This window comes from Rattus norvegicus, chromosome X (assembly GCF_036323735.1).
Source record: "Rattus norvegicus strain BN/NHsdMcwi chromosome X, GRCr8, whole genome shotgun sequence".
Classification (NCBI taxonomy): Eukaryota; Metazoa; Chordata; class Mammalia; order Rodentia; family Muridae; genus Rattus; species Rattus norvegicus.
The window spans coordinates 139,037,861-139,109,949 of NC_086039.1; the positions used below are offsets into that span (position 1 = coordinate 139,037,861).

Sequence of the window (72,089 nt, forward strand, 5' to 3'; positions counted from 1 at the left end):
ATTCTCTGTGCTGTATGGGTACATGTAATAAGCAGTGTGGGGGAGCAGAGTCCCTTAGGGCAACATATCTTCTCTGTGTTTTAGGAACTACTCAACTTGCTCGTTATGAGGAGGAAGTCACGACATTCTATACAGCCAGTTTCCTGGTCATTCTGCCCTGCTCCCACATCGCAAGACCCCTTTCCTTCCTTTCTTACATTTTGACAATGATTGGTTTTATTCATGTTCCAAGTTTGAGGTTTTTTAATTATTCTTTTTATTAACTTAAGTATTTCTTATTTACATTTTGAGTGTTATTCCCTTTCCTGGTTTCCGGGCCAACATCCCCTAGCCCCTCCCCCTCCCCTTTTATGGGTGTTCCCTTCCCCATCCTCCCCCCATTAACGCCCTCCCGCAACAATCACGATCACTGGGTGTTCAGTCTTAGCAGGACCAAGGGCTTCCCCTTCCACTGGTGATCTTACTAGGACATTCATTGCTACCTAGGAGGTCAGAGACCAGGGTCAGTCCATGTATAGTCTTTATTAGTGGCTTAGTCCCTGGAAGCTCTGGTTGCTTGGCATTGTTGTTCATATGGGGTCTCGAGCCCCTTCAAGCTCTTCCAGTTCTTTCTCTGATTCCTTCAACATGGGTCCTATTCTCAGTTCAGTGGTTTGCTGCTGGCATTCGCCTCCGTAATTGCTGTATTCTGGCTGTGTCTCTCAGGAGAGATCTACATCCGGCTCCTGTCTGCCTGCACTTCTTTGCTTCATCCATCTTGTGTAATTGGGTGGCTGTATATGTATGGGCCACATGTGGGGCAGGCTCTGAATGGGTGTTCCTTCTGTCTCTGTTTCAATCTTTGCCTCTCTATTCCCTGCCAAGTGTATTCTTGTTCCCCTTTTAAAGAAGGAGTGAAGCATTCACATTTTGATCATCCGTCTTGAGTTTCATGTGTTCTATGCATCTAGGGTAATTCAAGCATTTGGGCTAATAGCCACTCATCAATGAGTGCATACCATGTATGTCTTTCTGTGATTGGGTTAGCTCACTCAGGATGATATTTTCCAGTTCCATGCATTTGCCTATGATTTTCATAAAGTCATTGTTTTTGATAGCTGAGTAATATTCCATTGTGTAGATGTACCACATTTTCTGTATCCATTCCTCTGTTGAAGGCATCTGGGTTTTTTCCAGCTTGTGGCTATTATAAATAAGGCTGCTATGAACTTAGTGGAGCACGTGTCTTTTTTATATGTTGGGGCATCTTTTGGGTATATGCCCAAGAGAGGTATAGGTGGGTCCTCAGGTAGTGCAATGTCTAATTTTCTTTTTTTGTGGGGGTGTCTTTTTTTGGGGCTGGGGACCGAACCCAGGGCCTTGCTCTTCCTAGGCAAGCACTCTACCACTGAGCTAAATCCCCAACCCCCAGAATGCTTCAAGGATGAGTGATTTACCTGGATTTTTTTACGTTTCCATGCATGTATGCATGTTATAATTTTTCGTGATCCTTGGAGCCAGAATACATCCCTCTTCCTGTGGCACTGTACTTTTGAAGAGGAGTCAGTATGAGGGCATGTGGGGTGTAAGAATAATCCATGGTCCTCTGAAGTGGTAGTGCATGCACGTAGACTCTGAGCCACCTCTGAGATCCTGTGAGTCCCAGGGATGTGAATCAAGTCATGAGGGGAATTTGTCTGCTCCTTTAGTCCCTGAGACAACTTGCCAGCTAAAGAGAAGACATTTTAAAAATATGTAAATTTTTCTGCAAGTGTTTTCTACATGCTTGCTGGTGTGTGAGTGCATGTGTGCGTGTGTGTGCGGTGGCATGTTTGTGTGTGTGTATGTGTGTGTGTATGTGTGTGTGTGTCTGTGAGTGTGTGTCTGTGTGTGTTCTGTGTGTGTTCATTTGTCTATAATAATTTAATGGAGCACAATGCGAAAAACTTGAAAGATACTTTCTTTCCAAATACTGTACTAAGTAGCCCTTTTTCTCTGGACCTGACTTTTATTTGAGGGTGCCTATAAGGACAACGGAGATCCTATTGATCCCCACGTCTTGCAGTTAAAACATGAAATGCTGTCCTGGGCCTTCTTTTTCTAACATTTTAAGACAGCAAATCATAAAAACAAATGTAAGCAGTCATCTAATTAATTCGTAGCAGCCAGCCAATCGTGGGACATACTTTAATGCCAGCATTTACTGGGCTGAGGCAAGTTGAAATCTGAGTTACAGGTCAGCCTGGACTATAGAGCACTTATCAGGAGAACCAGGAATATTCCAAGGAGCCCTATCTGAAACTAAAAACAATAATTTTTAAACAAATAATTAATGAATGAATAAAGGAATTACTTTCACAAGAAATTTCAGTCATAATAATTACCTAATATGAAAATCTTACTGTAAGATAATACCAAACTGTAATATTGCAAACCCTGTGGATAGTGGGACAGGAAATAGACAGAAGTTTGAGAAAATGATGATCTATAAAGTGAAATCCTCCGGGGCTGGCGACATGGCTTAGTGGGTAAGAGCATTGACTGCTATCAAAGAGGTTCTGAGTTCAAATCTCAGAAACCACATGGTGGCTCACAACCATCTGTCAAAAGATCTGATGCGTCTTCTGAAGACAGCTACAGTGTACTTGTATATCAGAAGTAATAATTTTTTACAAGGCAAAATTATACATCTCAGTGGTGCTTGGAATTCTCCTTGCTCTATCTGCCTCTGTCTCTGCATCTGACCCTGTCCCTGACCCTGATCCTGCTCCTGACCCTGAGCCTGACCCTGACCTGACCTTGACCCTAATTCTGACCCTGAACCTGCCTCACATACTCACTCTCACAGTCACTTACACTCTGCCCCTGCCACTGTCAGGTCCCCTGACCCTGACCCTGACCCTGATCCTGCCCTGACCCTGACCATGAACCTGAACCTGACCCTGACCCAGACCCTGTACCTGACCCTGACCCTGCCTGTCACTCTCACACTCACTTTCACTCTGCCCCTTACGGTGACCTGATCCTGACCCTTATTCTGACTCTGACACTAAGTTTCTATTAGTGAAGGGTTAACATGCAGATTATTTCAGTTTTCAACCTATCTACTGTAGAATTCTTTTTATATCACCACTTGTTTTCTCTCTAAATTGTAGGGCAACCATTTTAATTACTTTGAGTCATCAATCGAATCAAGGATGTATTCCAAAGTCATCGGGCAACAATTGAAACTTAACTGTAGTTCATCAGTGACTCCAGTGTTCTCAAAAGAATGATTTGTAACCTATATGTTAACTACAGGAAGATGGCATTAGTGTGAGAGTTAAATCCTGTCTTGGTTTCAGTGGGATAAATACCAAGGCCAAAACTACTAGTGGAGAAAAAGAGCTTTTTTTTTTTTTTAAATTGACAACTCACACTTTCTAAATCGCATCAGCTAAGGCAGTCAGGTTAGGACCTGAATCAGAAGGGGAACATGGAGATATGAACTGAAAAAGAAATAAGTTAGAATACTGGCTTAATCTCCTCCAGGTCACCTGAATGTGGGGGAAATAAACAGCAAAGAATGAAAAAGAAAAAAGGACAAAGTATGTCAGAAAGTTGACCTACATAAATATACTGAAGTCTGCCACTGATAATGTGTGTGACCATTTGGATCTCAAGTTCTACCTGACAGGTTGTACAATGTATACTTTTCATTATTTCTACTCTATGAGTGTTTTCCCCTAAAGAAGGTGTCTGTTGTCTGTGTCTAAATCCTCTAGAGGTCAGAAGGTTACTACAGATCCCCTGAAGTAGGAATTCCAGGTGGCTGTGTGATCCAGGGTGGGCTCTGGGAATTGAACTCAGGATCCTCTGCAAGAGCAGCCAGTGCTCTTCCGCACTGAGCCATGCAGGCCTGCAGTTCCACATTTGTTCCTGTCTGAAGAAGGTAGTAGAAATGCAATGTTTCTCAACAGGTCCAGAGGAGATAACTATAGATGAAAGCTTGCAGGTGACTGACAGAACACAAAATAAATCAAAGACAAAAACAGTTCAAAGAGACAGAGAAAAACCTGAGAGGGAAATCTGTGATCTATGGGGAGTTCTATCCGGGACGGAACTACACTACTGAAAATCATAAAACAGTCATGTACCCAACCCTGACCAGTGCTAAGATTGGTCCAAATGTATTGGCCCTATTGACCATGGGTTTCTAGCAGGAGGAGCCACGGTTTAACTGATCCACAACAAGAATCTATCAGATAAGCCTCAGGTCGACGACTAGACAAGGTAAATGTTAGAAGCAGCAGGATTTCTTAAGGTCCATGTCCCATAGGCCAGGAACCATTTTAATGGATCCTATGGCTTCCAGCAGGTCTTCTCGTCTCCAGAACCCAGAGATTAAATATGTTGTTCACCTGACTGTCAGAGGAGATCCGGCAGATGCAGAGGTGACTTGTCTCTTGCAAAGGCTTGGTTCTTTCACTGAGGACAGGAATTCGATTTGCAACAACTACACTGTGGCTGTCTCTGCCTGCATTCTGGTGCCTTACGCTGCTCTGCCCTCTTCTGGACAGTGCAGGTATTGCACATCTCAAGTTTCCATGCAAATTCACGGGTACACACAGAACCATCCCCCTGCTTCACAGGTTGTAAACTATAATGAATGAAGTGGAGAGTAAGAGTCTTAATCTTATGGGCAAGGTAGAATAGGAGACTGTGATCACTGTGTGTGCCCTCGCAAAAAACCGCAGAAATAGATCCTGTCCCTACACCCTAGGCATAGTCAGCTCGGGGAGGAGGGACTTAGCACAAGGAACTGAGGAACTCGTTTCCGGGCTTTTGCAGTCCGAATCTTTGATTGGCGGAAATAGCTACAGGGGAAAAGACTCCTAGCGCAGAAGCAACCCCTGGGATGCGAAAGATTCCTAGGTAGGCCTATTTTCCGTGGTGTGACCAGGAGCAGATCAGATGCCTTTCAGGTTGCTTCTATTTCCTTCCCTTAGAGAGACGAGGGAGGAGCTGCTAGCGGCTGGTCAGTAGAACTTTAACCGGACACCATATTGGCCTCTAGATTTGCAACAAGTTTGGACACCGGGTAAGCAATGGATGCCTCAAACACTCATGGAGAGTCTTCGGAGACCATACATAAACGTCTTAATCTGCATGGACATTCAGACATTAGGAAAAGAAGGGCTGCTTTGCTACTTTTCATAGGTGGACAGTATTGTCATGGAAGAGAATATCGAGAACATTTTTATGGGTTTGTTCGTGGAGAAGGCTGCTCAAAGCACTCTACCCAGCAGTGCAACTTGCATAGGCACACAGCTGGAACGTTGGTCCTGTCTGACACTTAGAAGTCTCTGACGGCTTTGCAAGGAATCTGTGGAGGGGCCAGGATCTTAGCAAGGAGTCTACATAGGGAATAGAAGTGCAGATGAACAAGCTAGCACTTGTAAACCATTGACCACCATGAAGCTGACCGTGAGAGCGCTGGGGTAGTGGACCTAATGCATGATTCGTGAGACATTTTGGAGAGATTTAGCTCATTTTGAATTCTCTGTGTGGTATGGGTATTTTGAATAGGGAGTGTAGGGGAGCCGAGACATCGTATCCCAATGGTCATTGCTGTAGAAGGAGATGTAAGCTTTGTATGGTGTTGTTTCAAGTGGAAGTCTAGGCTACCTGAGGAGCTGACAATGCTCATAAGGGCTGAGCCAAATCTCCAGAACCAATAAGCCATTTTTCAAAAAATCCTTCACATGAGTACATAACAGGAATTTGGGGTTATTTTGGGTATGGTGTTGTTGTTTTGTTCTTGTTGGTTTTGCTGCTGCTTTTGGTTTCCTTGCTACTAGGGGGATTTCCTCCTGTGAATTAGAACCCAATCCCCCCTTTAAGTGCACCATGTCTTCTCAGTGTGTTAGGTCCTACCCAAGTTGCGACTTTTTCATGTGGACGCCAACCCACTTTCCAAAATTGGTTTCCTGGGGTAGCAGTTTGTCTCGCCCACCTGAAGGCCTTTGTCCCTGCTTTCCTCCATTTGAAAAATGATTGGTTTTATTCATTTTCAAAGTATGAGTGTTTTCCCTTGATTCTTGTATGCTTGCCTGCCTGCCTGTATGTGTGTTATAATTTGTCTGGTTCTTTGGAGAGCAGGAGACATGACTGTTCCTGTGGCACTGTATTTTTGAACAGAAGTCAGTCCGACAGCATGTAAAGTGTCAGGATCGAACCATGGTCCTCTGAAGTGGTAGTGCATGCTCTTAGACTCTGAGCCACCTCTGAGATCCTGTGAGTCCCAGGGATGTGAATCAAGTCATGAGGGGAATTTGTCTGCTCCTTTAGTCCCTGAGACAACTTGCCATTCTCAACAAAAGACATTTTAAAGAGACATAAATTTTTCTGCAAGTGATGTGTATGTGTGTGTGTGTTTGTGTGTGTGTGTCTGTGTCTGTGTGTGTGTGTGTTTGCCTATAAGAGTTTAATTGAGCACAGGCTTAAAGACTTGAACGATCCTCTCATTCCGAAGATTCTACTGAATAGTCCTTGTTCCCTCCATGTGACTATGTGGTAGATCACGGTGTCTATGAAGACAAAAGCGATCCTATTATTTTCATCCCCTCGTGTTTTGGTTAAAGCATGAACTCAAGTGCTGGACCTTCTTTTTGTCACATTTTAAGAGAGTAAATTATATGAAGGAATGTAGGAAGTCATCGAATTACTCCAAGCAGCCAGCCAATGGTGCTACATTCTTTAAGGCCAGCACTCACTGAGCTGAGGCAGGTTGATCTCTGAGTTTCAGGTCAGCCAGTTCTATAGAGCACATACCAGGAGAGCTAATAATATTCCAAGGAGCCCTATCTGAATTTATAAACAAAAGTATAAAACTAACATGATGAATACATGAATAATCAATTCCTAATATGAAGTTATTACCTGCAAAGACTAGTAAATTGTAATAATGACAGACTTGAGAATAGTGGGACAGGAAATACACAGGACCCTTGAGAAATTGAGGGTTTCTAAAGATAAAGCCTCAGGGTTGGAGACATGGCTTAGTGTTGAAGAGCACTGACTGCTCGTCCAGAGGTACTGAGTTCAAATACCACCAACCACATGGTTCCTCAAACCATCTGAAATGAGATCCGATGCCCCTTCTGGTGTGTCTGAAGACAGCCACGGTGTACTAATGTATCATAAATAAATGAATTGTCTAACAAAGCCTCAATTATACATCTCAGTGTGGTTTTGAATTCTCTGTGCTCCCTATGCCTCTGTCTCTGTCTCTGACTCTGACTTTACCTCTGCCTCCGATTTGACTGTGAATCTAAATCTGCTGCTGACACTGACACTGACCCTGACCCTAATCCTGAGTCTGACCCTCACTCGGACTCGGTCTCTGACTCTCATTCTCACCCTGACTCTACCTCTGACTCTGATTCTGAATGTTACTTTGTTCCTGCCCCTGACTCTGACCCTCACTCAGACTCTGTCTCTGAGTCTGACACTGCTTTCCCCTTACTACTGTGGTAACACGATCATTAGTTCATTTTTCAAAGACATCTACTATAGAACTCTTTTTCTATCACCATTTACTCTCTAGATTGAAGGGAAACCATTTGATTTGATATGATTCATTAACAAAATCAAAGATGTATTCCAAATTCATAGGGCAACAATTGAAATTAACTGCCGTTCATAAGAGTTCTCAACAAAATGATTTGTAACCAATATGTTAAGTGCAGGAAGAGGGCTTCAGTGAGAGAGTTAAATGCTGTCTTTCTTTCAATGTCATAAATACCGGGGCCAAAACTAAAAGAGGAGGAGATTGCTTGTGTTTACAACTCTAACTGTCTAAACTGCATTAGCTAGGGAAGTCAGGACAGGACCTGAATCAGAACTGTACCATGGAGACAGGTACTGAAGCAGAGGCTATGGTAGCACCCTGGCTTCCTCTCCTCAAAGTCACACAAATGGGGGATAAATAAACAGCAAAGTATGAAAAAGAAGTAAGGACAAAATGTATCAAACAGGTTGACCTACATCAATATTTTGAGGTCTGCCCCTGATAATGTCTATGATTATTTGGATGTGAAGTTGTACCTGGTACTCTGTAAAATGTATACTTTTCATCATTTGGATTGTAGGTATGTTTGTACCTTCAAGAATGTGTTTGTTGGCTGGGTCTGCAGCTATGGAGGTCAGAACCTAGCGTCAGAACCGGCACAGTATGAGATAGAGGTGGCTGTGTGATACAGAGTGGGCCCTGGGAATTGAACCCCGGTTCCTCTGCAAGAGCAGCCAGTGTTCTTACCCTCTTAGCCAAGCACGTCTGCAGCTCCATATCTTTTCATGTCTTATGAAGGGTGTTCGTTAGAAAGTTTCTTAGAAGGTCACGGTTTATTATAGCTTAGATTAATGCATGCAAGGGACTACAGGGAAAGAAAGAAAAGAAAAGAACAGAAAACACAAGGCCAAAAATAACAGGATCAAAGAATGAGAAAGAGAAGAAGCAGAAAAGGAAGTTTGGTGGTGATCTATGGGAGGTCTCCCTAGGACTGTACTACTGTCCGAATGATCGCTGTACCGAGAAGCATAAACAAGGCAGGTACCTCACTTTAACCAGTGCTAAGATTGGTCCAATTGGGATTGAGGATTCAGCTAAGTGGTAGAGCACTTGCCTAGCAAGCGGAAGGCCGTGGGTTCAGTCCTCAGCTCCGAAAAAAAAAAAAAAAAGATTGGTCCAATTGTATTTGCCCTTTTCGACATGGGCTTCTAGCCAGAAAGGGCCTCCGTTTTACAAATTCACAGCAGCAAGCTTTCAGATAAGCCTCAGTTCGACAACTGGACTGGGTATAGGTTAGAAGCAGCAGGATTCATTAAGGTCCATGGCCCATGGACCTGAATTCATTATAAGGGATTCCATTATTTTCAGCAGGTCAGCTTCTCACCAGAATCCGGCCCTTAAATACGTTCTTCAAGTGACTATCAGATTATGACCGAGAGCTGCGCCAGTGACTTATCTCTTGCAGAGTCTTGTTTGTTTCACTGAGGACAGGGATTCGATTCCTAGCAGGTATATGGTGGCTCTCACTGCCTGCATTCCGGAGCCAAACGCTGCTGCGCCCTCTTCTGGACCATCCAGGTACTGCTTACACGAAGTCTCCATGCAAACACACATGTACACACCCAACTATAGCCACCTTCACGTATCTTAAAGTAAAGTGAATGAAGCGTAGACTAAGACTCTCCCTCTTCTTGGAAAAGTAGAATAGGAGAGTGGGATCGCCTTGTGCGGCCTCACAGAAAACCGCGGAAATAGGGCCTGCTCCCCGCCCCCATAGGCATGGACAGCACGGGGAGGAGGGGCTTTGCACGAGGAACTGCTTGCTGGGCTTTGCTAGACAGACTCTTTGCTTGGTGGACACATCTTCAGGGGAAAGTACTCCGAGCACAAAAGCAACCCCTGGGATGCCAAAGACTCCTAGGTAGGCAAATTCTCCGTGGTGTGACAGGAGCAGACGAGCTGCCTTTGCATGTTGCTTCTATTTCCTTCCCTTAGAGAGAGACAAGGGAGTAGCTGCTAGCGGCTGGTGAGTTGGACGTTAACCGGACACCATATTGGCATGTAGATTTGCAACAAGTTTGGACACCGGGTAAGGAATGGATTGCTCAAACACTTGTGGAGTGAGAACTTTGGAACTTCTTAGTCTGCAGTGACATTCAGACATTTGTGAAAGCATGGCTGTTTGCTACTTTTCATAGGTGGGGTGTACGGTCATGGATGAGAATCTTTGAGAGCGTTAGTGGGACTTTGCTGGTGGAGAAGGGCTCGTGACAGTGCTCTACCCCAGCAGTGCAACTTGCATAGGCACACAGCTGGAATGTTGGCCCCGTCTGAGACTTCGGAATCGCTGATGGCTTCGCAGGGAATCCTTGCCGGGGCCAGGATCTTAGCAAGGAGTCCAGGTAGGGAGTAGAAGTGCCCAGGGACAAGCTAGCGCGTATAAACCATTGATCACCATGAAGCTGACCCTGAGAGAGACGGGGCACAACACCTAATGCATGATTTGAGAGGCATTTTGGAGAGATTTAGCTCCTTTTGAATTCTCTGTGCAGTATGGGTACATATAATAGGCCGTGTGGGGGAGCATAGTCCCTTAGGGCAACATATCTTCTCGGTGTTTTAGGACCTACTCAACTTGCTCGTTATGAGGAGGAAGTCACGACATTCTGTACAGCCAGTTTCCTGGGCATTCTGCCCTGCTCCCACATCGCAAGACCCCTTTTCTTCCTTTCTTCCATTTTGACAATGATTGGTTTTATTCATGTTCCAGGTATGAGTGTTTTACCTGCATTTTTTTACGTTTCCATGCATGTAGTCATGTTACAATTTTTCGTGATCCTTGGAGCCAGAATACATCCCTCTTCCTGTGGCACTGTACTTTTGAAGAGGAGTCAGTATGAGGGCATGTGGGGTGTAAGAATGTACCATGGTCCTCTGAAGTGGTAGTGCATGTTCTTAGGCTCTGAGCCACCTCTGAGATCCTGTGAGTCCCAGGGATGTAAATCAAGTCATGAGGGGAATTTGTCTGCTCCTTTAGTCCCTGAGACAACTTGCCAGTCTCAACAGAAGACATTTTAAAAATATGTAAATTTTTCTGCAAGTGTTTTCTACATGCTTGCTGGTCTTTGAGTGTATGTGGGCCTGTGTGTGTGTGTGTGTGTGTGTGTGTGTGTGTGTTTCTGTGTGTGTGTGTGTCCGCGTGTGTGTCTGTGAGTGTGTGTCTGTGTGTGTTCTGTGTGTGTTCATTTGTCTATAATAATTTAATGGAGCACAGTGCGAAAAACTTGAAAGATACTTTCTTTCCAAATACTGTACTAAGTAGCCCTTTTTCTCTGGACCCGGCTTTGTATATGAGGGTGCCTATAAGGACAATGGAGATCCTATTGATCCCCACGTCTTGCAGTTAAAGCATGGAATGCTGTGCTGGGCCTTCTTTTTATAACATTTTAAGACAGCAAATCATAAAAACAAATGTAGGCAGTCTTCTAATTAATTCATACCAGCCAGCCAATCGAGGGACATACTTTAATGCCAGCATTTACTGGGCTGAGGCAAGTTGAAATATGAGTTACGGGTCAGCCTGGACTATAGAGCACTTATCAGGATAACCAGAAATATTCCAAGGAGCCCTGTCTGAAATTAGAAGTATAATTTACAAACAACATAATTAATGAATGAATAAACCAATTTCATTCACAAGAAATTTCAGTCCTAATACTTACCTAATATGAAAATATTACCGTAAGATAATAGCGAAGTGTAATACTGCCCAACCTGTGGATAGTGGGACAGGAAATAGACAGAAGTTTGAGAAAATGATGATTTATAAAGTGAAATCCTCCGGGGCTGGCGACATGGCTTAGTGGGTAAGAGCATTGACTGCTATCAAAGAGGTTCTCAGTTCAAATCTCAGAAACCACATGGTGGCTCACAACCATCTGCCAAAAGATCTGATGCGTCTTCTGAAGACAGCTACAGTGTACTTGTATATCAGAATTAATAATTTTTTACAAGGCAAAATTATACATCTCAGTGGTGCTTGGAATTCTCCTTGCTCTATCTGCCTCTGCCTCTGCATCTGACCATGTCCCTGCCCCTGATCCTTCCCTGACCCTGAGCTTGACCCTGAACCTGACCCTGACCCTGACCCTAATCCTGACCCTGACCCTAATCCTGACCCTGAACCTGGTCCTGGCCCTGCCTCACACTCTCACTCTCACAGTCACTTACAATCTGCCCCTGACCCTGACCCTGAACCTGCCCCTGCCCCTGACCCTGACCCTGACCCTGTCCCTGACCCTGACCCTGCCTCTCACTCTCACACTCACTTTCACTCTGACCCTGACTGTGACCTGATCCTGACCCTTATTCTGACTCTGACTCTACATTTCTATTAGTGAATGGTTAACATGCAGATTATTTCAGTTTTCAAACTTTCTACTGTAGAATTCTTTTTATATCACCAGTTGTTTTCTCTCTAAATTGTAGGGCAACCATTTTAATTACTTTGAGTCATCAATCGAATCAAGGATGTCTTCCAAATTCATCGGGCAACAATTGAAACTTAACTGTAGTTCATCAGTGACTCCAATGTTCTCAAAAGAATGATTTGTAACCAATATGTAAGTGCAGGAAGATGGCATTAGTGTGAGAGTTAAATCCTGTCTTGGTTTCAGTGGGATAAATACCAAGGCCAAACCTACTAGTGGAGAAAAAGAGCTTTTTTTTTTTAAATTGACAACTCACACTTTCTAAATCTCATCAGCTAAGGCAGTCTGGATAGGACCTGAATCAGAGGTGGACCATGGAGATATGAGCTGAAAAAGAAATAAGCTAGAATACTGGCTTAATCTCCTCCAGGTCACCTGAATGTGGTGGAAATAAACAGCAAAGGATGAAAAAGAGAAAAGGACAAAGTATGTCAGAAAGTTGACCTACATAAATATACTGAAGTCTGCCCCTGATAATGTGTGTGATCATTTGGATCTCAAGTTCTACCTGACAGGTTGTACAATGTATACTTTTCATTATTTCTACTCTATGAGTGTTTTCCCCTAAAGAAGGTATCTGTTGTCTGTGTCTAAATCCTCTAGAGGTCAGAGGATTACTTCAGATCCCCTGCAGTAGGAATTTCAGGTGGCTGTGTGATCCAGGGTGGACTCTGGGAATTGAACTCAGGATCTTCTGCAAGAGCAGCCAGTGCTCTTCCCCAGTGAGCCATGCATGCCTGCAGCTCCACATTTGTTCATGTCTGAAGAAGGTAGTAGAAATGCAATGTTTCTCAACAGGTCCAGAGGAGATAACTATAGATAAAAGCTTGCATGTGGCTGACAGAACACAAAATAAATCAAAGACAAAAACACTTCAAAGAGACAGAGAAAAACCTGAGAGGGAAATCTGTGATCTAAGGGGAGTTCTGTCCAGGACGGAACTACACTACTGAAAATCATAAAACAGTCATGTCCCCAACCCTGACCAGTGCTAAGATTGGTCCAAATGTATTGGCCCTATTGACCATGAGTTTCTAGCCAGGAAGGGCCACCGTTTAACTGATCCACAACAGGAATCTATCAGATAAGCCTTAGGTCAACGACTAGACAAGGTAAATGTTAGAAGCAGCAGGATTTATTAAAGTCCATGTCCCATAGGCCAGGAACCATTTTAATGGATCCTATGGCTTCCAGCAGGTCTTCTCGTCTCCAGAACCCAGAGATTAAATAGGTTGTTCACCTGACTGTCAGAGGAGATCCGGCAGATGCAGAGGTGACTTGTCTCTTGCAAAGGCTTGGTTCTTTCACTGAGGACAGGAATTTGATTTGCAACACCTACACTGTGGCTGTCTCTGCCTGCATTCTGGTGCCTTACGCTGCTCCGCCCTCTTCTGGACAGTGCAGGTATTGCACACCTCAAGTGTCCTTGAGAACTCACGGGTACACACAGAACCATCCCCCTGCTTCACAGGTTGTAAACTATAATCAATGAAGTGGAGAGTAAAAGTCTTGTTCTTCTGGGCAAGGTAGAATAGGAGAGTGCGATCACTCTTTGTGCCCTCGCAGAAAACCGCAGAAATAGAGCCTATCCCTACTGGGTAGGCATAGACAGCACGGGGAGGAGGGACTTAGCCCGAGGAACTGAAGAACTTGTTCCTGGGCTTTTGAAGTCGGACTCTTTGATTGGCAGAAACAGCTACAGAGGAAAGGTCTCAGAGCGCAGAAGCAACCCCTGGGATGCGAAAGATTCCTAGGTAGGCCTATTTTCCCTGGTGTGACCAGGAGCAGACCAGATGCCTTTCAGGTTGCTTCTATTTCCTTCCCTTAGAGAGAGGCCGGGAGTAGCTGCTAGCGGCTGGTCAGTAGGACTTTAACCGGACACCATATTGGCCTCTAGATTTGCAAAACGTTTGGTCACTGGGTAAGGAATGGATTGCTCAAACACTCGTGGAGTGGGAGTCCTGGGGGAACACTAGGAAATTCTCGATCTGCAATGACATTCAGACATGGGGCAATCAGGGCTGCTTTGCTACTTTTCCTTGGCGGGCAGTTTTGTCAGGTATAGCATTCACTCCTGCATCCACCAAGCTTGCAGATTCCTCTAGCTCCTGATCATGATGCCCAGAAAGGGCCATTTATCCTAAGAGATACTGGCTTCTGATACCTAAATCTTGGTAGTGTCACTGTATTTCTTGTGTCTGGGTGAACAATTAGACATAACCTATACCATAGTGTACTTGTTGCAGCCTTTGAATTTTGATGCTCTTTCTGCTGGATAGCCTGCTTCTGGGAAATCAGACTATGAAGACTATCCTTAGCCTGAAGTGGACAGAGTTTTAGTCTGACAAATATGAAGTCTGGTTAATGCTTAGTTCCTCTTAATCCGGACGTTTCCTATGTATAAAATCCTTAATCATCACCATCCCTGGTTTTTGAAGAGCCTGAGTTTTACATGTCTTGTAAGCCAACGGCAACTACATCTTTCTCCAGTTAAACAGACCCCTGGATACACTGGACAGATTTGTACTTTATAAACTGTTCACAGTTACGCATCCTCCATGTATCTGTGGTCTGTCTCCATTGTGGCTATTGTGGGGCATTTGCTGAGACCTGTTCAGTTCAGTTACCTTTGTTCTAATGATATAGCTGATCTCACTGTCTCATTTTTCCTCTTGGTGTGAATACAGTGAAAATGGAAAATGTTAAAGGGATTGTGAAGCAAAAAAAAAAAAAAAACCATCACTTATTGTGAAAGAGTTAATGGGCATCACCAGTAGTTTTCCATTGAGTAAAACTGAAGTATTCAGATTACCTGTTACAATTCTCAAAAACCGAAATATGCCCTATTTGTGCAAAGTGGATAGATGTGCAGAAATGAGGTTTTTTAGCCACTGTGTACTTGTTCTGTCATTCACCAACTTTTCCTAAACCAGCAAAAAAAGCATTGTTTGGCACTTGTCTTTACTGAGCTATGCTGCAGTCTAATGTGGAAACACAAAGGAAAAAAGCATAGCTTCGGGGGTGTGCATTCTCATAATACTTGACAGGTGACTATAAAGGGGAGGTGGGAAGATTTCTGTTCAGTTTTCTTTGGTAATAAATGCCAAGTAAATCTGTATCATATAACTGTCTTTTCGTTGTCTCTCTGTCTCTGTCTGTCTGTCTGTCTGTCTCTGTCTGTCTCTGTCTCTGTCTCTCTGTCTCTCTGTCTCTCTCTCTCTCTCTGTGTGTGTGTGTGTGTGTGTGTGTGTGTGTGTGTGTGTCCCTCCCTCCCTCTGTCTCTTAGGAAGAAGAGTTGACCTGCTGGTGTCTCAGTTGTGAAAAGTGGTACCAAGGGGACATCAGTAAAACAGTTCCTGTAGCACGTGATGAGTGAAGTGAATGAAGATGGCTGTTTCAGCACTCACATGGGAGCTGTGCAGGAAAATAACAAATCTATGCAAGATAACTCAACCAAGAACAGTCATGACAGTTCCCAGACAAGAAGTCATTCTCCCAAAAGTGCCCAGCAGCAGTTCTGGGACTTCTCTTATATGCAAGTACCTGGACCACTAGAGGCTGCCAGACAGCTTCAGGAATTATGCAACCAGTGGCTGATGCCAGACACCAACTCAAAAGAACAGATCTTGGAAGCTCTGGTGCTCAAGCAGTTCCTGACCATTCTGCCCCAGGCAATGAAGAACTGGGTGCAAAAGCATCATCCCAAAGATGTCCAACAGGCTGTTACTCTAGTCAGCTGCTTGGAGACACAGCCTGATACAGTGTCCAGCAAGGTGAGAAAAAAGACTCCTTGTAATTCACAATGACATAGGGCAAAGGTAGATATGTCTTGGTTGGCAGTTATCAAAGAGTGAGACAGCTTTCATTCCCTTAGAATGGCTAGGCAGAATCGAAAATCACTCTATAAATTTGAGAATCCAAGCAAAGTCTTTCATGGCCTTAAAGTGGAGAGGTGTTTTTTGTTTGTTTGTTTGTTTGTTTGTTTACTTCTTTTTAAGGCCAGGAATTGACAGTGATAGATTTGCTCTAGCAGATCTAAGTATAGAAGACTTGAGATGTTAGAAACAGTGAAATGAAATGCAAGAAAGGGATGTTAAGGGGTGGTCTGAAACATGTTATAGCACTTACAGAGGCTACAGTAGAGGGTACAGAACAGAAGCACAGCTTAGACAACTTTGGGGAGAGTGCAAAGGAAGCAAAAGTGCAGAAAGCAAAATGGAAATACATTAAAGAAACATGCCCACAGAGAGGTCGAGAGACTCTAGATGCTGGGACCAGTATCCTCTGTTGAAAATACATCCCCGAGCTGAGAGATAAGGACTTCCACTGGCCTGTCTATTCTAGTGGTGCTGCTAGTGAGTGAGGATCCAAGTTACACCCCCAGTGACAACAGAAACCACCTCCATTCAGAATCCAACCTTAGAATATCAGGCAGAGTTTATTTTTGCTATTTTGTGGTAACCAAATCATGTAGAGGGAGGTTGGAACTCATTTGTCTCTTCATTTTTCTCTTTACTTTCTTTTTTTAAATTAACCCTTTCCCCTACAAGATCCTTCCTCACTTCTGAGAGATTTGAAAGTTAGGCTGACAGAAAAAGCTTTTTTTTTTTCCTTTTTCTTTTTTTCAGAGCTGGGGACCGAACCCAGGGCCTTGCGTTTGCTAGGCAAGCGCTCTACCACTGAGCTAAATCCCCAACCCCCAGAAAAAGCTTTTTAAGTTCAGTGTTTTATCTTTTACAGAGAAGGAAAAGAGAGAAATCACTTCATGAGGGATAGTACCCAAGAAAGCAAGTGATCAAGGTAGCTTTACAGCAACACACCAGTATGCCCAATGCTGATGGTGTCTTGAGCTGTGGCTGTGTTAAGCAGCCACAGACGCTGCTAAATAGTAGAAGTGTTGGAAGAACTCAGATTGCTTTTTGTTTTTTATTGCTTTTATTATTTTAACTTTTTTAAATTCAAAATTGGAGCCATTTGGGGCGGCAACACAAGACATGAGCGAACCAAGGAAACTGGTCTCCATAGACACTTTTTTTTTAGTAAGAGGGGCTATAGAATTTTATTGCCACTTGTTTGAAAGGAGCCCATATGTAAACATATTATTTAAAGTACTTAACGTTTACCTTCTTCAGACAGCCTCATTTTAGCCTTTTCTCTGCTGCTAAGACCCCTAGTGTTTTGGCGTTTCTTAGACCTTACTGACCTCCAGGCACCTAGACTTGGTGTGATGACAGTGGAAACTGAATAATTCCCAAGTGATTCACCAATCCACTTGCCTACTTCAAGCCGTCTCGGTTTCTCCACCTAAATTCTTTACTGATAGTTTCTTCAGCATGCAAGCTTACCACATGATTACCAGGCAGGCAACAGAACAGCTTCTGCAATCGACTACATTCAAGTCCATTCTTTTCTTCAGGACTTAGTAACATTTGAAGATATAGAAATGCAGTTATCTGAGGAAGAATGGGGTATACTGAGCCCTTCCCAGAAGACACTCTACAGGGACGTAATGCTGGACATCTACAAGCTAACAACCTCTCTAGGTAAAGATACTGCCTTTCCTTTGTGTAAGTTGTATAACCTGGACTGTGCTTGTGAAAAATATATCCTGCGAGAAATCCCCTGTCGGACAATAATTGATTTAGATTGCTTCTTCACTGTTGAATCAGGAACTTCTTTCTATTTTCCGGATTCTGCTGTTTTATCGGATGTTTGGCTTGCAATTATCTCTGTTAAATTATCCTTTTTATCTTCCCACCATGAGCTTCTACAGAATAATAGTTCTTTTCTCTTGTATTTTATTGTATCTTATCTTATTTTTGAATTTTGCAGGATATAGTTTCTGTGTGTAGCCTGGCAGTCCTGGAGCTCATTCTATAGACCAGGCTGACCTAGAACTCACAGAGATCCACCTGCCCAAGTGCTGGGGTTATAGCATGCACCACCACCCAGCTCAGCATAAATTTTTTTTTAATTTTTGTGAGGATTAATTTTTCCTGTTAGAATGCATGGTCCTGCCATGAAGGCTAGAACTCTTAACTCCCTTAGCTGTAGATACCTATAACTTTTCCTATATCTTTTTGTTCTTACATTTAAGACCATGTCATTTTGAATTAATTTACATACAGTATGAAATTGAGGCTGAGCCTGAGGCTGATTCTTCTTTACTCTTTTATTCTTTTACTCATACCTATCTGTATGAGTCAGGGCTCTCTAGAGAAACAGAAGTTACATGAATATATATATATATATATATATATTCATACACATATATATGAATATATATTCATTCATTTTATACAACTTTGATGTATATATTATATATAATTTATTTATATATATTTCTATTATGTATAATTTATTTTATTAACGTGGCTGTGGTCCAACAATAGCTATCTACCAACGGATGGTCTAAGAATCCAACAGTTGTTCAGTCTATGAGGGTGGATGTCTCGGGTGTTCTCAGTGTACTCTGGAATCCTGAAAAAGTGGGCTCTAATGCCACTGAAGGAATGGACTTAACCGGATGGGGATTTAGCTCAGTGGTAGAGCGCTTGCCTAGCAAGCGCAAGGCTCTGGGTTCGGTCCTCAGCTCCGGAAAACAAACAAACAAACAAAGGAATGGACTTGCCTATGAGGCCATATAGGCATTGTGGGAAGGGGAATATCAACGTGGGGAAGAAACGACTTCCTGAGCAGTTATAGCTGGGTCTCTCCTTCTAGTTCACTTCAGTGTCTCTTAAGAGAAAACATCTCATGCCTGCTGTGCTAAAGATACTTCTTGTTCGTTAGCCTTTGTGTGACAGCATCTCTCTAGATGGTGCTGTTTATACATGTAATTGCCTCTAAACTTCTTATGAGATGTCTCTATGCTTAAGGAAGACAGGTACACTCTCCAACCTGCTTATCGTTGGCAAATACCAATAATTCCTTTTCAGAATCCAGTCTGGTTTGCGTGCTATCTACCTCATGGCTTCACATTCAGTTTGAGAAAGAAGTAAGCCTATCCAGGCAGCCTTCTGCAGGTAGTTTTAAGATTGGAAAATACTGGGTTTGAGTTGCTGCTTTCTTCTAGGTGTTTTTGGTTTAGTTTTTCTGAAATTCAGGAGTCCCAGAATTCTTTGCCCTCTTCCTACGTTTTAGAATCACCTTCTGTGGCTTCTGACACTATTTAATGGGCCTTTTGCTGTACCCAACAGAGCGGATCGAGGACTATGGATCTATACCATTTTTTCAGCCTGGGCCAGAATCAATAGTTTATGTATTTCTTTAATTATTTTCAACAATTCTCTCCGTTCCTTTAAATTTTATTTTCTAAGAAACACCTAACTGATTCTTTTCTTTCTATGAACAGGGCTTACGCCAAAAAACGTCATGGGAAATGATCAGCCTGGATCTGCTGCTACATCAACAATAGAAGCGAGACCATCGCAAGCATCAAGGGCCAGAAAGAAAGCTTCCCGGAAAAAACACAAGGATAAGCGCAAGGTGCAGGCTCCTCCAGGCACAGAAATAGGGGTAGCTTCAGTTTCTCAAAAGCAGATTCTAAGACCTGTGGCTCACACAGAAAGCAACATAGTACACAAACCATATAAATGTCGGCAGTGTGGGAAAAGCTTCAGAATTCCTTCTGAGCTTGCTAAGCACCAGAGAGTTCATACCAAAGAGAAACCTTTTACATGTCAACAGTGTGGTAGTACTTTCCGCTGGAGTTCAGATTTTAAAATGCATTGCCTGGCTCACCAAGAAATCAAACTACATCAGTGCTCCTGGTGCCAGAAATGCTTTAGTCGTAACGCAAACTTAGTTAAACACCAAAAAATTCATACAGGAGAGAAACCCTTTAATTGTATTGAATGTGGGAGACTATTCATTCAGAAATGTCACCTCATTAAACACCAGCTAATCCACATTGCTGACCGTCCCTATACATGCAACCTGTGTGAGAAAACATTTAACAGACGCTGGAGCCTTCTCAGACACCAGAGCATACATAGTCAGCAAACTCAGACAGAATTCCCGTGCTAAGGAAAATTAGCATATTGCAGGGACAGAATGTAGAGAAGGTTAAGAGTCTAGAAAATCATGGAGAGTTATGTTTCATATCATAGAAAGATATCATAGAAAGTCTACACTGTTTGCTACTGCATTTCATTTTCAGTGTTAACCACACAGTTTTTCTTATGACTTTAAGAATAAAAGAAATGAGAATGTTTGTCAACTATGTCTATAGCTACATTTTTCTTTGACACTATCCTCTGGTGTCAGATACCATGAACTCTGATTTTATTCTTCACACTTTCTCAGCAGAGGTGTAAAATGCTATTAGCGCCCATGACGGCAGGAGGAATTTATATGCATGAGATGGTTTCAGTGGCTATAATGTTTATCTCCATAGACGACCAAAATCAAGTATCACTTTATGAACAAGATGAGAGGATTGTGTTTCTCCTAAATGTTACCATTGTAGTTGTCACCCCGAGTGACATTGTCTAATTTCAAGGAAGTTTGGGGAGCACAAGAAGACCTGAAAGGCAACCCAAACCTAAAAAGCTGTAAGCACTTGAACTCCACTTGTGATTCTCTCTCTGTACACACTCGTTATCCATCTCTGTGGAAGTGCATGAGAGCAGGGATTCTACACACTGAAAGCTTCCAAATGGGAGCATACCATTCCAGTGCCGAAAGAGAGGTCTGCTTTTGTGATCTCTTAATCTTAAATGAGTATAGCTGATTTTTCTATAGAAAAGTGTGAGCATTTAACTTACTGATAAGGGCAGCGGGTTGGGGCTTATGTGCCCTCTTTGGCATGGTACACATCTCATAATGGAAGGGGTCATCAGGAAGTAGCCAGGCAAAGAAAAACCGGTGGCTTATGATCGAGTTAGAACCAGAGTAGACGGAATCCTAGATTTATGTTGAAATCACAACTGCTTGGCCAGGAGGATTTTGCTTAAGATGGCCGTAGATTCATTCAAGTCAGAGAAATGAATCCAGATTTGTGAGTTCATGAAAGATGGATTACATTGTGCTAGCTACTTTAAGCAAGTACACACACACACACACACACACACACACACACCAGTGTGAATTCACTCCACGAACTCAGGGAATAAAAAGCTCCTTGATAAGAATAGTGTGAGATAAGTTTTGGCTAACAACCAAAGACAAACTGGCCTTAAGCAGAATTTTTAGTTAATTAATTAATTAATTAACATCCCAACCGTAGTTTTCCTTTTCTCTCCTCCCAGTCCTCTCCCTTCCCCCATCCACTCCTCACTTTCTCTTCAGGAAAGATACATCCCTTGAATATCAACCAGCCTTGGCAATTCAGGTTGCAGTAAGACTAAGCTCATCCTCATGTCCTGAGGCTAGACAAAGTCACGGCCTGGCAGAATTTGCCCCTTTTGATATGGAAATAGAGCTTAATGGGTGGCAGCCTTGGTGAGCAAATGTTAACAAAAGTACACACTCAGTAACCATAAACTCTTAATTATATTAGAAGTATGGCTTTACTTTAAAAAAAAAAAACTCTTTTTACAGTTTCTATGCCTGCTTCGTGACCTGCCTATCTTACAGGCCTGGTAGAGGAAGTGGTCCTTTAGTCAAGTTACACTTTTGCATAACAATATTTCCTAAGCAAGCATCTTGGTAAGCCCTTTAGAGTAACAGTTTATTATTTCAGCTGTTCCTTCATCATAAGGAATAAAACACAAACACAGTACATAGCCACAGTTTCTGTCCATCCATGAGGAATTGGACTGTGGAATTTGCTCTGCAGATTATGAGCCTCTGAACTGGGCAATGGCGTATAGATGTTGCTTTGGGCTAAATGAGGACTTAAAGGACAACTTTATTAGGCGTTCAGGTCTGCTTGTACACACTGTTATTGGATAATAAAAGGGGTAATGAGAGCTGGCACTTTAGAGCAGAAGCATTTGTTCCTGATCAATATGGAAAGTTTTATATAGTTCTTGAACCTCATCTCTGTAAATTTAATAATTTTAGACTTAAATTATTAATAAATAATAAGTGAGACTGATGAGCCAGCAGTGACGGAACTTTAGCTCCTATGACAGAATTTGGTTCAGGCATTTGGTGTTCACCCATAGTTTTAATTTTCCATGAGGATCTTGCTTAGTTTTCTGTATGTATAAGTGGATTTTCTCATGCACCTTTTCCCCGATTTTAAATTCTGAGCATATGAAGAAAAGTGATGTTTCTATTACTTATATTAGACTGATTGCATAAAAGCTTGTTTATCTTTTCCTATTTCTAAATGAGCATTTTATTTCAATTTGTTGGTATATTGTATGCATTAACTATTTGATGGTTGTCTGTTTATTTTTGGTTGATCTTAGGCATAAAGGCAGCCTTGATAAAATGTTTGGTATGGGGGCTGGAGAGATGGCTCAGCGGTTAAGAGCACTGACTGCTCTTCCAGAGGTCCTGAGTTCAATCCCAGCAACCATACGGTGGCTCACAACCATCTGTAATGGGATCCAATGCCCTTTTCTGGTGTGTCTGAAGACAGTGACAGTGTATTCACAAATTTATTTTATAATAAATAAATCTTTTATAGAAAGAAAGTTTGGCATGGAATATTATTAATTTTATTTTTTATGTTTTTTGCATTTTATAAATGAAAAATATTTTCCACACACCTCAAAGTGCTCTGTGGTTATAAATTGGCTTTTCAGTTAATAATATACAATACAAACTATTCTACTTAACTCTTCTGGAAATGAACTTATACAGTATTGTCTGACTTGAAACTGTACCTAAAATTTGATTTAACCAAACCAGTGTCATCTTCATGAGGAAAGAAAGTACTACTGTCTGTGGTTTATAAAATGAAATAGATACTTTGACAATAAAAGAAAGGAAAGAGGGCCTGCCTTCAGCAGCTGGATGAAGTCTTAGAGTATGACATGTGAATCCCCTAATTCAGCAGCATCCAGGGCACCCAAAATACACAGAAGCTTCTGGAGATGTAGTATGAATAACCAACTCTCCAGGAATCCAAGGCAAGTTCTTCAAGCCAAGACTTACTTGTAAGAAAGTAGGTGGAAAGGCTACTGTTTGCATGGGAGGTTTGTAGGAAACCATTTTCAAGGCCTATATCCAGTCTTTCTGGAACTTCCTGTTGGAGGTCTGTTTGTTTTTATATTATTTTATATCTTTTAATATATTTGCCTTGCTGTGCACATGTCTTTGCATGTGTACAAATGTGTGTAGCTATGAACACACACCTCAACACATATGTGGAGATTAGAGGACAACTTGGAAGAGCCCATTCTCTTCTTCCACCGTGTAGATTTCAGAGATCAATTTCAGGCCCTCCCCATCCTTGGGTGGCAAGTCCCCTCACCCAAGGAACCATCTCACACATTCCTTGAGCTTTATTTCTTTACAGCCTCTGAAACTTGCCTGATAATTCATTATGTCACAAGTAACCTAGTCTATGAAGGTGGTCATGCTGCAAAATAGCATTACAGTGGACAGTGTAGCAACCAAAGTTTCAATAAGCCATTGATATTACTTATCATCTGTAACTTACGTAGGTGGAAGTTGTTAAGAATCTCACCCCAAGACCTAAACACAGATACTTGGAACTCAAAGAGACTGTAGCAGCATGCACAGCGCCTGCAAGGTCTAAGCCAAAAAGAGTCCCAGCAATGAAAGGGAAGTGGATACACACCCCTATCATTAATCCAGAAGTGATCTCCAGTTCAGAGCTCAAAAAGGAAAAATCCATTTTTTCCACTAGGGTTTCACTGGGTATACAAATCGTGCTTAAAGCTGGGCTTCAAACTCAGCAACAAATGGCCAACGCAAAATGAACTGAATGACACTTTTGGAGGTTCTTTATCTAATAATGTATTGGCAGGGTTCTTTAAAAAACATCATACAGGTCCTTTGTGCATATATTATGGTTTCCAGTTTTGTGTTTTTATGGGATTTCTGTGTGTGTGTGAACATGTGTGTCTCTGTGTCTGTACATATTTCTTGTGCTTTTTCTTTGGCTCGTTTTATTCTGTTTGTTTTGTTCTATTCTGGTTCATTTGTTTTTATTTTATCTTTGTCTCTATTATTATTATTATTATTATTATTATTTAGATGCCTGTTTATGTTCAAATAAAAGGGAGAAAGAAAAGGTATGAATTCATGTGGGTGGAGGGGAGGAGATTTGAAGAAGTTGGGGGAAACTGTAATCAGAATGTATTGTATGAAAAACTATATTTTCCTTTTTTCTTTTTTTTTTCAGAGCTGGGGACCGAACCCAGGGCCTTGCGCTTGCTAGGCAAGTGCTCTACCACTGAGCTAAGTCCCCAACCCCGAAAAACTATTTTTTCAATTAAAAAAAGTCATCCCAGAAATGTTGATCTTATTGATGTATGAAAGATTCATAAAGTGATTTTTTAAAAAATCATATTGTGCACAGAGAACAAATAAGAAAGGTTTTCAAACTGAGATGAGCTTCATTTTGCAATGTAAGGAGCCTAGAGTTGGTAACCAAGAACACAGAACACAACATAGAACAGAAAAAATTATAAAGCACACCCAAACAGACAGGCAGGCATCAAATTGGTGAATATATGGACTTTTTAAATGGAGCACAGACTCTCCCCTCTTCGCCATGAGAATAAAATGGAATTCCTGTTGTCTCCGAAGACTTTGAGTAAGAGTTCACCCAGCCTCCTTTGTCTTCTATTTGATTAAAGCTGCTCAAACCTGCCAAGATTCCAGGGCAGGAAAAATAGACTCCCTCATCCAATTGGGTTTGTGAGTTTCCAGTTAGTGTTACAGATGATTACATGCTTAAGCACCTAAAATAGGGCACATCTATTCTAGTACAATTCCAGAAGGCAGAAAGTGTAAAATCAAGGTGCTGGCTGGGTTTACTAGTGCCTGGAACAGTGATTGGAAACCTGTGGGTTGTGACTCCTTGAGTGATTGAATGAAGCTTTCACAGGAGTTTTTAAGACTATCTTAGAGGGGGTTGGGAATTTAGCTCAGTGGTAGAGCGCTTGCCTAGGAAGCGCAAGGCCCTGGGTTCGGTCCCCAGCACCAAAAAAAAGAAAAAGACTATCTTAGAGATATCATATATTTGCATTACAATTCATAACAGTAGGAAATTATAGATATGAGGTAGCAATGGAATAATTTTATGGTTGATAGTCACCACAACATGAGGAAGTATATTAAAGAATTGCAGCATTAGGAAGGTCGAGAACCACTCTCTAGAAGCTTTAAAAGAGAAAGCACGGTGTGGCTCCCAGCCTAGCCCTGGCATCAGTCTAAGATCTGCTTCTGACACTGATCTCCTTGCTTCCTTTTGTTTCTTGAGATCATAGGGGCTAACCTAGATAGTATAGTCAAATGCCTCTCCCTGAGTTCATGTCCAGGGTCCATTTTGTGAAGGAATGTGTCACGGTATCATTAGGACATGGCTGTCTTTGGGAAGGGTACTTGTCTACATGCCTCTGTGTGCTTTTCTTTCGAATACTGTGATAAACACCATGACTAAAAACAACTTAGGGAGAAGACTTACTTTTTTTTTTTTTTGGTTCTTTTTTTCGGAGCTGGGGACCGAACCCAGGGCCTTGCGCTTCCTAGGTAAGCGCTCTACCACTGAGCTAAATCCCCAGCCCGGACTTACTTTTTTATTAGTCATTTTATGTGTTTACATTTCAAATGTTATCCCCTTCCCACAAAGCCACATCTCATCCCCTCTCCTCCCTCCCCTTTGGAGAAGGCTTATTTTGTGTTATACTTCCACAGTGCACTCCATCACTGAGGAAAGTAATGGCAGGAACCCGAGTAGAAGCGTATGCAGAAAGGATAAAATGTGGACAAAGGCTACTTATTGGCTTGCTTTTTCAGCATGCTTTCCTCAGCTTTTCTTCTTAAAAGTTTTAAAAACTTCTTTTTATTTTTATTTTAATATATATATATATATATATATATATATATATATATATATATATATATATATATATACACGCTAACAAGCGCAAGGCCCTGGGTTCGGTCCCCAGCTCAGAATAAAAAAAACCTTAAAAAAATAATATATATACGCATGTATGTATGTATTATATATGAGTGTTTTGCTTGAATGTATGTCTGCTTACCATGTTTGTCCAGTGTTCACAGAGGCCAGAAGAGGGCGTTTGATCCCTTGATCCTGGAGCTCCATGTGGCTGTGAGCTGTCATCTGAGTTCTGGGATTCAAACCCTACTGAGTCACCTCTCAAGCCCCACCCTCAGCTTGCTTTCTTATATATTTTCGGACCATCTACTCAGGGACAGCATTGCTCACAGTGTACTGGGTCCTCTCCCATCAACTGTTAATCAGGAAAATGCCCAACAGGTAAACCAGACCCAGAAAAACAACATTGCATGCTTTCTCCTATGTATGGAGTTAGCTTTTAAGCTTTATATGTGTGTGTGTGTTTCATTCAGAATAACAGACGTTAGCTATCGAATAAGGGACCATGATCTTTCAAGGAAGGAGAAATAGAATATAGTGTTCTAAAGGAATAAAGGTGAAACTAATATAGATGGGTTAAATGGGGAGGGAATCTCAGGCCAAGCATCTGAGACAGATATGTCATGAACCCTAGGTGAAAATCTGCTGTTATTAATTCTGCTAGGGGAACATAGCAGTAAAAATGACTTCTCATGACTCCTGATTGCTCTATCCATATATTAGTGTGTTGTTCAACCTTCATCAGAGATGATTTTTCTTGCAGAAGGTGGTAATCAACATAGAGAGCCACCACTGGACAACACACAGAGAGTGAGGCTTTGGAGCACTGGGCCTTAAATAGAATGCCTTTGTCAAGCCCTCCCCCTCGAGATTCAGGAAGCTCTGCAAAAGATGAGGCAGAAAAACCAAAGTAACCACAGGTGACAAATGACCCCAGTGAAACCTATTCCAGACACAACATGGTTGACACACATCTGAACTCATGCACAAGATACACTGAACAGGTTCAAGCCAGACAGAATCCCAACATGGAGAAGGGGAAGCAGATGCAAAGACCCACCACTAACCAAGAAGCTATCTGCAACTGATACGTGATGGGAGAGGGAAAATCTATTTTCTCCAATAGAGTAACACCAAATGCATCAACCACTCTCAAAAGCAGGCCCAATGCTCAGAAGTAATTGGTCAACAAAAGTAGACTCCATGATATTTTTATACTCTTGTTTTGATCATTTGGGATTTGTGGTTGATTAATTTGATTTTCATTCTTTTTTATACAGAGAGGTGGAGGGGGAAAGAATATATTCAAACACTATTGTATGAAAAAAAATTAAAGAAATAATCTTTTTTTTTAAATTCCCAACAGGGGTTGGGGATTTAGCTCAGTGGTAGAGTGCTTCCCTAGCAAGCACAAGGCCCTGGGTTCGGTCCTCAGCTCCAGGGGGGAAAAAAAAGACAAAATAACAAAAAGACCACAAAAAAAATCCCAACAAACAGGCCTACAGCCCAGTGTAATATAGACAGTTCCTCATTTGAAGTTCCCCTTCCTAGGTGACTCTAGCTTTGTGTCAAGTTGTCAAAAACTTACCAGCACACACAGGTTAACAGAAAAGCATTTCGAATCAAGTCTAAAGGCAACACAAGGAAACTGAGAGATTCTATGGACAGTCATTAGGGTAAATGTCAGAACAGCATGAGTTGTTCCATTGTGTCTCAGCTTTAAAGTGTAAAGCCTGAAGAGGGAGCCATGGCCATCCTTCCTTCTTCCTGCCTTGGCGTACTACAAAAGCTTCTTTGCTAACACATACCACTGTGACACAGTGTGATAAGTGTCCCTGGAGATCTATAGAGAGCTATATGCTGACAAGCCCTCTTCCACCAGCTCCTGCCTTCACACCTTAACTTTTTTTAAGATTTATTTTATTTATATGAATACAACATTGCTGTCTTCAGACACACCAGAAGAGGGCGTCGGATCCCATTACAGATGGTTGTGAGCCACGATGTGGTTGCTGGGATTTGAACTCAGGACCTCTGGAAGAGCAGTCAGTGCTCTTAACCACTGAGCCATCCCTCCAGCCCACACCTTACCTTTTATTGCATTTTTATTGGATGTTTTCTTTATTTACATTTCAAATGTTATCCCCTTTCCTGGTTTCCGGTCCATAATCTCCCTATCCCATCCCCCTCCCCCTGCTTCTATGAGGGTGATCCCTCACCTACACACCCACTCCTTCCAACTCCCTGCCCTGACATTCCCCTACACTGGAGCATCGAGCCTTGGCAGGACCAAGGGCCTCTCTGCCCATTGGTGGTACATATGTGGCTGGAGCCATGGGTCTGCCCAGGTGTACTCTTTGGTTGGGTGGTTTAGTCCCTGGGAGCTCTGGGGGGATCTGGTTGGTTGACTTCTTAAGAAAAGACACAGAGGAACAAATTCTTTAAAGTCCAGTGCTGTTCTCAAAAGACAACACCTGATTTTCTTGATGGACCTAATATTTTACTGTTTGAAGTCACCTCACAAACTCTTGTTCTTTGAATACAGCATTAGAGATGTCAATTAAAGATAGACTTTTAAAATATATTGATAAGTCTACCATATCTTAATATTACCAGCCCTTTATCATGTGAACCTCACCCAGATTAGATGTCTGAGCCATTATTTCCGACAGCATAACTGGTAAACAACTAGTTTAGAAAAAGAAGTCCTTCTAAGTCCCAACCAGGCTAGTTAGTATGTGAGAAGGGGGGCTGACAACTCTCAGCGCAAAAGCTGAAGAGTCTCATGTGTTGCAGGGAACTAAAAGAGAAGCCTGGAGGGTGAGTGACTGTACTTACGAATAGTCAATCCAGACCGGGAGGCAGGGTATGACAGCAAACAGAGGAATGCAGTCCCATTGTCTGTAGCTTCCTGGAGGAACACTGTTTCTTTTCGGAATGTCACAGGGACTGCATACACAAGGGGGCAGAATGCAGTAGTGTTCTAGACTTGTTTTGAGCCTTTGGGGTATTGATTTCCCCCTTTCCCTTGCTATTCCAGATGAGCAACCTCAGTAGGCTAAGAAGCAAGCCCCGCTGACTCTAGAAGCTCTAATTGCAAAAACCTTACAGGAAATACCACACTTTCCCTCTCCCCTCAGAATAAAAAGCAAGGCTTGCAAGGCTTGCAAGGCTGAGCATTCTCTGACTAGCTTTGAGGGAACAGGCTGCCCCTAGGTCCAAAATTGAGCCTTCAGTGTTTACTGTCAGCCTAAAAGCTAAGCACCTGGTAACATTTGCTCTGTGGTACTAAAAAAATGGTTCCCAAATGTGTATGAGAACAAAAATACAAGCATGTAAACTAACGAACAACACTACTGTGATAGAGCACCAGATATGCAACATGCATTTAATAGCCGGAAATCCCCTCAGAGTCCCTAGACCATCTTACTCAAGTGCACATTACATGTTTTTGTTCTGGCCCATAAGATACAAGTCTTCAAGAAAACAAAATCTGACACAAGGCAGCAATAGAAACTCGTTTATTTATTTCAGTATCAACAAAAAATATCAGCAATGGATTAGCCTTGCTTAGCTCCTGGATCAAAGAGGAAGAAATAGAACAAAAATTTCAGAAGAGATAAAACAAAATTACATCCTCAAACTAATGGAAAGTAGCCACCACTAGAGTTAAAGAATTCAAAATCCTGTCTCAGCTAGAGATGTAGCTCAGTGGCAGTGTTTGATTTGCAAGCCAGGCTCTAGATTTATTCCCCAACACCAGAAAAGAAAAACAGACAAACAAAAAACTAACTGAGCTAGAGATGTAGCTCAGTGGCAGTGTTTGATTTGCAAGCCAAGGGCTTAGATTCACTCACCAGCACCAGAAAATAAATAAAAAAAAAACCAAACCTACCTGAGCTAGAGATGTAGCTCAGTGGTAGTGTTGGATTTGCAAGCCAAGGGCATAGATTCACTCCCCAGCACCAGTAAAGGAAAAACAAACAACAACAAAAAAACTACCTGAGCTAGAGATGTAGCTCAATGGTAGTGTTTGATTTGCAAGCCAAGGGCCTAGATTCACTCCCCAGCACCAAAAAAGGAAAAACAAACAAACAAACAAACAAAAAAACTACCTGAGCTAGAGATGTAGCTCAGTGGTAGTGTTTGATTTGCAAGCCAAGGGCCTAGATTCACTCACCAGCACCAATAAAGGAAAAACAAAATAAAAACAAAAACCTACCTGAGCTAGAGATGTAGCTCAGTGGTAGTGTTGGATTTGCAAGCCAAGGGCATAGATTCACTCCCCAGCACCAGTAAAGGAAAAACAAACAACAACAAAAAAACTACCTGAGCTAGAGATGTAGCTCAATGGTAGTGTTTGATTTGCAAGCCAAGGACCTAGATTCACTCCCCAGCACCAAAAAAGGAAAAACAAACAAACAAACAAACAAACAAAAAAACTACCTGAGCTAGAGATGTAGCTCAGTGGTAGTGTTTGATTTGCAAGCCAAGGGCCTAGATTCACTCCCCAGCACCAATAAAGGAAAAACAAAATAAAAACAAAAAACTACCTGAGCTAGAGAAGTTGCTCAGTGATAAAGAGTATTTGGCCTCCATGGGCAAGGCCTTGAGATTGCTTCCCTTCTCTAACTACCAAAATAAAAAAAATTAGTTGTGAGCATCCTTTCCAAAAATAAGGAAGATTTGACATGCATACCTATTTACAACTTACTGCAGGACTTGCATGTCACCCATGTTCCATTTAAGGTATGAACAATGTATTTAATTGATATTATTACATTCTCACAGGACCTATGAAGCAGGTGCTTCCAGAAAGCAAGCAATATTCATCTTAAAGGCAAAACAAGATCTTAGCAGGCCCAGAAAAATCACATGTAGGGCCATGAAAAGTCAGTGAACATTCTAGCATTGGTCTAGCCATGGAAGGTGGGCTCTGCATGTAGCTAAAAGCAAAGCTCCACTCTGAAACAAACAGCTCTATCCCTCCAAGACAGTTGGTGCAGGGGAGGTTCTTAGGAGAAACCATCATTTTTACAACTTGTTTCCAATCAATACAGTCCTGGGGGAATTCTGCTGTATAGTTTGCAGGCTGGTGAACTATTGGTTTGCATTCTGTGTGAGGCTCTGAGTAGCCTGGCTTGCCTTGCGTTCAAGATCCCTTGCGTGGAATTTTAAGTGTCTTAGCAGGCTAGATTTGTGTCTGTAGCTTTTCCGACAGTGTTCACATATGAACGGTCTCTCTTTGGTGTGTTTTACTAGGTGTGCAGTAACATGTGACTGCCCCCTAAAGAATTTCCCACAGAAGGAGCACTGGTAAGGTTTTGACTCTGCAGGATTTTTCACATTTTCTCTCAGGCCCAACTGAAACATAAACTCCTTCTTACATAGCCTACACTGCTGTCTTTCATCATCAGAATTTTCTCCCTCTGGCATGCTAGGGGATGTCGCCTCAGTAGATGGATTATTGCCCAGAGCATGCTCACCGGTATCCTCCTCCTGGCCAATGTGCTGCTGCCCAGAGATGTCTGACCCTGCACCACCTCTAGAGCCCCCTGGTGCTACCTTTCTTGTGTGGATTTTCAGATAAATATTATATTGCTTCCGGTGAGCAAAACACAGCCCTAGCTGAGCATCAGAGTCAGGCTTCTTGCGGGGACGAGCCTGTGTAGAGGTTCCAGAGCTGGAGGGCTGCGCATCCTGGGAGCTCCCTGGCATCTCATGTTGGAAGGTCATCTGGTTTTCCTCAGGCTCCTTGTAGTCTTCCAGCAGCTGTTCTGGGGGTTCTTTGCCAGGAGGTTCCAGTTGTTCATATTCTTTGGACAAATGAAATTCTGAAAGTGAATCAGAAATGGATGTGTGTGTGTGTGTGTGTGTGTGTGTGTGTGTGTGTGTGTGTGTGTGTGTATGTTCACTTTTGTCTTGGCTGACATACATTCAGTGTTTTCTCCTCCCAATATCAAAAGCTAAGCGAGGACATGGGAATGGTTGTTGTGTTACATGGAGAATAAAGACAAACTAAATACTCAGATCTTTGGCTGGAAGCTCTCAAGTAGTACCACTGACCTCCCCTGCCTGAAGAAGTCTACCTTTTTCTCTCCTTCCCTTGCTTCTACTGAATCCCTTTCTGCCTGCCAAGGCCTGCTAATTGTACTATGTGTATAGAATCCAGCATGCCTTCCACTTGTGTCTATCTTACCATATCAGAGAACAAGCTCTGGTCGGACTCTGCTATTACATGCTAGAGAGAAGAGGAAGGGCAGTTTTAAATTTCACAACAAAGTGCCTCAGAGTTCATCTAGTCTGCTGCTGTTTTGGACACAAGAAATCTCACCATCTATTTCCCCTTCAGTTAGGATTATTTCACCAGGAGCCTTTGATCAATGCTATGTGCTCTGGCCTTACAATTTTCAGAATAAAGAGTGAATGGGGGGAGGGGCCTACTATGCTTTGTTAAAAGCTATTCTCAGCTCGCCTGCTCATCTATGGAAGTAGTGAGACTCTATGTAGGCTTAAAGTCGATGAACTAAGAGTAGAGGGAAATATTTAGTCAGAAAGCAAATCACCAAGAAAACCTTTCCAGTCTTTTCAAAGGGAGACCAAGGAGCTCTCCTGCTGCCTTCAAAAGTGTGTGTGTCTGTGACAGACAGACAGACAGATGGAAAGATGGACAAAGACATAAAGACAGACAGAGACAGACAGACAGACAGAGATGACCAGATAGCAAAGATGGAAAAATGTGTACTGGAATGATGCTGGGAAAGCCTGTGGCTATTGCCTTGTAGCCAGCCGAGATTATCTGTATGTTTTGATTTCCACTGAAATTTGAAGTGAATTTTGTTGAAAACAACACAAATAACTACAAGCCATTGCTTCTGCCTGTCAACTTAAGGACCAGAAGGTAAAGTATCCCAGTATCCTAGCCCTTGCTTACTCCCTGCCCTCCTGCAGTCCCAATGTCTCAGCAGACAACCTGTATTCCCCTCTCTTAAGTGCTGGCCATTTGTACTTCTCGACCTGGCATGTGAGTTGTGATGGATGGTAAGCCAATGTTTATCCTAATTAGACACTAACCTTACCCATTCTAATATCCTTAGTGGCATTCAGCAGCATGTGACAGGTGCACATAGCCTTGACATTTGGAGCAACCAGAGCCCTACTCCTAAGATCCTCATGCATTCTTCTGTTCAGATTCTCAGCTCACAGACCATGCTAGCTAAAGCCACTAGCCAACACTATCCTCACCTTCAGTTCCCACCCTCTACTCCTTCACATTGAATGGAACACCATTACTTGGTGCTGAGTGAACTTGGTACTTATTGAAGATCTTTTCATAGATCGCTACACTGCCTCCTTCTGTCTGCCTACCAAGGTAGTGAGGCCGTCCAGATCTCTTGTCACAAGGCTGAGATGAAACTGTTTGTGGAGAACCAAAGTAGATGGTGAGGGGAGCATAAACTAGCACTGGCATAACTTACAGCTGGAGAATAAAAAGGGAAGAGAACTTGGAAGGACATTTGACCATGTCTATTATGTTGAGAGCACTGATAACTCCAACTTGACCCAACGCTATGAGAGAACTTGAGCCTTCAAACAGAAACAAAGAGCATGGAGTAGGGGAATAGTGCCTTACCAATATTCAGAAAGGTCTGGCTTTGGCCATCACCACCAAGGTTGTTTGCCCGTGGCTGTTCTGGTGGGACCTCAGGGATCTCCTGGACAGGTTCCAGTGCAGGTGGATTCACAGGTATGTTTGATTGTGTGAGAAACACACCAATCGACATCAGTTCTTCCAAGAGCATGTCACGCATGTTGACCTGAGGAAATAGCAGAACCCGTCATCCCACTGGAAATGCAGTTCCTTTTACCTCACTGCAAAGACATCAATGGCCAGCAGGAATGCAAGGAGCTTTGAGCGTTCCAGAAACCACTAAAAACAACCCAAAGAGATGGTGGCGTCAAATACATTTCATACTCACAACTGATTTATACCTACATGGCTACGTTTCAATTACTCAAGAGCCAGGGCAGGCATGTGGCTCCTGTTGTTGAGCAGGACATATCTAGGCCCTTGAAGATAACACCTTATTTTGTCAACAAAATCAGGAAGACAGAAAGAGAGCAAAAGCACTCAGTCATGCTACCTTCAGGAGGCGGAAACCTTTGGCAGAGGCCTGTGCATGCAGTCCACTGCCCTTAAGCTGAAGCTCCTGCAAAGCAACCCCCATCCCAAGCTGAGAGCATTAATCTCAGTGGGCTGCTCTCTCACAGACACTACCCAGTGTTCAGCCGTGCCTTCCCTGAACAAAGGCTTCAAGAAGTGGTTCTGAGCGGAAGACAATACTGCCCCCCTTCTGAGGTCTTTTGGATATTCTAATGGGAGCTGATACTGGAATTTAATGGCCAGTGATGAGTATATCAATCGTGATGCAGAGCTCTTCCTAGGCTCTTGCAAGTTCAGAAATACCACCCTGAAACATTCACGCAGGTGAGACAAAGCTAGGAAGAACCCGATAGTGTTACATATTTTCCTGGGACTTAGATGTTCTAGGGATGCATGGCCAGAAGAAGAACATCCCATAAGTTGTTCTTAATTACCTCTCCCAAAGCTCATTGCATGACTGCTGGGTAGTATTTACAGGGAGGTAAAAGCAGCTATCTATGTAAGGATATCACATGACTAAGGGCGAAATATATAGCATGAGAAATCTGATATTAATTTCTAACTGTCCTACCACAGTGAGAGTAAGCAGAGACATAGTTATGGAGCCATTTTATGGAAGACACTTCGTGGTGTCTTCAGGTAAAACAAAATCCAAGCACATTAATACAGAAGTCAATAATGGTTTATAATAATCTATGTCAGTTCTTTTTATATCCTTTTAAACTCTAGCTGACTTTGCATTTTCAAACCATTCCGTAAAGATCCAAGCAATGCATATCTCGGGCCATGCAGCTCTATAGACTATAGTGATACTTTTGGTAACTCATGCTGCCTAAGAATTTCATTTACTGATAATGATGAGGCACTGTCATTTGCATATTGTGGAGAGGCCATGGGGTCTGGACCAGTGGAGAATCTGTGACCTCTGTGCTGACTCCAGCAGAAGGGAATGTTGGAAAGGACTGTGGGGAAGGCTGGGGGCTCTGGAATGAGACAGAGCTAGAATGGCTCATCCTGACCCAGCGGCCTGGCCCCTCTTTGGCCTAAGAACGACCAGCCCCAACACTCTTCACCTTGTTTCCTGGCCCTCCGTGATCTCTCTTGAGGTCTTCTATCAGGGTGAAAAGTCTCTGTCTAGTCTCCGGGCTGAACGTCTCGGTCTCCTTGTCTGTGGGCAGAATCTGCAGGAACTGCTCCAACACCAGCAGCGCCAGGATCTGCTCCACAGACCGCGTCTGCGGCTTCAGCCACTGGGAACACAGTTCCCAGAGTTTGCAGAAGGCTTCCTGAGGCCCATCTGCCTCTTCATACTGGAACTGCCTGAAGCGCTGGCGGGAGGCTTCACAGGCCGTGTCAGGCTCTTGAGGCTGAGGACCCTGGTGGCACGGAGAGGGGTCCTGCGTGGCAGAGTAGCTGGGTGCGGCCATTGTGCCCGTTGGCTGGCCGTTTACAGCTTGTCTTGGGCCGGGGGACTCAGATCTCGGCCGTTTTTGTTGGGCCTTCAACAGGGACGCCATCTGCAGCAGAGAAGAGGCCACCGTGAGAAAAGACATGGGAGTGGTGACTAGAGGACATGGTTGCTGTCCTTTTAGCTTTCAGAATCTGACAAAAGGTATGGACTCTTCTCAGAAACATAAGAGTACACGTCTGACTCTGAACCCAGCTGCCAAAAGTGCCCCCCCCCCACACACACACACAGACTCCTTGGACTCGTGCTTTCCAGTAGGTTATTCACTGGCCCCACACAGCTACTGAACTTGGAATTAGTGGAAGCTGGAAGCTGTGACTCCTAGCTACAGGTACCCTGCAGAATGCTCCCTGCTATTGGGCAGCTCTGTTCTGAGCAGTCCTGTGAACTGCAGCTAGGAACACCTATAAGCCTTCTGAAGAGGCACAGGACTAGAAAGATGGCTCTTAGGATAGGGTATTGTCTGTTCTTCCATAGGGCCCAGGTATGATTCTCATCACCCACACAGTGCTCACAACCATTTGTAATCAAGTTCTGGGGAATCCCACAAACCCTCCTATCCTCTCCAGACACCAGGCATTCACGTAGTGCATAGTCATACATACAGGAAAATAAAACACCCATACACATTTTATAAGGTAATAACAGTAAAACTTTAAATAAAAGAGGTGTAGGCCTCTAGCCCCACTCCTCACACAATAATGGTTTTCACCTATTTCCAAATACATGGAGGTCCCCAAAGAAGAGGGAGGAACAGGTATAGCTTCCCTGAAAAATCCCTCCAGCTTTGAGTCCCCCTTAGTAACCTTTGCAGACGATCCTGCCTCCCCTGATCTTGTCACACAGACTAAGTGTAATCGCATGAGTAACCTCTTGTCCACCTCTAGCACTTTCTCTTTACCGTGACCTTCCTAGTAGCTTTTCAAGAAGAAAAATAACACTGTAAAAGGAGGTCAGTGCCATAGGGAATGTCTCGGGAGTTCCTATTGTGGGACCCATACTGAGTTCACGCCTCATCTGGAGCTAGGTCCTAATCTAAACATTCCCTCATACATGTGTGTGGTTAATCCCTACTAGAATTTAGGAGCTGGACAACAGTAATTTTTCCTTTGTGGTGATGAGGGATGAGGTACAAATCTTAGAGCCACTAAATTCAACCTTCCCAACCCACAAGGAAATTGCCAGAGGGAAACTGTGAGGAGGGCTAAAGAATGCCAGATCCTCTGCACACCTGCATTTAATTACTCCAGGTTGCAAGGAAGTGTGCTTCTGGTGTTCTGTGAGGTCAAAATGCTTACAGACAGGTCACCCCAGCTCTCAGTGCCTGGAGGTACTGCAGCTGTACAGAGTTTCTTTCTCTAGGTGGATTTCAACTTCTGCCCTTCCTCCCTTTCTCCCTCTCTCCCTCTCTCCCTTCTCCTTCTCTCCTGCTCTCCAGCTCTATCGCTCTCCCTCAATGACTCCGTTCTTTTCTTCCTACTTCCTTTCCTTTTACTACAGCAGTTTCTGTTCTTGACCTCTTCTCTAAAGGGCTGGTCATAAAAAAATACTCAGGCCTGTCTCTCTACACCCAAACCATCGCCTCAACTCCATCTCCCCTGTAACATTTCCGTGCAAAGGTGAAGAGACACCTAGCCTGTGTGTTGGTAACTCAAAAATACCAACTGTGTGACTGTCTAGAGGAAGGTCTTACAAATCAGCCATGAGGCCACTGGACATCTTACTCTTCTGTCATTGTGAACCACACCAACCCCAGACTAAATCTATTGCAGAGAGAATCGCATGTCTACTGAACATTGCTGGAGTTGTTTCCAAATCATTATAATATAACCAGTCTAAGTTGTACTGAGTGTTTCTATTGTATTTACATTATATTAATGATTATATGTCATCTAGATATTATGTATTAATTTTAGTTTTAAAAATAAGCATCAAATATTATGTGACTTCATGGTTTTTTGTGATTCTCCTCCCCCTCCCCCATCTCCTTCGCCCCTCCCCCTACCAGGCTTTTCCTTTCGAGCCTCCCCATTTACAGTCGTCTTTCATGTCCTGTGTATTTTTGGCCCACACCCCCATATTTCCTTATCATCTATTATTAACCCTCCTATTTTCCTTTGTAGCCCAAGATTCTGGGTGTTGTTGTTATTGTTGTTGTTGTTGTTGTTGTTTCCGGAGCTGGGGAAGCGCTCGCTAGGCAAGCGCTCTACCACTGAGCTAAATCCCCAGCCCCGATTCTGGGTTTTTCCTACATGTAAATCTGTTTATATGTAATCTATACATATTATATACATGCCTATGGTGCATGCATAAGTACACTATAATCTAGGATTGCCATATCAGAAAGAACGTGCTGTTTCTGCCCAAGTCTGGGTCACCTTAATTAATATTATACTTTCCAGATTCAACCACTTTCCCGAAATGTTCATGACTTCATTTTCTTTATAGTTAAATAAAATCCCATTCTGTGTAAGTACCACATTTTTTATTGCTTCTCTAGTAACTAAAGCAAGGAAAGGGAACCAGACTAGATGTTCATCAACAAATAAATGAGTAATGAAAATCTACACATAATTTAAAGGAAATATGATGGTGTGCATAATTTTTATTCAATCTCTAGGTCATTTTACCTGAGGGTAATGAGTCTCAAAGGAATACAGTATCCTGGAGCATGAATGAAAAAACCCTCTATGGAACCCTTAGAAGCTTCTAGTTTCCTTGACCTATATATATCTAGTCTTCAGAATGAAGCCTTCTGGGCTTGGGTCACCGAAACTATGAACATGTGGTACATATGCATGATAAAATTTTATATACATAAAAATGTTTACATATAAACATTTAAATGTAGGAAAGGCTAAAAACCCTACAAGCTCATTTACTACAGTTGTAGTTTACTCAATAAAGCTAAGGAAATCATTGCAAAGAGATCAATGCTCGGGGTGGGGGGCAGATTAGTGATTTTGTTGTTGTTGTTAAAGTAAGTATCATATTAAATACTTACAAGATAGGTGTTAGAATTTCCAGATTCCTCAGACCCTAAGCAGAGAATTCTGTAGGGAAACCCTGTCCCATCTCTGTGGTGGCCAGCAAGAGGAATCCCCCCTCACTGTGATCCTAGGTCAAAGGCAACTTGATCAATTAGAGTCACACATTAATTGATACTGCCTTTCCTCTTGACTGGTTAACAAGAACATCTCATACTAAGTTGCAAACCCTTACTTCTCAGCTCTAATGTTCCCAACATATCCATGTTATTATTATTATCATTATTATTAAATTGTGTGTATGAGGGATATGTGAGACTATGGATGTACAAGTGGGTTGTGGTGCATGGGAAAGCTAGAGGTGACTTTCATGAGTCTTTGAGATTCCTTCCCTTTACCATGGATTTTAGGGATGGAACTAGGCTTGCACAGCAAGTGTTTTTACCTCCTACCATGCCCATTTGAAACCTAAAGTTCATTTTAACTCACACCATTGCTTTTACCATGACACTGCCTGCCTTCAAGTCCTGTCGCAACTGCACAGCAAACAATGCCTCCCTAGTCCCAGCTTCTTCCTGTCCACAGCTCCCAGGTTAGGCTCATCCACCTGGTCTCCATCCTTCAAGTAGATATCCAGGCTTCAGTGATGCCAACTGGCAGTCCCTGCTGTACCTCCTTCCTACCCCCATCCCCTTCCCAGGGACTGTCAGGGACCTATTTGGAATCATTCTCCTCACCTTGTACTTAGGTACTTCATGAACTGGGGCCAGCAGGGGTTAGCATACTCTATCACTGGCGTCTAGGCCTGGCTGATCTGCTGCTGTCCCCCCTTTGTCACCTCTCTCCACACATCACACACCCTATGGTGCTGGCCTCCCAGACTACCAGAAAAGAAGCTAGGTTTTTAGGCCCTTCTCAGAAAGGTGCCTCCCCCACCCCACCCCCACTGGCAGGGTGTTCACAACTGCCTAGAATTTGGCAGCTTGTTGCCTTCAGCAAGTTTCACAGAAACGTCAGGGGTGGAGTTAGCCACCAGGTGTCATTTGAGCCTGCAGGAGTTAGGTGAGGGTCCAGCACCTCCGGAGATAAAGAGGAAACACCCTCCTCCACCTCCTCCTCCTCCTCCACCACCACACATACTTCTCCACTTTGTGCTCACTTTGGCTAACTGCGGAAGGATCCAGGTTTCCATCTCTCTGAAATCTCTGCCCCCCATCTGAGAATCTAAGATTCACTCTTCAACGCAAGCTTCACATTCCTCAGCCACATCTACCTTTAGAGGCTCCAAGTGAGCATAAGTCACCTTCAGGAGACACCTTTTATATACACAGTTTAAGAAAGCTGAGTTTTAAGCGTCAGTGTGGAAAGGTCCTAGGTCCATGTCTCCTGATTAGGTCAGGGTTACTGAGGTCAAACAAAGGCAGGGTACCCACACAGTACTGCATGGAGCAGAAATGGCTTCCTTTAAATTTGAGTAAGGCATTGGAACCACAAAGACTGATGATAACCAGAAATGCGGTATTAGGACAGAATAATCTCAGCACTCAGGGGGCAGCAGACAATATCTCTATGAGTTGAAGACCAGCCTCACCTATATAGTGAGTCCCAGGACTGCCAGGCTAAATAGTGAGACCCTGTCTATCTCTGTCAACCAATTAGGAGCAATTCTCCTTTTAATTCTTTTTTTTTCATTCAGTCTCAGAGAGAGAGAAGAGAGAGAGAGAGAGAGAGAGAGAGAGAGAGAGAGAGAGAGAGAGAGAGAGAGAGAGGCGAGTAGCTAGTTGTAAAATCAAAACCAAAGTTAAAGCTTCCTGGTAAGTCTTCCCCTGTGACCTTCTTTGGTATCTACAGTGCTCTTCAACTCATCTCAAAATATTATATGAGTACACTGACATTGAACAATGTACTTGAATAATCTCCATAGTTGGAAATGAAAGCATGTATGTTTTGGAAACTAAGACATAAACAAAAACAGGTTGATCATTGACAGCTATGAGTGCTTATGTAAACTAAAAAAGCGCTCAAATATATAACTTGATGGTGCACCACAAGGTATTAGGAAGACAGGAATGAGGATAATGCAAAAAAGAAGAAAGAAAAAATAAAAAAATAAAAGATAAAAGATAGGGGCTGGAGAGATGGCTCAGAGGTTAAGAGCACTGACTGCTCTTCCAGAGGACCTGAGTTCAAATCCCAGCAACCACATGGTGACTCACAACCATATGGAATGAAATCTGATGCCCTCTTCTGGTGTGTCTGAAGACAGCTACAGTGTACTTAAAGGTAATAAATAAATAAATCTTTTAAAAAAATAAAATAAAATAAATAAAAGATAAAAAACCCAAGAAGCAAGGGCAAAATTTCCAGGTGATTTTCACAGAATCTGTGGCTAAAGTGTGTGTTGTCTTAGCAATAGTCATGGAGAACCATGATGTGGTCTGCAAAGGAGTTGGTATGGTAAAGTGTGGGTAGACATAATCAAATGTATGAATGTGTGTGAGTGTATATGTGAGTGTGTGTGTGTGTGAGAGTGTGTATGAGTGCATGTGTGAGAGTGTGTATGAGTGCATGTGTGAGTGTGTGTGAGTGTGTATGAGTGGGTGTGTGTGTGTGAGAGTGTGTATGAGTGCATGTGTGAGAGTGTGTATGAGTGCATGTGTGAGTGTGTGTGAGTGTGTATGAGTGGGTGTGGGTGTGTGTGAGAGTGTGTATGAGTGCGTGTGTGAGAGTGTGTGTGTGAGTGTGTGAGTATGTATGAGTGTATGTGAATGTGTGTGTGAGAGTTTGTGTGTGTGTCTGTAAGACCAAGATCAGATGAACTCACATATCAGTATCTTAAACCATTAAAGAACTAACAGCAATGCTCCTCAAATTATTTCCAAAAACTAGAAAGAAAAGGAACCACTACCAAACACATTTTATAAAGCTGGCATCACTCTGATATCAAAAATCAGAGGACACGACAAAAACTGAACCATTTTTTCTGATAAACACAAATGCAAAAATAATCTACAAAATAATTAATAACCAAAATGTACAACACATTAAAAAAGACCCTACCCCATGATCAAGCCAACTTCATCCCAGGGGTGCTAAATAACATACTTTATAGAGCAAATATACCAGGGACAGAAACCCCATGATTATTTCAACAGCTGAAATAAATGTCTTTTATAAAGTCTAACACTCCTTCTTGTTAAGAGCACTGGAAAAAATGTGGATAGAAAAAAAATCTCCACATTAACATCTCCATATGGGCTATAGCCAATTATTATAAACCATATAAATTATAATATAAATTTATATATTATATATTTATAATATACTATTGATAATATAATTAAAAATATAATTAATATAATTATAATATATAATTAAAAGATATACTATATAATTAATAATATAATATATAAACACATCATAATAAACCATATGAAAATTCTCCATATAGACTATGTGCAACAAACCTATAGCCAATTATAATAAATGAGAGAAAACTGAAAATATTTCTTCTAAAATCAAGAAACAAGGTTATGCAGAGATAAACTCACACAGCTACAGCCATTTTGTTTTGACATTGCTGTTAAAAATACTCACTGAAGAAAAAGAAAATCTCTCTAAGAAATGTTAATAAAACCAGGAATGTTGATGTGCATAATCCCAGTACTTTGGGAGGTGGAGGCAGGAGTTTAAGGGGTTTAAGGTCATTCTTGGCTATATGACCTGTCCCTAAAAACTAAAACCCTAAACAGGAAAGTAAACAAACCACAGTGGAAATATAACTGGTGCTGGAAAAAATGGTTTTTATTTTTAGAAGAACAAAGCTAAGGGGCTGGGGATTTAGCTCAGTGGTAGAGCGCTTACCTAGGAAGCGCAAGGCCCTGGGTTCGGTCCCCAGCTCCGAAAAAAAGAACCAAAAAAAAAAAAAAAGAAGAACAAAGCTAAAACTCTGTCCTTCCCTCTGCCCAAAACTATTCAAAATGGATCCATGGCCTTCAGATGACACTGGAAACTGCTAGAAGAAAACAAAATTACAAGACCCAATTTAAGCACAAGCAAGGAATTTCTGAAAAGGACCCCAAATAACATCCCATTTTATTTTTATTCAGCAATAAAGAATAAAAATTTCAGTAAACTAGATAGGTCAAGAGATCATGTTAAGTGAAGTGAGTTTAGTTCCTTACTGTCTCAGATCTAAGGGAATTTAAATCAGTCACATATAACTCAAAAAATAGTTCAAAAATTGACAAATAACATTAAACAACATTAAAAGGTTCCTGTTACCTAAGGAAACAAGTCGCAAAGGAGAATGAAGAGACAGCCTATATAACAGGAAAAAATTAAACATAAAAATAATACATTGGACTGAAAAAGGGGACTCCAATAGAGGAGTTAGAGAAAAGACTGAGGGAGCTGAAGGGGTTTGCAACCCCATAGGAAGAAAAACATCAACCAACCAGACCCCACCGGAGTTCCCAAAGAGGACACATGGCTCCAGCTCCACATGTAGCAGAAGGTGGCCTTATATGGCATCAATGGGAGAGGAGGCACTTGGTCCCCAATGTAGGGGAATGTCAGGGTAGTGAGGTTGGAATGGTTGGGTGGGAGTGGTAGCATCCTCACAGAAGCAGGGGGAGTGGGGAGTGGGCATGGGAGAGGGGTAAAGGGGATAACATTTGAAATATAAATACATAAAATATCCAAAAAATAAAATTAAAAATTAATAAAAATAATAACTTTGCCAACCATATTTATAAAAAAATATTAATCTGTAGAATCTATAAAGAACCTCAGAACTTAAGGACAATTATCTAGTCACTAAACAGGTTAATAAGTTGAACAGGTAATACTCAAAACAAGACATACAAGTCACCAATAAATACATGTAAAACATTGGACATCCTTAGCTATCAGAGGGAGACAAGGTAAAGCTATATTGAGATCTAACACCAGTCAGAACAGGTAATATCAAACACATAGCAACAAATACCAGTGAGTATGTGGTGAAAAACAGAATATGTTGATGGATAAAAACCAAAGTAGTTCTGGGCCGTTCTGGTGCATGCCTTTAAGCCCTCGCTAGGGAGGCAGAGGCCTTTAGATCTCTGTGAGTTCCGGGCCAGCTTGACCTGCACATTGAGCTCTGGACAGCCAGGGCTGTAATACAGAGAAGCCCTGTCTCAAGGAGGAAAGGAAGAAAGAGAAAAAGGAAACCAAACTCGGATAGTCGCTACAAAAATTGCTCTTTTTGAAGTTAAAAAAGTAACCAAAAAGGTAATAATAATGAAAATTAAAATTAAAACTGTTAGAACTACCATATGAAATAAGTAAGCCAGTGAATTTATATATAAATTGTCTTCACTATTTACATATACACACACATACACACACACAGCACACACACACTACACACACATCACACACCACACATCACACACACACACACACGCACACACACCATAAACTCACCCACACAGACACATAAAAATGGAGTTTCATGCAGCTATAAAAAATAAAATTTTCATTAAACTGGATGGAACTGAGTCCTTAGGGTCTGGCCGCCGAGAGTTTGACCATGCTCCAGTGAGTACATAAGCAACACAAACTAGACTTGGTTTTGGTTTTTTGTTTGTTTGTTTGTTTGTTTGACTTTTTGGGTTTTTTTGGAGGGGGCAGATTGGTGCGGGTGGACTAGGAGTACTAGGAAGAGAGTGTGCTTGGGGGTGATGTTGTGAAATTCCCACATAACCAATAAAAATATGAAACAACTAGATAGACACGTCAGATTGTTAAGAGATTTAAATCCAGATCCTTCCCGCCTAGGATCCAAAGTAGCCTCAACTCCAGGCACAGTAATTGACCCATCTTTACGCGGTCGGTCAGCGTGGCTACCTCACACCCGGGACACACACGTTTATTTCTCATGCCTCCCTGTTCCCGATCTAGCCATGTGTTTTATTTTTAGTTCTTGTTGTGTGTCCACACTCGCAAGGGCGAGCCTTGTACCGGTGGAGATCAGAGTACAACTTAACCTAAGTCACCTAGTTCTTTCCCGCTACCGTGGGTTCCCGGGGCCAGAACTCCATGTGTCAGGCTCTCCTAGCAGCCGCTTTTACCTTTGGGACATCTCCGGAGCTACCAGGCTACCTCAGCCTACCAAACCTCGCAATTAGAATCCTAAAGTTAGTAAGTCACACGCTTAGTTTGAGTCAAGGTTTACTTTTACCTTAACACCGCTACTGTCCGCCGGCTTACAAGGCTCATTCTCTGACTAAAAACGGACCCACGCGCTCAACGCCACACCAAACACCGCTTCCTCACTCTGTTTCTTTCCCAAATCCCAGAACCGAACACACCTACCTGCTGTCCACCGTACAGGAGCTACACAGTCCTCAGCGATGCGAGCGGCCGGCGGCTCCCGGGCCTTCTTCCCGCTCCGGCTCTGACAGGGACTCCTTCTTCCCGCTCCGGCTCTGACAGGGACTCGTGCCGTGGGTGGCTCTCCTCTCTCCTCACTCACGCACCTCTGGAACTGAGACCACCTGGGGGGCGCTAAATACAGTCTCTTGCCTCCGAGACCTGACTGGTCCTTTGCGTCACCACCTTCCGCTCCAGAGCATCTGAGCTTCTGAGACCGGGCATGTACCCTGAGGCAAAGTAATTAAGTTCCGAAGACTTCTCCAGAAATATCTCCCTTCCCCATCTGTAAAGGGGTCCGAGTCCAGGAGCTAAGAAGGTTCTGGCCCAACACTCACAGACTTAACAGTTTTTTTTTTGTGTGTGTGAATAAATATCACCCACCCTCTCCTGATAAGGATCTAGCACCTCAGGGATAGAAAGGAGTCCCTTTCCCCACCATCTCTACTTTGTACTTACTTGTGGTGACTGGCTGTCACGGCTGCCTTGGACTGGGTTCCATGTGGCTTCCTCAACTTCTCTCCCCTTTTGAAGCTAAAAGTGAGCCCGCGTGCGTTTTTTTCCGAACTTCAGGAGAAACCCTTTGCGCATGCGTCTTTCAAAGCCGAAGTGACCTTGTGAATGTCCACTGAAGAGAACTGAGCTAGTGGGGTCAACCAAAGGTCAAACTCGGCCTTTCTAGTATTTTCTAGTGTTTTCCTCGCGCGCGTGCGCGCGGGAAGACTGAGGTTCAGGGCCCTCGGGAAAACCTTTTAATATTTTCAACAATTTTGTGGCTTGCTAGTACTTCTCTAAAATTTTCTTACTATTTGTTAATTTTATTTTTACAAGGAGCCCTTCGATAAAAAATTCTGTTGAGGAAAGCCTAATATTTTTAGCCCTTTTATGCACCTGTAAATGTTTCCCCGGGCCTTTTTTTTTTCTCCAGAATTGAAGGTGTATTTAAGGAGTTCTTTAGTTTGCTAACAACTTCATAACTGGCTATTTTGAATTATAATGAACTTTGGCACACAGGGTGAGAGGACACCTTCTTAGTCTTTATGTAGGGGAAGTGAACAGATTTCCTTAAATCCCTGAGGCCTCTTTACAATTGTTTGGAGAACTGTACTCACATTCCTCTGAAGGTCTATTCATCAGAAGACCAAGCATACAATCCAAAATTCAGTTGGTGTTTAAAGAACAACAGTGAGACACAATAATTGATAATTTTCCACATCTGAATGAAGATAAGGAGACAAGACAAATGGAATTACAAAGTCTAACCCCACACTCCCCCACTTGGCCTTAATATGGTCTTGAAGGACTGGCTAGCTGAGGTAGCAACTGCATTAATGGGAGGAAAAGTCCTTCAGCCAGAAACTCTTTGCCTAGCCTAAGGAACCCCAAGGCTTCCTAAAGATGAACAGTAACCAGCAATTGCAGTCACTGTTTGCCTTCTGTGGAGAAATGATTCACCTAAATTCCTCTGGAATAAATCTGCCATGTTGAATACTCTTTTTTTTATTTAAAGTTTTTTTTAATTTATTTTATGTATATGACTACACTGTAGCTATCTTCAGACACACCAGGAGAGGGCATCTAATCTCATTAGAGATGGTTGCGAGCCACCATGTGGTTGCTGGGAATTGAACTCAGGACCTCTAGGAGAGCAGTCAGAGCTCTTAGCCGCTGAGCCAGCTCTCCAGCCCCCATGTTGAACACTCTTATGGGAAATGAGTTTAGGTATCTGTGAATATCCTTCTGTATACATTAAGTCCCAACTATATTATTTATATACTATTTCTGCTATACATCATGTAAGATTTATTTCATCATAAATATTTAGGGACTTTCAAATACAATTATCAGTAGATATTTGCAAAATCCTCAGGTAAACATTGCATTATAGGGCTGCATAACAAAGAACTTCATCTTCATCTGTGCGTTTATCATATGTATACTTTCTATGTAAAAAAATAAAGATATGTCACCTAAAAACTATGAAAATGGATACACATCTTCTGTTCCAAATACGCTGTAAATATTTTCTAATGATAAACATTTTTATGAAACTTTTAGGCAGGCAGTGGGGGTGCATGCCTTTAACCCCAGCAGTCAAGGCAGAAGCAGGAGGATCTCTGTGAGTTTGAGGTCAGCCTTGTCTATAGATCGAGTTTCAGGACAGGCAGAGCTACATAAAAAGAATCTGTCTCAAATTCAACAACAAAAGGAAGGAAGAAAAAAATTTTTTCTTTTCTTTTTTTCGGAGCTGGGGACCGAACCCAGGGCCTTGCGCTTGCTAGGCAAGCACTCTACCACTGAGCTAAATCCCCAACCCCAAGAAAATTTTAATGATACTTTAAGATTATTTTTTACATTTCCCTACAAGGAAAGAAATAGTATGTCTGTACCCATGGTTGACAGCCTTCCTGATGCTGTGACCCTTTAATACAGTTGCTCATGTTGTGGTGAAGACATAAAAATATATTATATAAAAAACATAAAATTATTTCATTGCTTCTTCATAACTGTAATTTTGGTACTGTTATGAGTCATAATGTAAATATCTGATATGCAGAATATCTGTTATGCAACCCCCGTGGAGAAGTTTACTTAATTCCTACTTTATATTTAAGTACATTTCCCAAAGGATTTGTGAGCTTGGGCAGTGGGTTAAGAAATTCAGTGATCGGGCTGGAGAGATGGCTCAGGGGTTAAGAGCACTGACTGCTCTTCCTAGAGGTCCTGAGTTCAATTCCGAGCAACCACATGGTGGCTCACAACCATCTGTAATGAGATCTGATGCCCTCTTCTGGTGTGCATGAAGACAGTGATAGTGTACTTATATAAAATAAATAAAATCTTTTTTTAAAAAAAGGAAAGAAATTCAGTGATCCTACCCAATTGTTCCCTGTGAGACACACAGTTGATATTTTTCTATATCTCACTGTGATAAATCAGTAGAGACAAACCAGCATTGCAATCAGGACTAAAGTTGTACTTGCAAGAAGAGTCATAAGGTCCTGTTTAAGCTTTGAATAATTGGCTTGCATTCAGTAAAATGTCCGTGTATTACAGTGTCAAGGGCCTAAGGAAATTTTACAGGAGCTCAATGAAAAACTTTTACACTTCAAATTTCCCTTGTTGTGAGGCTGGAGAGACGGCTCAGTGGCTAAGAGCACTGACTGCTCTTCCTAGAGGTCCTGAGTTCAATTCCGAGCAACCACATGGTGGCTCACAACCATCTGTAATGAGATCTGATGCCCTCTTCTGGTGTGTCTGAAGATACTGATGGTGTACTCACATACATAAAATAAATCTTAGCAAAAGAAAGAAAAGAGAAAGTTTCTCCTGTTGTTTTAGGATTTATGTTTTTGTGTTTGTTGTTTGTTTTGTTTTTAAGTAACTGAGTCATCCATGACGCCAGGCACCTGATACATCCATGTCCACACTGTGAGCCTCCTAAAACCTCAGCATATGGGTAAGGTAATTTGCATCCATAATTCCTGTAATGAGTAGCAATTTCTCTTTCCCTTACTGATCATTTCCTTCCCCAGAATTTTATTGGTCATTTGAGGAAATCCAGTAACTATAGTCCATGCCAGAAGTTCACTTACCGAAAAGGAGAAACTTCTGAAAGGAGATATGTAGAGCACACACAATTTATGTCTAACCTGTTTGCCATTAAGATGTTCTGTAAATAGCAATCATAAATGAAATTTGACTGAGAAGGTACAGAAAGAATGAAGGAAGTAGTCCACTAGGCTTCCTTTTATGGTAATGAGCCTGACAGTAAAGACAGTCAGGGAAACATGCATGGCCATTGTGGATAACATGGAGATCGAGTTCTCTCATCAGAGGCCGGCTCACTATCTGTGCTGTAATTGGCATGCAGTGGGACCTGGGCATTGGTATGTCCATAGTATGCCCCAGCCAGTGTTGTCAATGTGTCAAGGAGGATGGGAATCAGCGATGGAGTGGAGGACCTGCTGGTCAGATCCAGAGTGAGGATAGGCAAAGTTTATCACAATTGAATATTCTTTTCTTCAATCATTATTATCATTTCCCATCACATGTCTGCATTGCCTGCCGTATGGAAGAAACAAGTGATGGGTAGCACTATCTTTTTCGCCGTGGAGTCTCTGAAATTCCATTCCAGATACCTACACCAACCACAGGTTGTCACTGTGGTTGCAATCAAAAGCATTCCGCTCCATCATCATTGAAGAACAACTTTCTTGACCCATGTACAAATGTTGCAGGAACCAAATCTTTTTATTCCTTCTTCAATATTGCTTCCATGGGTGTAAAGAGCCTGATTTGATGTAATAGTTTGATAGTAAGCCAGAACAATTGTTAAATGTGACTTTTCTTGGAAGCATCCCCATGGTTGTTGTTGGAAACATGAACTCACTTTAAGACGGTACCTGGACCTGGAGAAGGAAGGCTCAGCAGTTAAGAACATATTACTCTTACAGAAGATCCATGTTTGGTTCTCAGCACCCAAGGTAGGCAGCTGATAACAGCCTATAATTCACATTCCAGAGGATCTGAAACTCTCTGCTAGCCTCCACAGGTTACACACACACACACACACACACACACACACACACACACACGTGAATACACACACATGCATATGTATGCATACACGAATGTGCATCCTTTAAAAACAAAACAACTGCAAAACAACTGGTCTTCTGGTTTGTATTCCTGCACAAAACATGACCAAGAAGCAAGTTGGGGAGGAAAGGGTTTATTCAGCTCACACTTCCACGTTGCTGTTTATCACCAAAGGAAGTCAGGACTGGAACTCAAGCAGGTCAGGAACCTGGAGGCAGGAACCAATGTAGAGGCCATGGAGGGGCACTGCTTACTGGATTGATCCTCCTGGCTATCCAGAGAGAGCCAAGGTTGTACCTCCTGCTGCAGCTGTACTTAGCAATGTGTAAAAGTCACCCAGGTGGTACTGGTTTTGAAGGTGTGAAGGCATCATGAAGAACAGCTGAGGCTTGGCACTGTGAGAGGCCATGGAAGGCCATTGGTGAAGGTGCAGCCTCCATTACAGTTGATGGTCCAGGACTGAAGGCGTCATGCAAAGGAATTGAGGCTTGGCACCATGAAGAGTGCCTGTGAGAGGCTATTGGTGAAGCCTAGTTGCAATGGAAGACAACCATCTGGAGATGCCAGTACCATGAGATGACCACCAAGAGCAGCAGCAGCAGTGGAGTACAGGCAGCAGGAGCCTAGAAGACAAGGTGTATGCACAGCTTTTCTGTGCTCTCAGAAAACACTTCCCAGAAGATTTTACTTCAGTGATGCCGGTCTCTTCTTAATCACCACTAATTTCTTCTAGCTCAAAGTTCCAAAGTCCTTCCACAGTCCTACCAAAAACATGGTCAGGTTGTCACAGGATTACCCCACTCCCAGTACCAGTCTGTCTTAGTCAGGGTTTGTATTCCTGCACAAAACATCAGGACTAAAAAGCAAAGGCCTTACAGCTGAATCTCATGGAGGCATTTCCTCAAGGGATGCTCCTTTCTCTGCGATAACTCCAGCTTGTGTCAAGTTGACACACAAAACCAGCCAGTACACAACTCTTTGAAAAAGGTGTGTCAAAAACCAGAAATCTTGAACCAGACCAATGACTCGTTTCAATAAACATTTGCATGCAACATTGTTTAGGAGAAAAATACTGGCTGACACACTGCAGCTTTCAATGCCACTACAGAGAACAAATGTATGAGGGACAGGCGGGTGAGATAGAGGACAAAGTGCTGTGTAAGAGGTGAGACACAACAGCTGTGACAAGTATGAGAGAAGGCTGAGGTCCATGGAGGAATATGCTGTTCCCCAGTAGGGTCAGCAGTGTGGTATGTAGTAGCCTAGAACTGTGCAGATTCGGCTCCCATCCTTCCACCTTCCCTACCCCCTACCCTGAACAAGCTACTGAACTGCAAGATCACCCTGGCTCTCAGCATCAACAGGATGTCTAAGATGAAAAATGGTTCATTTCCTGGGCTGGACATCCTCCTGAGGGCCGTGTTTGGGTCAGTGGTCCTGCTGCAGCCAGAAGCTATGTTGATATCTGAGACCCACTAAGGGTCATGAAGTTGTTCATTGTTTGTGCCACTTGCTTGTGGCCATGTTGATGTCTATCCTAGTGCTGCCACCCAGGGCCTTCTCTGAGTCCATGGTCCAAAATGCAGCTTCAGGCTGTGATGCCACCTAAGGTCATGCTTGTGCTGCAGCCTGGAACCATGTGTATGGACCGTGCTGCTACATGGGGCCATGTTGATGTGGGTGGCCTGTGTTGCTGCCTGAGGCTGTGTTGGCATCTGTGACCCATGTTGATGTCCCTGGTCCCTGCTGCAACTAGAGGCCAGGCAGGGATCCTTGGCAAGTACTCATGCTGGAGACCACATGGATGTTCATAGTCTGTGCTGATGCCGGAGACCCTGTAGAGGCTCAGGATCTGCACTCCCACTAACTCTGAAGGGCACGGAAGCTACTTTTGCAGAGGTATTGGTGACTGCAGACTAACAGTTGAGATGAAGGGGCATAGAAGACTTCTGTGACAACTCCCTACTCTCACCCTCTCCAAAGTAACAGCCTAAACAGGAAGCCATGGAAGAGAACGCTTAAAAATTGTGATAAGGATGATGAAGAGTAGCTCTACACGATCGATGGCTTCTGGAGGAATACAGGTGGGGAAGGACTCCGGTTTGTTTAAGGGGCTGGCCACTGGGAGTTTGACCATGTTTCAGTGAGTGTATGGGCAACACAATTGGACTTGGTTCTTGGTTCTTCTCTCTCTCTCTCTCTCTCTCTCTCTCTCTCTCTCTCTCTCTCTCTCTCTCTCTCTCTCTCTCTGCTTTTCTTTTTCTTTTTGTTTTGGGAGGGGGAGGTCACTAGGGTGGCATTGGCTATGGAAGGCCTGGGAAGTGAGTGTGATCCGGATGCATGATGTGAAATCCCAAATAATCAATAAAAATATTATGTTCAAAAACATTTTAAAAATTAAAAAAGGTAGCTACTCAAAAATACAGTAAAAGTGGCTCTTAGCTATAGCAAAGAAACACTGTGTGTTAGGTCAATTCCTTGGTTTCCATGGCCAGGAGTGGACTGTGCACTGCAAGTGGCCTGGTTTCTAGAGAGGCAAACATTTAACTCAAGAAGTGCCAGGAAGCAACACATAAAAGGGTCTGATTCAAAGGTAGTGCATCTCCCATTTCAAATCTCTTTAATTGCACCCCTATTTGTTCACAAACTCTTATTCCATAACTTGTACTCAGTTTGTTGAATTTTGTGTTTATCTGGGACCCATCTTGCCATGCTAGATGAAGGTAAGCTATGGAAGATATGCATTTTTTATTAACCCATGAACAAACAGAATAGGTGACACATTTTAATGCTCAATTACATAATCAAGTACATATTTGCCTGTGATTGCTTTTCTTTTTTAAAGTATTCAGTCTCTAAGAATGAAATTGTTTCATCTACCATTAGAAGCTTGGCTACCTTTTTTAAAAAGCTGTTTTGCACTTTAGTTTCCCTGGGTCACATTGTGGGAAAGGTACCGCTCATTTTTATATATTACTTAGCAAGAAAACACAGAGCCCCTTGTAAGAATGAAATAATTTACCCATGGAGAAGGTTCTTACAATGTTGAACTTGCATGTCCAGTGGGAAACCCCTTGCTTTCCATTAAGAGGGAGCACAGACTCAGGTGAATATCTCATAAGAAGGATGTTATTTCAAAGCATTAGCATCATTGAAAAGTGGCAGTGAGCACAGTCCAGTCCCAGGATTCATTCTTCAGTAAGCCCAGGATCTCCTGCTTGCTTTTATAGAGAAAGAGGTGGTAAGTGACTTGTTGAGTTTGGGACTTCATTTACCCAATAACATATTATGTGTCCCACAATGTTCTAGGCACTACAAGGAAGTCAAAAGCATATAAACTTAGGCCCTCGAAGAATCGAGCTGCTGGCACTGCCCACCTGGGTTTTCTGGACCCCGGAGCATCTTCTCCTATGAGAGAAACAGGAAAAAATAAGTAGCCCTGGAAGTCCCATGGGCCCCTGTGAAAGCTGGCATTCCTATTACAGCCCCGTGTTTGCAGGGTTCACACACAAGGCAATCCTTAAATGTGAAAGGTGTGTGAGTCAGGCATTTCCCAATCTCTTAGCTTAGCAGATGTGGAAAATTGTTCTTTGGGAGCAGCAGGGAATGCTGTCAGCGCAATCACTTGTAATTTAAATCTATTTACCAGATGTCCTCCACGGCCTTCAACCCTACCAAGAGAGAATCCCAGGCTCCATTTGCTTTCACAGAGTAGGCTCAATAGGGGCCAGAGAGATGGCTCAGCGGTTAAGAACACTGACTGCTCTTCCAGAGGTCCTGAGTTCAATTCCCAGCAACCACATGGTGGCTCACAACCATCTGTAATGAGATCTGATGCCCTCTTCTGGAGTGTCTGAAGACAGCTACAGTGCACTTATATATAATAAATAAATAAATCTTTAAAGAAAAAAAAGAAACACTGTGAGTGGGACAGGTGTCAACAGGAAACAAAGCTCTAGGCCTGAGAGGGATTTGAAGAGATTGGGAGTGGATGGGGGATATGGCAGGCAACACTGAAGGAGACGACCTAAGCAAAAGCAGCAGCAAAGTTGAGGCAGATTCAGGGACCCTGACACACAAGGAGAAGCAGGAGGAAAAAGAATAGACCCAATAGACCTTACCTACAGCATTTTGCTTCCAGTCTCAGTAGGCCAGCTATGATGCTCTTTCCCATAATTTGAAATGCAGGATCCATAAGATCATGTCATGCTCGGTGGAGTTGTCACACTGGCCTTCCGAAATGGCATGTGTGTTCTGAGAGCAGGAAGTTTTTTGAGGCCTACAAACAAGAAAAATGTGGCATGAAATCCCAGGGGCCTGCTACCACAAAGGCCTCAGTGATCTAAACTAGTTCCTAACTAGCACATTGGAAATATTTGGTGATGACCAGAGACAGCAGATGCTCTTGTGCTCATTTAGGATTGCATGGAAAGATAAAGGGAAAAAGCATTGCTCTTGTGCAGGGGTTAGTCAATTATGAAATGTAGTCTGCTCCATGTGTCTTTATAAACTTACTGACTCTTAACTCAGGCTACACAGGATTACTCCCTCCGAGCATATCATGAAAAGATATCTGATATATTTGATTGCAATATGCAACTGTCATCTCTGTGGGAAATGAGCTAATAATAAATTTAAGAGACTATCAGAAATGAAGTCGTTTTTAATACACCACTCAGTAGAAAGGGTTGCTAAAAAGGGAAAAGGCAAAAGTTCCTGGGATTCTGATTTGGCAACAGCCGGTGGTTTTTAAAGCCCTGGCCACCAGAATTTCCCACTTTATTGCCCTCTTTTTTTTTCTCTTACGTGAGCTTTTTTTCTCTTACGTGAGCCTTCTGGGATTGACAGTCCAGCATAGCTTACTTCTCAAATTCCCCATCCCATTGGTTTAGGAACCAAAGCGTCATCTAATGAATAACTGGGGGCTTGACTACCCCATCTCTGATCATGGGCTCAGTCACATGACGCACTGCCTGTAACTTTGCAACTTTCAGAGTTTTGAGATAAGCAGGCTCCAGTTGCCAGCTAGAGAAGATGGGGCGGAGGGTGGGGGGGCTGCTGCTTCCTGCTTAACCACAATGTTGATGAATTCTAAGCACACCTTATACTGAACATGGTCTATATTTACCTCTTATAAGCAACAACCGATTTTACACTTCTTTTCCTTAACAAAGCATAACCACTAGTCGGCAGTCTTTGTTTCTGCTGTTTGTCAAGCAACTTGATTACACTGTGACACTGCATTTTCTTATTGTCTGTGGCTACTCTTGCGAGACAAGAGCAAAAGTATGTGATTCTAGTGGAAACTACATAGCTCACAAAGTAGTTTTGTTCTCATTCATGCTACTCGTTAACATAATTTCCCCTTCCCTGTCCTTCCTCTTAGAAATTCTGTAGTATGCTATACTGACATGAAATTTGCAGGAAAATAGATGGAACTATAAAACGTACTGAGTGAAGTAATCCAGACCAGAAAGACAAACCCACCTATTCCTCATCTGTGGTTCCTAGCTCCAAACCTTTGATGTAAGTATATGAAGTAACCATAGAAACCAGGAAAATGAAAAGAGACCATAAGCAGGATGCTTTAGAGAGGGGAATAGCATGATACAGGTGATATGAAGGGGGGATGAAGGAAGCAGGGAGGGGCTTTACTTGGGGAAAAGGAAGAGGAGACAATAGTGAATAAGACGGAAGGAAGAAGGATTAAAAAACACACTCAGGGGGATGGAAAAATGACTCAACAATTAGGAGTAATGACTGCTCTTTTAGATAACCCAGCACCCACAGAGCATCTTACAACCATCCTGTAATTCTGGCTCTAGGGGATCTGACATTGTCTTTTGGTTTCTGTGGGCACTGCACACATGTGATATACAGACATAAATGCAGGCAAAATGCTCATACACATATAAATAATAATTAAAAATTTAAAAATAATAAGGATGCTTGAAAAGGGCATGGGGAATCAGTATTTATTTTACCCTAAAATCATATATAATACATATTAGCATATGAATATATATTATTTTAACAAAGTGATACTGCTTGGGATGATAACAGCCCCCCCGCCCAAGAACCATAGATTATCTAACAAAGTTCCCAATAATAGGAAGGAGAAACTCTCTTTCTACTTGTTGGTCAAATGAATCCAAGAGACTCCCCGAAACAATATAGCCTATCACTATTGTCTTTAACTGACTGCCAGAAGATGAAGGGAAAGTGCTACAGTCAAAGGTCCAACACACTTTGAACACAGTATATTTGAACTGGAACTCACGTGAAAGCATCCTCTCTGAAGACTCACCCATAGTATTGAAGAGAAGAACTAGAAACATTAATTAAAATATGGTTTGAAAGGGTTTACTAATAAGCAAATACTCAGAAAATAATAAGTTGCATAGAAAAAAGAAATTTACTTAACAATCTTTGCCTCAATCATTACTCAAATATACCTTTAAGAGAGGTAGTTTACGAAACACATCTAGACAATAAAGAAAGATAAAGGATATCAAGTTATACGTCAGATTTAATTAGTATTTAAGTTTGTTTAAGTTTTGTTTTTTACAAACTGCTTGCTCATCATAGTGGCTATTCCTGGCTGTCAACTTGACTGTATCTGGAATGAACTACAATCCAGAATTGGAAGGCTCACCTTTGATCCTGATCTGGAGGCTGGGAGATACAAATTTCTGACCTGGACCTTGGTATGGACAACTTGAGGCAAAGTGATACAAGTTTCTGACCTGAATCTTGGCATGGAGACTTTGAGGCATAATGGGTATGAATCCCAGGAGACTAAGGCAAGGAGATCTCTGAGTTCAAGGTCACCTTGGACAAAGCAAGTCCCAGACCCAGGCGTGGCGGTACCCACCTTTAATGTGGGACACACATTCTGATGGAGATTTACATAAGAACATTGAATGAAGGAAGAGTCTCTCTTCTTTGCCTGCCTCCCTGCCTTGTGGGACTGAACCACTGCTAGATCCTTGGACGTCCATTCATAGCTGCTGCAGATCATTGTTGGAGAGTTGGACTACAGACTGTAAATCATCAACCAATTTTCTTACTGTATAGAGACTGCGCATAAGTTCTGTGACCTAGAGAACCCTGACTAAACACTCATTTAAAACCTTTTCTATTTTGATGGGTGGTAAGCCTACACCTTTAATCCTTGCAGTCCAGAGGCAGGTAGATATGTGTATGTTCAAGACCAGCCTGGCGACAGAGTGAGTTCCAGGACAGCCAGGGGTGTTATACAAAGAAATTCTATCTTGGAAAACCAAAAGAAATAGGAAAAAATCCCTTCTTATATTTACTTTTCTATTGCTATGAAGAGACACCGTGACCAAATCAACTTTAAAAGAAAACATTTAATTGGGGCTTACAGTTCCAGAGTGTTAGTCCATTAGTGCAGGGAGCAGACAGCCTGGTCCTGGAACAGTAGCTTAGAGCTTACATCTATCTGATCCACACTCACAAGTCAGAGGGGCGGAGGGTGAGGGGGGCAGGGAAGGGGAAGGGAGAGAGAGGGAGGGAGAGAGAATGAGAAAACTGGGTCTGGTTTGGGCTTTTGGAACTTCAAAGTCCACCTTGATGATACACCTCTTCCAAGGCCACACCTCTTAACCATCCCAAACAGTTTCACCTACTGTGGACAAACCATTCAAATATAAAAGCCTATTGGAAACCTTTTTTATTCAAAGCCCCTTGTGTGTGTGTGTGTGTGTGTGTGTGTGTGTGTGTGTGTGTGTGTGTGTGTGTTTTGAGACAAGATCTCTCCATCTACCTCTGCTTGTTCTGTGACTTGCTTTGAAGACTAGGTTGGCCTTGAACTCACAGAGATCTGTCTGCCTCTCCCTCCCAAGTGTTGGGATTACAGGCGTGGACCCCCATGCCCAAGTTAAGCCATAATAGAGACTGGAATATCAAACTGAGAGCTCACATTGGACTGCAAACATAAAGCAGAGAGAGATAACAACAGGTGAGGTGAGCTCAGCCTTTAGCTTTCCCAGACCCAGTGACATTACCCCTTCCAGCATGGCCACATTTCCCAAACCTACCCTAACAGCGTGACCAACCGAGAACTAAGTTTTGAAACATCTTAGCCAATGGGGAAAGAGGCGTGGTTTTTTTAAACCACCAACTGCAGATATCCAAGCCATCAGCACCACTGATGGCAATTTGTAGGACGAGTGTAGTCACCATTCCGATATAGTTTGTTAGATATATACAGAAGAGCTAAATCTTAATTATATTTCTAGTTATTGCAAATAATACAATATACACACACATTTCTCAACGAAAAATTTTGAAGCTCAAGGACAATTGTATTAGAGTTAAAAAAACAAAAACAAAAACAGGCAGGGAAGCTGCTGCCTGGAAACAAAGGAGGAGAGAAGAGAAAGGCCGTGCCACTTACACGAACCAGTGTTACCCTAACACAAGCAGGCAAACTGCTTAGGCAATGAAATGAGAGCTGCTCAAGGAAACTGAGCACTTGATGGATTAAATACGTTCACAGGAGAAATAAGACATAAGGAGATTCAAAAAGGCAGTCCTGGAATCTTTTCAAAATAACACTTCAGGAGCTGGCTCAATGCTTTAAACTTTGGCTCTTCCTGTTGAGGAGCTGGGTTCCGTTCCCAGCACCAAGAAGCTCCCAGCTGCCTGAAATTCAAGCTCCACGGGATCTGATGCCCTTTTCTGACCTCCGAGGGTCCCCACACCTATGTGCATGTGTGTGTGTGTGTGTGTGTGTGTGTGTGTGTGTGTGTCAGACACACACACACACACACACACTAAAATATTTTTTAAAATAGAAAGACTAACATTAAAACTTTGTAGGGTAAAAGCTATTGATCCCAGTAGTGTGATAGTAGTCCTCGGAATGTCATATCACTAGCCAGAAGACCTGAACACTGGGGCACAGAACACGGGGGACAGGGAAGACTACGAGGAGAAGCACCTTTAGTAAAAAGATGATACAGATGCATATTTTCACATGTTAATCTTATATATGCTCCTAACAAAATCAAAATACTACTCCATGTCATAACTGCCTAACAGAAATCTTTGTGTAAAAACTATAGCATTGTGTAGAAGTAAAATGAGTTTAAGTTTTTTTAGATGTTTTCTTTCTTTTTTTTTTTTTTCCGGAGCTGGGGACCGAACCCAGGGCCTTTCGCTTCCTAGGCAAGCGCTATACCACTGAGCTAAATCCCCAACCCCACACTTTTTTTTTTCTTTTCTTTTTTTTCCGGAGCTGGGGACCGAACCCAGGGCCTTGCGCTTGCTAGGCAAGCGCTCTACCACTGAGCTAAATTCCCAACCCCTTTTAGATGTTTTCTTAAGTGTACTGGTTTCTACTGGTTTGTTATACCCTCTGCCCCAAATCTTAGGAAGGCAAACACTTGAACAAAACTGCCTTAAGGAGTAATTACCACAGTATTTGGACAAAGGTCATGTTCTGGAGCCTAACAGCTAAGAAAGGAACTTTTTATTGAGATCTGCAAAACATTTACCTGCAAATGCCTGTTTGTGCAATTCCTATTCCTGTCAAGACCAATAATAGGTGGCCACACTGTTACCCAACCTATAACAGCAGCTTTAAGAAATTGTGGGAGAGCCTGGGCATGCTGGCCCATGCCTTTAATCCTATCCCTCGGGAGGCAGAAGCAAGCAGATCTCTGTGAGTTCCAGGCCAACCTCATCTACATAGCAAGTTCAAGTTCCAGGCTAGCTAGGGTTAGAGCTACATAGTAAGAACTTGACGAGAGAGAAAGACAGATTGACAAAGAGACAGAGATAGAAAGACAGAGAGACAGAGATAGAGACAGAGAGACAGAGATAGAGACAGAGAGACAGAGAGATGACAGAGGCAGGGCTTTCCAAAACATTAACTTGGATCCCAGCTGTCAGGGAAGTAAAGAGGAGTTCTCCAGATTTTACAAGTTAGGATTAGGGTTCAGGTTAGAGTTAGGGTTAGGGTTAGGTTATGTTCAAAGAGCAAAACACTCCTGACTTCCATTCATTGTTACACAAGTACAGCATACAGAATTGATATGTCCAATATGTGAAATTAGAGTATCATTTGGATTCATACAAATGATGATATGGGAAACAAAGGAAATAATTCTATGTCCAAAGTAAATCCATTTCCAAAATCACAGCCCCAAGTGGCAAATATGTTCATCTCGAATAACAACTTATCTTAGGCAATCCCCTGAGACAAAGTCATCTAGGCTAACTTCATAACTTTTGTAGGACTGCTCCAATTTTCCAGGCATGGCGGCATCCACCTTTAATTTCTACACTCCACAAGCAACTTCCTTTCTGGGTTCCCACAACCTTTTCTCCTAAAGCCTGGAGAAGAAGCCCAAGTGCCACCTCTACCATAGAGCCACATGGCCTGTCCTATGGATCTGCACTGTGCTTGCACACCCTGAGTCCAAGGTTGAAGCCAAGCCCAGATTATGACAGGCCTTCCCAAGGTTTCTGGGAGATGTCCTGAACCAGCTGCCTCGTGGGGAAGCTGAGAACAGGCACGCCACACTGCTCTTCTCTCAAGTGGATGAGAAGCCGCACATGTGGCCAGTATATGGATAAGAAAACCCACAGGAAGGACAGAAGGCAGAAACAACCCTCAGTGGTTTTGTGACATGACCTGAAGTAGTAATGAATGTACAGCTTGGGTTACTGGCGACTCTTCACTGGGCACAGGCTCAAATTCAAAATGGAGTTCAAGGACGATTCAAACTGTGCCTTCCATAGCTTCTTTACAAGAACTGGCAGCCCTCATAACATAGAATGGAACTCCTCACACCCTCTCAGATACTTCGCCGGGTCTATTGGGGAAGGGAGTCTGAACTCAGCCTCCAGTCACACAGAATATAAATCCCAGTGCTCAAATATTTCAAAAATTGTTGTTTTCAAATGGCCATACAGGTCTGAAAAGATGGCTGAATGGTTAAGAGCATTAGCGACTCTTCCAGAGGACCAGGGTTCAGTTCCCAGCTCCCACATGGCAGCTCACGACTGTCTATAACTCCAGTTCTAAGAGATTCAACCCTCACACAGATATACATACGTGTAGGCAAAATACCAATGCACATAAAATAAAAATTAAAAATGCTGTGTTGGTTTTTAAATGATCATACAGTCCAGATATCAGCTCACCAGACGGGAATCATCCGTTCATTCAAAATCCTTCACAATGTGAGGGCAGTCTGACTCCATTTTGCCTTGTGATTTGGGCACTACCTTCCCCTCCACAAATCTCGCTTTCCCCACCACTGTGTTTGCTGATACTTTGATGTCATCAGGTACATATATGATTGTATGCATATGTGGAGTCTAGGCCCCACAACCAGAGCCATGTGGATGCTAAGAATCAAACCTAAGTCCTCTGGAAGAGCAAGCAGTGCTCCTAATCTCTTAGTCATCTCTCCAGCCCTAGAAACAACTGTCTTTAGGCCCAAGTTTGGGGGCATCTAAGCCCATAGCACTATCTCATTAGTCAGAGTTTCCTGACAGAAGTTGAATACATGCCATTGAAACTGATTATTCTACATAAATATATTTTACATGTGTAAATGTTTTTCAACACAAATGTAGTAGTACACACATGTAACATTTGTGTCTGGGAACATAACACAAGCATCACAGTGACAATTGCATGCCACTGAATTGATAAAGGGTAAAAACAACAATGCCTATGGTAAAAGAATCCAAATCTTATTTTTATGCTTCCAACATCTGTGCATGTTTAATATTTTAACTTTAAAAATAGAACATTTAGAGATTTCTATTTTATTTTATTATTCATTTGTGTGTATGTGCTTCTCTCTATGTATGCACGGTCATGCAAATACTTCTGGATGCCTGAAGAGTTACGAATGGCTATGAATCACATGGTGTGGTTGACTCTAGTCCTCTGAAAATTCAGCAAGTGCTCTTATAACTGCAGAAACATCTCTCTAGGCCTATCTTTACTTCAACAGGATCTCACTCTGTGATGTAGGCTGACCTTGAACTGAAGATGTTCCTTCCTGCTTCTTTCTCCAGAGTGCTGGGGTTACAAGTATATGGCACTCCACCTACTAAATGGCTTTGTTAATGAGTATAAATTATAGCTGGGGCCCAGGTGTTCAAATCCATGAATTCATGAAAAGCATTTAACATTCAAAAAATAACACCAACACTTGAATTTATTTACCTGCTCCCTATTGGAAAGCACGAGTCCAAGGAGTCTGTGTGTGTATGTGGGTGGGGCACTTTTGGCAGCTGGGTTCAGAGTCAGACGTGTACTCTTATGTTTCTGAGAAGAGTCCATACCTTTTGTCAGATTCTGAAAGCTAAAAGGACAGCAACCATGTCCTCTAGTCACCACTCCCATGTCTTTTCTCACGGTGGCCTCTTCTCTGCTGCAGATGGCGTCCCTGTTGAAGGCCCAACAAAAACGGCCGAGATCTGAGTCCCCCGGCCCAAGACAAGCTGTAAACGGCCAGCCAACGGGCACAATGGCCGCACCCAGCTACTCTGCCACGCAGGACCCCTCTCCGTGCCACCAGGGTCCTCAGCCTCAAGAGCCTGACACGGCCTGTGAAGCCTCCCGCCAGCGCTTCAGGCAGTTCCAGTATGAAGAGGCAGATGGGCCTCAGGAAGCCTTCTGCAAACTCTGGGAACTGTGTTCCCAGTGGCTGAAGCCGCAGACGCGGTCTGTGGAGCAGATCCTGGCGCTGCTGGTGTTGGAGCAGTTCCTGCAGATTCTGCCCACAGACAAGGAGACCGAGACGTTCAGCCCGGAGACTAGACAGAGACTTTTCACCCTGATAGAAGACCTCAAGAGAGATCACGGGGGGCCAGGAAACAAGGTGAAGAGTGTTGGGGCTGGTCGTTCTTAGGCCAAAGAGGGGCCAGGCCGCTGGGTCAGGATGAGCCATTCTAGCTCTGTCTCATTCCAGAGCCCCCAGCCTTCCCCACAGTCCTTTCCAACATTCCCTTCTGCTGGAGTCAGCACAGAGGTCACAGATTCTCCACTGGTCCAGACCCCATGGCCTCTCCACAATATGCAAATGACAGTGCCTCATCATTATCAGTAAATGAAATTCTTAGGCACCATGAGCTACCAAAATTATCACCGTCGTTGTCTATTGTCTACAAGCCAATAGTGAGGATTAGAACGTGCATTTTTGTTTGTTTTTAAATCTCAGCACTTGGAGGCACAGGCAGGCAGATCTCTGTGAGTTCAAGGCCAGCCTTGTCTACAAAGCAAATTTCAACCAGAGCTACATAGAGAAACCTTGTCTTGAAAAAAAAAAAAAAAGGATAAAGATATCCCCTATACCTCCTATATCAAAAATACTAATATTTGACTCATTTTATAAATAGCTGGCTTATTCACTGTGGGATAGAGCCTAGAAATGATATAAGGGAAGGAAACATAAGTTTTATAAACTATTAGGCTTTTCATCATAAACATGCTTGGGTTTCACTTCCATGGCTGCTTCTCTGCTTATAATCACTGGATGGATCAAGCCAGGAATTCAGACCAATGCCCCAGTGCTGTGAGCAGTCTTGCCTTCAGTCATATGAATTCCCAAAGTGGCAAACAAGTCTGGGTAAACAAGATATAAGTAATATGTTGTTCTATCAATTTCTCTGCTATACGTTTCTGAGAAAACCAGGTCATTCTCCAATATGTAAAGAGATCAGGTTTCTACCTGATCAACAGGATTCCTTTGCTAGAGTGTTTCATTCTACGTGAGCAAGGGCTTGCTGTGCAGGAACTGTTGCCTTGAGGGTAGGTGGTGGCCTGCATAGTAAGCTGCCAAAGGCTTCTGTTTACGGGTAGGAGGAGCGAGTGACTCTCCCTCCTTTCTCGGTCCTCTCAGTTTAATTAAGTTTCCAACACTGACAACGGTGGCTCATGTTTTTAATCCCAGCACTTGGGAGTTTGAGGCAAAGGGATCTCAGTCAGTTTGAGGCCAGTGTGGTCTACAGAGTGAGTTCCAGGACAACCAGAGAGCTTACACAGAGAAACTCTGCCTCAAAATAACAAAGAATAGATAGATAGATAGATAGATAGATAGATAGATAGATAGATAGATAGATAGATAGATAACTTTGAATAACTGTCATCAATGGTGGGAATGTCCTGTTCAGCACAGGAGTCTAATCTACTCCAGCCTCCCGAGCATTTGGAATGTCAGTGCAGCTGGGAATGAGCTGTGCGTGTGGAAAGCATACTACCAGAAAAATCATTTGTGTGAAGGCAGCAGTACTTCCTCTACCCCAAGGAACGGACTGTGTAGATCCAAAGCTGCAGGATCTCTATGACACAGCGCAAAAACAGGATGTCTGAGAGGAGTCCCTGTGAGGATCCAGTATTGATAGTGTAGCAGAAGCCAGAGGCCTCAAACCAGACCAATGAATGATTCATTACCATAAACATCTGCAAGTTAAGATGTATAGAGAAAAGGCATGCTGTGCGACACACCATGACACACTGTAGCTTCCATGATGAGACAAGATGGTTTTATGTTTATTTTATTTTTATTTCTTAGTTTTAACTTGGGTGGGGGGAGTCGCAAGGTCTGAGGAAGGAGATTGAGTAGGATTGGAATACATGACACGAAACTCACACAGAATCAAGAAAAAGTTAAATAAAATGTTTAAAAAAAACTAGTGGAATCAGAAAATATATTTTGCGTGTATGATTGGTTTGCCTATATTTATGTTTGTGGAAAATATGCGCCTATGCCTAAGGAAGCTATAAAAGGGCTTCAGATCCCCTGGATTTGGAATTACAGAATATTGTGAACTGCCATGTGGGCGCTAGGAATGAAAGTTGGGTTTTCTGGAAGAGCAGTAGTAAGTGTTCTTAACTGCTGCGCCATGTTTCTAGTCTCTCCTCATACAAGTTTTGAAGATTCGTTTTCATAATGCTAAAGAGAAATTTTTAACAGCCCCCCCCAGATTTTATGCTAGCAACAAATATGGAAGGATAATATTCAGACTTAGAAGTAGCCTGATCTCTTTGTACCATTCCATGCCCACCCCCACCCCCCACCCCCTACCCCCCAGGATTTGACCTTAGCTTTTCACCCTGAGTGCCGAGAAAATCCAGAGCTATTCCTCTACAGGAATATTATTTTTTATTAGATATTCTTATTTACATTTCAAATGTTATCTCCTTTCCCGGTTCCCCATCCATAAACCCCCTTTCCCTTCTCCCCTACCCCTTCTTGGATCTTGGCATGAAGATCTTGAGGCACAGTAGCCATGAAAAGCGTAGGCCCAGGGAAGAGTAGTACATGCCTTTAGTCCCAGGAAACTGAGGCAAGGAGATCTCTGATTTCAAGGTTAGCCTGGAATAAAGCAAGTCCCAGACCCAGGCATGGTAGTACCCACCTTTAAACCGGGCCACACCTTCTGCTGGAGACCTACATTAGGACATTGGAAGAAGGAGATTCACTCTTCTTTGACTGCTTGCACTTACTAGCCAGCACATCTGTCGGAACCTACTTCTCCGGAAGGCCGGCTGAAACACCTAGCCTCGTGGGACTACTAGACTTTTGGACTTCCTATCCACGGCTGCCCAGTGTTGGGGAGTTGGACTACAGACTGTAAATCATCACAACACATTCTCTTAATATACAGAGACATTCCTTAAGTTCTGTGACTCTAGAGAACCCTGACCAATACAGAGGGCAATGCTTATGTGTGTGTCCCCTATGGACCTTCTAGAGTCCTGGAAGTGTGTTACCTCTCCCCGAGGTGCCTTTCACTGTAGTACAAATGAAATTTTTCCCTAAGCTCCTGGCATGTGAACCCATAATACCCAGAGGTTCTCCTTCCTTATGTTGGATGGAACTCTTCCCTCCACAGTGGGACAATTGGAAAAGATTAGCAGAGTGTACAAAATCCTAAATAAGAATGTGTTCTCGCCAGATTTCCCCACGTGACTAGAGCATGCCTGTGTTGTTCTGATGGTCTTGTTGCTGAGTCAGCCCATAGCTGTGTCACATTCTGGAAGTCCAGAGCAGATGTTGGATATCTACAGAAGGGGGCTAAGAAGAATATAAATAGACTATAGAAAACACAAAAGTCCAAACGTTAGGAAGAAGCAGCTCCTACTATTGAAAGACCCCAGCTTAGCAGCAGTAACGCCATTTTGCAAGGCTGTACTTAAGATGACTGGTTCAGGGAAAGGTTAGAACACTGAGTACACAGCGGCTGCCAAGCAGGATGTGTTTGGTTGAAGGCCTGGCAACAGGACGACTTCGGTTGAGCACCTGACAATGAAAAAAAGCCCCGGGAGAGGTCCCACACCTTTGGGGGGCCGAGTCAGCCGTTATGTTTCAGGAAGGTAGCTAAGAAACTTGCCCCCGGGCTAAACCCTTGCTACATTAGAATCCACCAATTATATCCCTGTAACCATGCATCTGCTTCTGTATGCTTGCTTCTGCTCCCCAGAATCCTATAAAAAGCCCATCCTTGGTTCCGTGGGGCGTGCCAGTCCCCCGAGTGACTGAAGCGCCCGCAGGTGCCTGTGCCTGTGTATCCCGACAATAAACCAAATCCTCTTGCTGATTGCATCCTGTGGTGTCTCGGTCTGGTCTTTAGAGTTGGAGGGTCTCCATCCCGAGGGAAAGTTCTCCCTGAGAGCTTTTCACTATATTCTTTCCATAGGTACCTAAGTCAGGGACAAAACCAAACTCCAAGATAAGAATGACCCCCGGTGATAGTGGGCACTGCCCAGACAATCTGCTAGGATCCTAGTGCCTATTGCAACCCCACAGAGATGCAATGGGTACTCTCAAAACTTACGATAGGGCATCATGCACCAAGTGGGTACACTAACAGTTGTTAGTCATATGCCGCAGCTTTCTGAGAACAGGGCAGGATTCCTAAGGTGAAAACAGAAATCTTTCAGGAATTAAATAGTAATAGTAATAGAAGACACTTAGTGACAAGCATTTTCTTAGCAGACTCTAACATAGGTGTGACTCTCATCTTTTATGAATAAGAAAATAAGACTTAAGCTGGGCAATGGTGGCACATGTCTTTAACCCCAGCACGCAGGAAGCTAAGGCAGAGGCAGGCACATATCAGAGATTGAGGCCAGCCTGGTCTACAGAGTTAGTTCAAAGCAAGGGAATAAATTATTACATGTCAACTTCTATAGACTAGTAATAAACTTGCTCACATTTCATGCCATATATAACTACTTTTTTAGATTTTTGTATTGGATATTTTCTATATTTACATTTCAAATGTTATCCCTTTTCCGGAAACCCCATATCCTATTCCTCCTTCCTGTGTTTCTATGAGGGTGTTCCTCTACCCAACCACCCACCACTTCCTGCCTCCTCACCCTGACATTCCCCTACATTGAGGGATGCAGCCTTCACTGGACCAAGGGCCTCTCCTCCCATTGATTTCCAACAAGGCCATCCTCTGCTTCATATGCGGCTGGAGCGATGGGTCTGTCCATGTGTACTCTTTGGATGGATTGTTTAGTCTCTGGGAGCTCTGGCGGGTCTGATTGGTTGATTGTTGTTCTTCCTATGGGGTTGCAAACCCCTTCAGCTCCTTCAGTCCTTCCCCTAACTTCTCCATTGGGGACCCCGTTCTCAGTCCAATGCGAGCATCCATCTCTATATTTGTCAGGCTCTGGCAGAGCCTCTCAGGAGACCTTTTAAAATACAGAATGTTCTCGCTAGTGTCCTCTTGTTGCAGTTAGACATGAAATTCACCTTCTTGTCAGAGTCTCCTACAGCTTTAACAAAAATGCAGTGTCTTGCCTGTGGATGGATATCCATCTCTGCCATCAGCAGCCCTGGAGTCAGTATAACTGTAGGCTATAGGATTTCGTGATCTGGGACCTGACTCACAGAGCACCAGCAGGAGTGCTGCAGGCTATGACTTCATAGACTGGGGCCCACAGTGTCCAAAGCCAGACCTCAGGACCTCCTGTTCCAGTAAGAACCGGAATTTAAGCTCATGCATAAACAAGGGCGGTCTACCTTAGCACTCTGGGAGTTACGTACATGCTGATTTTCTGAAAGGCAGAGAAAATTCGGCAGAAAGCTGAACTTCTCCAAGGCAAATGTTGACAGAGACCAGGGACACAAATGTAATGTTCTTCGTATGAATATTCTATAGCCAAGAACTTGCCTGTCAACCACGGAATAGAGACTAGCTTGAGACTCAAGAGACCTTCCACCTTGATACTGTAAGTACCATGAGCCTTCCCTTATCCCGTGGACTGTGGTTTGAGAGTGGAGGCGGGGAGCAACCCCACAATAAGGAGAACTTTTAAGAAAACAAATGAGCCCAATAGAAACTAATTATGAGGCTGGAGATGACTATAGTGAGGAGTAGTCATGACATGAGTCCTCATTGTTTCTGAGGATTTGTGATACCACCTCAGTGACAGCTTATGCCTAAAGCTTCAGGTATTTTTACATTATAGAAGACAGACCTGAAGACCATAGGGTTTAGAAATTTATGCTAAGCCATACAGGGCTGGGTTAGAAACCAGAACCTTCTTTACTTAAAACCATATTTCTGAGCTGGGAGGTGCTGGTGTACAACTCTAATTCAATACTCCAGAGCCAGATCTCTGTGAGTTTGAGGCCAGCCTGGTCTACAGAGCAAGTCCAGGACTGCCAAGGCTACACAGAGAAACCTTGTCCGGAAAAACAAAACTGCTCTCCTAATCACTTGGATGCAATGACTAATGTGGACAAATGATAACCCCCACTTTCTATTAAGCAGGAAGGTTGGTGTTTATCAGTTCAGTTAATTTGTTTATAATGAGCAAAATTGCTGTAATTATTTTCATTCCTGTGGATTTTCCCCAGATAACTGAGTAGCCAGTCCCTGAAGGAGCAGTAGCTATCTGGAAGGAGAGAATAAGGAGGGACAGGAAAAGTCGCACTCCTCCACTTTCCATACTTTTTATCGATGTCCTGGGACCCAATTGGTTAAGAAGTTTGTGACTCACAGTGGAACTAAGAACCTTGGGACCAATACAATGGGAAGATTTTCACCCTGGCCACCACCACCTAGGTTACTTGTAATTTAGGAGTAGAAACAGTACGTGGAGGGTGCTGGGAGAATGGTGGGATAATTTTTGTGTTTTCATATAATTCCCATGCTTGTTCTTGGGACACTCAGTTTTCTTGCACTCAGATTCTGTGTGATCATGAAAGCTCTTTTGATTTTAATTTCTCCTGTAGTAGGAGTTACCAAAATGTCCTAACAGCGTTCGCTGCACTTACATAGGTTAACTGGCCTTCAGAATTCAATCATCCAGTGAGCTGCAAGAGAGACTTCAGTCTTAGGTAAGATTCTCTTCTGTTTTCTTCTCCTAAATAAGAGCAGTTTAGAGATAAAGATGGATTGAGATTATTCTCCAGTAACTCTGACTGTTGCCTTGAGGACCACTGGCAGGTTCCCAGTTCTTGTGCTCATGACTAGTGATCGTTCATTATTTTAGAACAGTGGTTCTCAACAATACCAACCAACCAGAGCTCCCAGGGAATAAACCACCATCCAAAGAGTCCATGTGGACTGACCCATGGCTCCAGCTGTATATGTAGCAGAGGGTGACCTTGTTGGGTGTCGTTGGATGTCGATGGGAGAAGCCCTGGGTCCTGCCAAGGCTGGATCCCCCAGTGTAGGGGAATATCAAGGCGGGGAGGCAGAAAGGTGTGGGTGGGTGGATGAGGGAACACCCTCATAGAAGCAGGGGGAGGGGGTGGGATAGGGGGTTTATGGATGGGAAACTGAAAGGAGGTAACATTTGAAATGTAAATTTAAAAAATCCAATTAAAATAAAAAACCAAAATGCCATCTCACCCCCCAAAAAAGAACAGTGGTTCTCAACCTGTGCATAATGATCCCTTGAGTGGGGCTATCCTGCACACCAGATATTTATATTAAGATCCATAACCATAGCAAAATTAAGAGTTATGATGTAGCAATGGAAATAATTTTATGGTTTAGGGTGACCACAACATGAGGAACTTAAGGGTCACAACAATAGGGAGGTTGAGAACCACTGTTTCAGAAGAAAGAGCTGAGGAAATAGCTGGAGACCAACTTGCCTCAGTCCTGTCTTTCTGTGTCTCAGAGAACCTTGACGTCATCTCAAAACCATTGGTAGAACTGGTTTGTGTGCAGTTCTTCATGCTTGTACCGGAAACGCACATGAGAATAGCATAGGGATCTACAGCTGATAGTGACTCTTATCTACATTCTTCCCCTCCATTTGACATTCTCAAGCAATTATATGAGACTATTGAGCATCAATTTAGTGCCGGTGTTGGTAAAGGTCTGAGAACAGCACATCTCGGCACCATATTGCAGAGATAGGACTCTAATCTCACTTCTGAAAAATGAATTTCCCCAGTGTTTCCCTCTATGACAGCCCATAACAGGGCTTTATTAAAGTGGTTTAACATTCAGAAGTAAAATTAGTGAAGAAGAACTTCTAATATCAATAAAAAGAGGTTAGAAAATATTATTCTGAAATCCCATGGTCTGAATTTAGTATCTCTAACTTCTTGAAGATCTTTCTTTTTAAAATATATTTATTTTATTTTTTTTACTTATCCATTTAATCTGCTCACTGCCCCACTCCTGGTCACCTCCTCCCACAATCCTCCCTTTTCTCCCTCCCTTTTTTTCCCTCCCCCGGATATCCCCCACACTGATATATCAAATCTCTGCCAGACAGGAGCTTCTTCACCCAGTGAGGCCAGACAAGGTAGCCAACTTAGGGGACACATTCCACGGACAGGCAACAGCTTTAGGGACAGCCCCTGCTCCAGTTGTCTGACTCCCACATGAAGACCAAGTTACATATGTGCAGGGAGACCTAGGTCCGGCCTGTGTGCATTTTTTGATTGGTGGCTCAGACTCTAAGAGCCTCAAGGATCCAAGTTACTTGATTCTTATGGTCTTCCTGTGCAGCTCCTATCTCCTTAGGGGCTTCAATCCTTCTTCCTGTTCTTCCGTAAGACTCCCCAAGCTCCATCTACAGTTTGGCTGTGGGTGTCTGCGTCTGAGTCAGCTGCTGGGTGAAGCCTCTCAGAGGACAGCCAAGCTAGACTCCTGTCTGTATGGTTCAGGATATGCAGGTCTGATGAAAGTGGGTGGGGAGATGGTGGAAGAATCATATTTTAACCTTTTATAAAAAGCTTCCACATATGAGAGACAATGTGCGTGATTTATCTTTCTGTGTCTTGATTATTTCAGCTAAATACATCCTCCAGTTCTAACTAATTTGCTAAAAATGATAGGATTTTACTCTTTATTTTTGAATAATATTTTGTCACATAACTATTCCACACTTATTATCCATTCATCTGTTATGGACACCTAGGGCGATTCTAGATCTTTGCCATTATAAGTAGTGCCACCATAAAGTTGGGACATGGGTGTCTCTTTGACATTCTGATTTCATTTCTTTTTGGATATTAACCCACAAGTACTACAGAGGAGAATGGCCAGGAGTCCTGAATTGACAGCAACATGACGGAGTAAGGAGATGGGGTTCAAAGGTGATAATGAAAACCAGGATCTCTGGGCCCGTTTGGTTATGTGGATCCTCATTATCTTTTATAGGTGCTCTCAGTTGTGCTCTGTGCTGTGTGAGATCTATCAGTCATGGATAAGAGACAACAGGAGGCCGTTTCCAGACTAGCTGAAGTGAACACCGGCAGGAAGACAGATGAATACTTAAAGCCTAATCAAGGCAAGAAAAACCTGCTGAACTTCATACTAGGCAGACAGCTGGGAAAGCAGAAGAATGATGCAGATATGGCCAAGTGGCTGTGGACGCTGACACGATCGACTCCAGGGTGGAGGTGGCCTTTGCCAAACCACCACATTACTTACATGCTTATGCCCACCCCAAATCATTCAAAACGCTTCCAAAAGAGTGGAAAATAAAACTTCTCCTTGTTTTGGCAGTTGAGGACAAGCTGTATTTTCATTTCTTTTGGTTTGTGTGTCTTTTTTATTAAATGCTTAATATATTTAATATTCATCTAGACATACAGTGTATTTGAAACCAATCCTTTTCCCCACTTCCTGCCCTCCAATTCTTCCCTTGCCCCACCCCCTTTTTCACTTCATGTGTTTTCTCTCTTTTTAAAATTTAATACACTGGGGCTAGAGATCTAAGATTGAACCCAGGGCCTTGCACTTGCTAAGCTAGTGCTCTACCACTGAGGTAAATCCCCAACCCCTCAGGTTGGAATTCAAATTCACAGAAACCCACTTACTACTTCTCCCTGAGTGCTAGGTTTAAAGGCACAACCCCACCCCCGCATGCTTGTGCTCTAAGAGTATATTCTTATAGGGCCACATCGTGTTTGTAAAGGTTTAAAAACTGCTCAGGCAATAGACAACACTGAA

The 72,089-nt window shown here is 42.8% G+C and overlaps 2 protein-coding genes and 1 long non-coding RNA gene across 3 annotated transcripts; 2 read left to right on the plus strand and 1 right to left on the minus strand.

Moving 5' to 3' along the window:
* The first annotated feature begins 4,810 nt into the window (after positions 1 to 4,810).
* Zfp75d (zinc finger protein 75D) lies at positions 4,811 to 22,467 on the plus strand. Its single transcript, NM_001409006.1, has 4 exons — positions 4,811 to 5,059; positions 15,308 to 15,794; positions 17,438 to 17,564; positions 19,376 to 22,467. The coding sequence occupies exons 2-4, from the start codon at positions 15,390 to 15,392 to the stop codon at positions 20,047 to 20,049; spliced, it is 1,206 nt and encodes a 401-aa protein (NP_001395935.1). The 5' UTR covers positions 4,811 to 5,059; positions 15,308 to 15,389; the 3' UTR covers positions 20,050 to 22,467.
* Positions 22,468 to 29,520: 7,053 nt separating this feature from the next.
* LOC134484098 (zinc finger and SCAN domain-containing protein 5C-like) lies at positions 29,521 to 33,827 on the minus strand. The gene is made up of 2 exons (XM_063280471.1): positions 33,648 to 33,827; positions 29,521 to 31,830 (listed from the first exon to the last, which is right to left on the minus strand). The coding sequence occupies exons 1-2, from the start codon at positions 33,823 to 33,825 to the stop codon at positions 31,115 to 31,117; spliced, it is 894 nt and encodes a 297-aa protein (XP_063136541.1). The 5' UTR covers positions 33,826 to 33,827; the 3' UTR covers positions 29,521 to 31,114.
* Positions 33,828 to 68,696: 34,869 nt separating this feature from the next.
* LOC134484136 (uncharacterized) lies at positions 68,697 to 71,646 on the plus strand. Its single transcript, XR_010061530.1, has 2 exons — positions 68,697 to 69,007; positions 71,295 to 71,646. It is a non-coding gene; the product is annotated as an uncharacterized LOC134484136 (long non-coding RNA).
* The last annotated feature ends 443 nt before the right edge of the window (positions 71,647 to 72,089 follow it).

Excerpts from the sequence above, each read along its gene's own strand:
- Zfp75d (NM_001409006.1), top strand. The coding sequence starts at position 15,390 with ATGAGTGAAGTGAATGAAGATGGCTGTTTCAGCACTCACATGGGAGCT. Across the intron at positions 15,795-17,437 it reads CTGATACAGTGTCCAGCAAG|GACTTAGTAACATTTGAAGA; the intron begins GTGAGAAAAAAG and ends TCTTTTCTTCAG. Across the intron at positions 17,565-19,375 it reads CAAGCTAACAACCTCTCTAG|GGCTTACGCCAAAAAACGTC; the intron begins GTAAAGATACTG and ends TTCTATGAACAG.
- LOC134484098 (XM_063280471.1), bottom strand. The coding sequence starts at position 33,825 with ATGCGTGACATGCTCTTGGAAGAACTGATGTCGATTGGTGTGTTTCTC. Across the intron at positions 31,831-33,647 it reads CCAGACCTTTCTGAATATTG|AATATGAACAACTGGAACCT; the intron begins GTAAGGCACTAT and ends ATTTGTCCAAAG.